The sequence below is a fragment of the Manacus candei genome, unplaced genomic scaffold (assembly GCF_025592945.1).
Source record: "Manacus candei isolate 608988 ecotype Guabito, Panama unplaced genomic scaffold, ASM2559294v1 h1tg000028l, whole genome shotgun sequence".
NCBI classification, from domain to species: Eukaryota; Metazoa; Chordata; class Aves; order Passeriformes; family Pipridae; genus Manacus; species Manacus candei.
This window is the reverse complement of record NW_026138076.1, coordinates 41,084,107-41,154,111: the sequence shown is the minus strand read 5'-3', so window position 1 is coordinate 41,154,111 and position 70,005 is coordinate 41,084,107. Positions and strand designations below refer to the sequence as shown.

At 45.6% G+C, this 70,005-nt stretch overlaps 3 protein-coding genes across 4 annotated transcripts; 1 reads left to right on the top strand and 2 right to left on the bottom strand.

The window, feature by feature from the left end:
• Positions 1-9,488: 9,488 nt before the first annotated feature.
• LOC127472543 (uncharacterized) lies at positions 9,489-14,906 on the bottom strand. Of its 2 annotated transcripts, XM_051790968.1 has the most exons (5): positions 14,066-14,342; positions 13,618-13,935; positions 11,312-13,166; positions 10,857-11,162; positions 9,489-9,635 (listed from the first exon to the last, which is right to left on the bottom strand). In XM_051790968.1, the coding sequence occupies exons 1-3, from the start codon at positions 14,303-14,305 to the stop codon at positions 12,396-12,398; spliced, it is 1,329 nt and encodes a 442-aa protein (XP_051646928.1). In that variant the 5' UTR covers positions 14,306-14,342; the 3' UTR covers positions 9,489-9,635; positions 10,857-11,162; positions 11,312-12,395. The 2 variants fall into 2 exon arrangements, 1 of the variants encoding a protein (XP_051646928.1); XR_007905043.1 differs by lacking the exons at positions 13,618-13,935; positions 14,066-14,342 and adding an exon at positions 14,386-14,906 and having other exon boundaries at positions 9,500-9,635; positions 11,312-11,636.
• A 4,244-nt stretch (positions 14,907-19,150) lies between these two features.
• On the bottom strand, positions 19,151-50,143 carry CDS1 (CDP-diacylglycerol synthase 1). Its single transcript, XM_051790965.1, has 13 exons — positions 49,762-50,143; positions 41,142-41,269; positions 38,066-38,162; positions 34,046-34,143; positions 32,144-32,283; positions 30,544-30,602; positions 28,174-28,256; positions 26,605-26,692; positions 25,475-25,543; positions 24,423-24,575; positions 23,730-23,849; positions 21,657-21,760; positions 19,151-20,500 (listed from the first exon to the last, which is right to left on the bottom strand). Exons 1-13 carry the CDS (start codon positions 49,858-49,860, stop codon positions 20,371-20,373), a joined length of 1,368 nt encoding a protein of 455 aa, XP_051646925.1. The 5' UTR covers positions 49,861-50,143; the 3' UTR covers positions 19,151-20,370.
• A 16,137-nt stretch (positions 50,144-66,280) lies between these two features.
• NKX6-1 (NK6 homeobox 1) lies at positions 66,281-68,980 on the top strand. The gene is made up of 3 exons (XM_051790986.1): positions 66,281-66,887; positions 67,524-67,696; positions 68,627-68,980. The coding sequence occupies exons 1-3, from the start codon at positions 66,281-66,283 to the stop codon at positions 68,876-68,878; spliced, it is 1,032 nt and encodes a 343-aa protein (XP_051646946.1). The 3' UTR covers positions 68,879-68,980.
• Positions 68,981-70,005: the final 1,025 nt, after the last annotated feature.

Genomic DNA, 70,005 nt, shown 5'->3' with positions numbered 1-70,005 from the left:
CAGCAGAAAATGCTGACTGTCACAACTGAGAAAAGAGACGGCAGTTCCTGCAAAATCTGTGTTCTGGGAAGTGGCCAATAGAGCTTGAATAACCTCTCTTAGCTGGTTAGTGGGAACATCCACTAGTATGTCTGAAACATTACATTTTCCAGCAGAGGCTACAGGAAGTAAATCAAGGTACAGGAGTGATATCTATCAGTGATATCTATCTATCTACAGGAGTGATATCTATCTATCAGGAGATGGACTTGTGCAGACCACACTTCAGCTGTTCCTTCCCCATGTTACCTAATGAGAAATCAAGAAAGGAGATTTTTCTTTCTTTTTTTGGAGGAAAGCCACAAACCACATTTTTAGGAGAAGACTACTGCTCTGCTTAGCTCTTCTTGTTAAAGCCAAAGAGGTACAAGGCAATGCTTGCAGAAACAGTCATTGCAGTAATTCCCTTCTTCAGCAACTTCAAGAGGTGCCAATCTTTTGGCCATGCAAAGTTATCCCTCCTAAGGAAGTCCTTGATCTAATAGTTTCTATGATTTGTGACACAATATTGAACTATTACCAAAATGAACTCGCCTTCAGCCAGAGATAAGGCCTGCAGGAGAAACTGTGCTGGCCTTCAGCCTCTGTGATACAGACTCACCAATTATGGATGCTTGTCTTCTCATTCTTCTCACCTGCAAATCACAGCTGGTTCTCAAACATATCTATTGCAAGTTTGAGGATAAGACTCCCATGGAAGTGGTCTTCAGTCCAGATTCTACTAGTGCAATGACTGCAAAGGAAAAATGAAGCACATTTAAATGAATGCCAGGATTAAAGCAGAGAACATCCTGCGTTCACAGCAGAATTCATGCTAACAACAGAATTTGCAGTAGACTCATAGGAATAATTTAGGGGACCTTAACCTTTATATGCAGTCTTAAACAAGAAATATTAATTGGGAAGAAAATCAATATAAATTTAAGTTACGTGATTTGTCTTTTCCTCCATGACTGTCTAAAGACTGGGTGAAGACAAGTTAAAAACCAAAAAAATCAAATTATGTTGGCTCACATGCCTCCTAGTACACTCTGAGAAAGGAATCACATTTCTGTGGCAATTTTTCATAGTTTCTAAATTCAAGGTGATATTGCTTTGTCATCAGGACTTATGATATACTTGTATCTGCTGTAGGGGATTGTATTACGTGACCTGTGATTGCCATTCTGTTCCTATTTCTCTGTCACACAAACTGCCCATCAGATTTCCTAAAATTGAAAGGTGACTCAACCTCTCTATCCAGAAATAACATTGATATTTTTTGCATGAATGTAAGCTCTATCTTGCACTGCGATGATAAAATCCTTCCTGAGACACCCAAGGAAGATCTCTACCATGTAGGAGTTTCCATCACTGTTCCTAGAGGCTTACTGAGCAATTCATATGCTTCCCACGTACCACATTTCCACCATCTGCAGCTTTCACGTGGTTTCCAGATGTCCTATTGCCACTAGCAGCCGTTTGTAAAGCAGCCTCCAGAGCAGGGCTTTCTCACTGTTTCCAGGGCAATGCAACGTGGCCACGTTGTAGCCCCAGCTCACCAAAACACCATCTCCAGCCTCGGCAGCATCCCAGCACCTTCTCACCACCAGCCAGAAGGCTAAACTCACCTTGCCTTAATTGCACAAAGCTGCTTGGTTTCGGATTTACGGTCACGCCCTGCTTTTCTGCCTTTTGTCAGTCTATGGTGCCCCATCAGGATTTTCAGAGCTGAGGCTGCCCTGCCCCCGGCAGCAGCAGACACTCACACCCCCCACACCTAGAGAAGCTTTCCCTAAATGCCTTTCTGCAGGTGCTGTAGGGGTGGCAGTGCCCTGTTGCTGCACACACATGCCAGCATATGTTTCTTTCTGCATGGAAGCAGTAATTCAGAGCAAGAGGAATTGTGTCTAACAGGCTGCATAGGGGACTTTTGAAGGTGGATTGGAGCTGCTTGGAAGAGCTAGGTGCCAGGAAGGGAATAGAGCTTTTGGGGGATGGGAATGTTTTATAAGTTGAGAAAAAAACAATGGAGGTGGCCTGAAGAGTATCATTTGTGTGCTTGAGCAGGTCCAACTGGGCTGGCCAGCTTCAGTCAGGAAATGCAGTGCACTCCTTCCCAGGGGGGCCAGACACAGCACTCTGGTGCGTGTGAGCAGCATCAGGCAGGGGAAGAGGTCTCTGAGTTGGCTGTTTTGCACAACTGCTTTAATTTTGGGTCATCCCAATCCATATAGAAAAACCGTCATCTGCTTCTTCTATCGTTCCCTCCAAAATACAGAAAAGGCTTTTGATGTGTGTCTGTATGTGTGGGTTTGGTTTTTGGTTTTTGGCTTTGGTTTTGTTTTTTTTTTTCCCCTCAATAAGCAGGTGAGAAGCAGAAGTGGACAGTTCAGAAAGATGGCCTGCCCCAACATTGCAGGAGACATTTGCATGCTATTGTGAAAAAGATGTGACACCTCAATAGATTACTTGATTTTCAAGTTGTTGCACCTAGACAAGTCGTAAGTGAGAAACTCACTTGGTGTTTTAAATAGCTAATTCTGGGAAAGTATCATCTTTCCCTTAGGTTTGGGGAATTTTATCTGTGAATACAGCTAATTTAGGCATTATACTGCACTCTCTTAACTGGGTGGGTGTTGGATCAGGAGCTCGCGGTGCTGTGGGACCACCCAGTTGGTGCACTGTGCATTCTCAGTGCCAAGGACCATAGGCTTGCCTTCAGGGTGGCTGGAACCTGAGAATCGCACCTCCAGCACCTAACACCCTAAAAAAAAAAAAAAGAAATAAAAAAAATAAAGGCATTTTCAAGCTTCTGGCTCTGCTTTGAGGTTTTTTTACAATGCCTTGCAGAGGAGATACCTGGCATGATGTGTGTTTTACAGCTGAACAAGCGGATCCAAGCAGGAGGGCTGCAGGTTGCAGACAGGAGGGGATTGGTATCTGCTATAAAGCTGCAAGCAGCTTCTTCTGGGGGAGGATGCACAACCAAACTTCCTCCTTATTGTACTTGACAAATCAGTGATCAGTGTTCAAAAAACTAGTCTGGTTTTGTGAAATGAAGGGCTGTTCTCTAAAGACATAGGGAGGAGGTATAGCATCTGCCTTGGTCCTTTTATTCAGTCCAAAGGAGGCAGGTTTCATTTGAATTATCAGAATATATTCTAACTTTTTAGTCTGAGGCAAAAGTATTGTTTTTCAAAATACTGCATTCAGCTGTCAGTGTCTTAGAATCCATGGGAATGTACTTGATTTCCAAGTTTCTCCTCAACTGGTCTCTCAAAAGTCTTGCTGTAGGGATTTTTGCTTTAGTGTTTTGTGTGTTTGTTTATAAATAAAAATAATTTAAAGAAATCCAACAGACATCTGTCTTTACAGCCTATCTAAAAAGGCACACAAGTATAAAATGGGTAGGTAGAAAACAAAGCTTAATGCTGATCGGGTTGATTTAGAATGCATTTTCCCAAAAAGCAATTACTGAAACAAGAATGTGAGAACCAGGCTTAAGCAATGTAGAAGTTGCACACCATTTATTAAAAAAAAAGTTACTATATTAATCTTCAGTAAAACAATGGTTTAGTCCTTCTCCACTCTAAAAGTCTGAGCAAACATTAAATTATTCACCCAACTGTATTCTCACTTAGGTCAAGTTTAATTAAGACTTGTCTTAATTCCAACAGTAATACTGCTTCCGTGATAAAGAGCAAGTTAAAATTCCCCTTGCATTGAACACCATCATGTTCCCAAGAGTTTCAGTGTTAGCTCAAGTTAATTATGTTTAAATTATTTCCTTTGGTGTGCCGATGTAAAGATCATCATCTGACCCCTCAGAGCAGGAGCAGCGAATTAAAGCTTTCTGCCGCTTAAAGCAAAGCCTGCCTTACCACTGCACCCTCGTGGCGGTTTGCCTGCCTTAAATTCTAGCACTGAAGGACTACATTGTTTAAAAAAAAAAATCATTGCTCAGTGACATTGCTTGTTTTCCTATCTCTTAAAATTCTTCCAGGGAGATTTTCAGAGTTCTCACCTTCCAAATATCTTTGTCTGGCAATGGCTTGAAAACAAAAATGACTGAGCATAAATACCCACCTGTGCAATTTTTCAAGCATAGGATTAAGTGTGTAAAGTGGAGGCAATTTGTGTCTTACAGCGCAGACCAATAACTTCCAGGTGAGACAGTTAAGAAAACCCCCATGTTTCTTAGGCAGCATTCCTTTTTGTTTGTTTTTAAATGAGCCCTTCAAACAGGGAAGTGGCAGGAGTGGAAGAGACTGGACAAAATTGCTCTCAATTGAATCTGTTTTACAACAAGTTTTCAAAGTTTTTAGCCTAGGAACATTCAAGTTACCAGGTGACTGGGACCTTTTTCATATACTGTGAGTATAGGGATGCTCTGGCCACAAAACCAAACCAAACAACCATGAACTAGAAGAATTTGTTCATAGTTAATGTTATCAAGCCACTGTGAATAAACCATCATTGTGTTAAAGACATGCTAAATCTCTGCACAAATTAAAAAGGAGCCATGGAGAGTACAAAGGGCCCTTGTCTGATTCTGACAAATGTTTTCTTCTGACCTTTTGTGGTATGTGAGTTTCTACAGATTGTAAATAAATAAAAATAACTTAAAGCTTTTTCTTAGAGACTTACACTTTGTGATCTGGTGGCTAGAGATGATGCCACCCACAGCAGAGAGGCCATTCTTTTGTCCTGCTGTACATGGTTCTTCACAGAAAAAAGCTTAAAATCAGCTGTCTCACAGCCTCTGTTCAAAAAGGGTGGCACTACATTTTCTGCATACCAGATGAATAAACATGATAACCCCAACACTGACAAATTATTGAGGAGAACGTACAAGGCAAATACTATGTTGTCTTCTAGCCAAAGCTTCAGAGGACTTTGTCCTTGGTTTAAAGTGAGGTCAAATACACCAATGTCTATATACTAGCACTGTTTTCAATGCCACCCTAGCAGAAGTATGGTTATCTACCAAGTCTTACACTGATTTGTTAGATTAGCAAAGATCATTTGGTTTTTTAGTTGCTAGAGTGGACGCTTGTATCCCCACTCAGGGACATTCTTGACCTTGAGAGCTGCTAGAATTATTAGTAAGGCTTGGTTTGGAAGGGGCCTTAATGACCATCTTGTTACAACCCCCTTGCCATGGGCAGGGAACTCTCCCTAGGCCAGATTGCGCAAAGCCCCATTCCAACCTGGTCTTGAACACTTCCAGGCATGGAAAGTTTAAAGCCATTCCCCCTTTCCTATCACTATATGCCCTTGTAAAAAGTCCCTCTCCATCTCTCCTGTAGCCCTTTTGGGCGCTGCAAGGCTGCTAGAAAGTCTCCTCAAAGCTGTCTCTTCTCCAGACTGAACAACCCCAGCTTCCTCAGCCTGTTTTCATAGGAGAGGTGCTCCAGCCTTCTGATCATCCTTGTGACCTCCTCTGGACTCCCTCCAACAGATCCACATCCTTCTCATGTTGGGGGCCCCAAAGCCAGACACAGTACTCTAGGTAGGGTCTCATTAGAGCTGAGGGGCAGAATCACCTCCCTCAACCTGCTGACCACGCTGCTTTTGATGCAGCCCAGAACACATTTGACTTTCTGGGCTGCCAGCACACACTGCTGGCTCATATCAAGCTTCTCACCCACCAACACCCCAAGTCCTTCTCCTCAGAGCTGCTCTCAGTCTATTCTCCACACAGCCCCTATTTGTGCTTGGGATTGCCCCTGGCCAGGTGCAGGACCTTGCACTTGGCCTTGTGGAACTTCATGAGTTTTGCCTGGGGCCACCTCTCCAGTCTGTCAAGGTCCCTTGGGATGGCATCCTGTCTCTCCAGTGTGTTCACCACACCACACAGTTTGGTGTCATTGGCAAACCATGCCCATGTCACCTACAAACATTTTGAACAACTTCTTTTATAGCTATGCCTTCTGTTTCCTTTTGGATAGGAAGTGTTTGTAAACATGTATTTTTGCAATGTGAAATTACTTTGGTTGCATAATGAGTATAATTTGTCGGTTTACAGCAGAGCAGGCTAAGGTCAAATTTACACGCTGCTTTCGAAAGTACATCTGGCATTAGAAGAGCTGAGGATGCTGCAAGCTGAAGAAAAAGCTTCCTCTCACCTCCATTCACTTTGCTGAGTGATGTCCCTAGTTTTTGTTTGAAGCTGAAATTAGCGATCCGAGAACTGGTTTGGAAATTCATTTTTGCTGGAGAGAGAAGGACCATGCAAGCATGGGAAAAGCTGATAATAATAAGGTGTCAGATAGATTTGAGCCCAAGTTGAAAACCTGAATTTTTCCTTTCTATATGCTAACTGTGCTTAGCCTTGAAGTACTACTGACTGCATGGGGTGGGAGCAATTTGGTCACTTTGCTCAAGTGCCGGGGTATAAAAGCCTTTAGGAGAAAATCCATCAAAATAAAAAAAAGTCTTTCTGGTCAACACAATATGTTTTGATTAGGCCTGCTCCAGTTAATGTGAAATCTAGAGTTAGCAGCCTTTGCTGCATGTTTGGGAAGCTGTAATCTCAAAATATATTTGAAGTTACTTTTGCTCAGACAAACAGAAAGGTGAGGGGGGATTTAAATACCCAAATCCAGATTTGTGCTCTGCAGGATTTCTGTTTGGCTGCTAACTGATCATGAAGGCTTTTAGAAACATAAATGCTTACAGGCTTTCAAATTAAAGCTCCCCAGGTTCACCAACTTCTGCTTCTGGGTCAACTCAAAACATAGGTCTCCTTCAGCCTGAGGATTAGCAGATCCATGCTTATCCTAAATACACCAAGCCTGGATCACAGGCTTCCACATCCTCCCTTCTGAAGGTGCTTGGCATGCAGCATCTGCCAATGCCAACTTTTCCAGAAGGGAGTAGAAAAACATGTTTGCTTCTCAAGAGAAAAACACCATGGGGAGTTGGGACCTGCTTTGGAGGTGAATGCCTTGCCCTTTAGGATAACTAAACATACACTTTCCTTCTCAGACAAGCTCCACACGACAGAATTCTGCTACAAACAGTGAGGAGACTGAAACCTGAGCTGACCACTTTTGTATGCTGGAGTAGACAAGGAGGGGTGATGGGTGCACCCTGACCGTGTCCTGGATGTGGGGGGAATGATGGTCCTTGCTCGGCTCTCGAGACAAGAATTTATTCTCTCTCTTCAGCAACAACAAATACTTCACTATAAATCACAGTACAAAAGCTACTGTATTTTGACCAGAAATTTAAGGGGCTCTAGGATGTGCAGAAAGTTTTCTGCAGCTGACTCTGCCAGCTCCCCATTCTGAAACACCTAATTCTTCTAAACATTTTAAAAATTACCTGTTCCCAAGATTATCCTGAAGTCCCCAAACATATCTGGACACCCAGCTTTCTAGCCTCAAAATGGTGTATCCCTGATGAAACTGGAAGTCTGCTGAGACACAATTTTGCCCAGTTGAGGCTGTCTTTTCTGCCTGTGACCTGTACCACAGCTGGCTATCCCTTGCTATTCTTGCCAAGGACAGCCCACTGCAGGGCAGTCTTCTCTCCCAGGGGAGGTTGGTCTCCTGGGGAAACAAGCACCAAGGAAGCAACCTGAGTGGAGATGCTGAACTTCATCAGGGCTCATTTTACAGAATCATTTAGGTTGGAAAAGACCTTTAAGATCATTGAGTCCAACCCAGCACTGCCACATCCACCACTAAACCATGTTCCTAAATGCCACATCTACATGTCTTTTCCATGCCTCCAGGGCTGGTGACAACCACTTCCCTGGGCATCCTGTTCCAGTGCTTGACAACCATTTTGGTGAAGAAAGTTTCCTAATATCCAGTTTATATCTTCCCTGGTGTAACTCATCCTGTTGCTTGATACTTGGGAAGAGACTGACCCCAACCTCACAGCCTCCTTTCAGGTAGTTGTAGAGGGCAATAAAGTCTTCTCTGAGCCTACTTTTCTCCAGGCTAAACACCCCCAGCTCCCTCAGCCACTCTTCATCAGACTTGTGCTCCAGTCCCTTCCCCAGCTCCGTTGCCCTTCTCTGGACACGCTCCAGGACCTCAATGTCTTTCTTGTAGTGAGGACCCCAAACTGAACACAGGATTCGAGGTGTGTCCTCACTAATGCCAGGTACAGGGGCACTTGCCCAGCTTTAGTGCGGCTCCTTTTCTTCGCTGGGGTGTCTCCCAACCCTGTTGCACCGTGCCCGGTGCTGCAGTCCCCGCCGCGTTTGTGTCCCCTGCAGACGCAGGGACCGATCCCTCTCTCCGCCCGCCGCTGGGGAACCGCCAGGCCCGTCCTCCCGCAGCACATCCTGGTTCGCCGGGCGGGACAGTGGGACGCGGCGGGATGTGCCGGGATGCGGCGGGATGTGCCGGGATGCGGCGGGATGCGCGGGCAGCGGGGACCCCTAGTGGTACCGCGGCCCGACCAGGAGAAGTTTTAGGTCCTGCTACTTGGTGTAGGTGCCTGGTGAAATGCTTGTGGAAAAAGTGGAATATGCCTCTTTGCACCATGCGGTCTGCTTTGTTCAAAAGAGGGAAAAAACAAGTTCAGTAGGAGTGAAAGGAAAAACCGGGGTCCACAAAGTCAGCCTGTTTGCAGGTGATAAACACTTGTTATTTAGCCTGATCCTGTTTGAGTCTTACAGACTGAGACTAAAAAGGAAGAGCAACAGTTAGAGAGGAAAAGGTAAATGATGAAACAGGATGCATTCAATCTGACAAAGGCCTCACCTGAGTGTCCTGTGTCTGATACAGACATTAAGCAGTTGGCAACAAAAGCACTTAAGATACTCCAGATACTCTTCTGGCCTCAAAATTTTCAGTTCATCCTAGGCCACATGCTGGTGTATGACCAGACATGCCTTTTACCCATAGGGTGCAGCAGTGCAGCGCAGTGGCTGACCCCAAGAGAGGGAGGTTCATCCCTCTGTCCCGTTCCATTCTATCCCATCCCATGCCATCCTATACTGTCCTTGGCATGCACCTGCCCGGGTATGTCATGAAGCCACCAAGGCTGTGTCAGGAAATCAAGCTGCTCCTTGCCCTCCTGCTGTGGGAGCTCCTTCCCCTCCAGGCTGTCTTGCTGCCATGGCAGGGCATCTTTGCTCCACAGAGCCCTGAGCTTGGGGAGGGTCTGGCCACTCCTCTCCAGCCCCTGCAGAGGCTCCATGTTGTTTGGTACAATGGTTGGGTAGCTCCTGGTGCCCTGCAAGCTCTGTTGGCTGAGGAGCAGTGGCAGCCTGTCCCTGTGGAGGGATGAGGCCTGGCCCAGGCTCTCCTGAAGCGCTGCATGTTGCTGCCTGTGGCCCAATCAGGATCCAATATGTGATTCTATGGCTAATTTCAAAACATTTTGGGCCCATATCCAACAAACACAGTATTATGGAATCCCTTACACCCACTATCCATTAAAGAAGACTCCGATCCTTGGGATTCATGGGATGGGGACAGTAACAAATGAGAATTGGCTTAATAATTGCAACTAGATTTGCATTTTTAATGATTGGGATAGTCATTATACACTGTATGATCACTCATTTTATTGCTTCTCCTGTTCTTGTCTTTTCTTTCTATCAATTCTTCATCATCTTCGTGGACAACCTGTAAACTGAGGAAGCGTTCCTAGGAAAGAAACACTTTGTTAAAATGTTTAAGCCATGGGGTGGTGTGAGAGACTGAAATGTTACAGTTAATGGCTTAAACATTGTTAAAATCACCAAAGGAATTTTGTCCACTGTAGCAAACTATGCAAAGAGAAACTGCTCATCTTCGACCACCAAAGCCCACCCTCCCCAAAGATGCCTTCTGAGGGGAACTGGTCTGTGAGTTAAGCCACTTAAAGGGAACTTGAGATAAGATAAAGGTGGTACTATTGTCCAGATATCTCAGATCTAAAGGGAAGTACACAAGCCTGTGGGGATAAGAATGTATCTACTAAGAAAGCCATTCTCAACAGCCATGTTGAAAATCAGCTCTGGCTGATTTTGGTGGGCAGGGGGAGGCTCAAACACTGCAAAGACAAGATGGTGCTGTTTCTAGTGGCAATTATCCTCTGCTCAGTTGTAAAACTCTCCCCCTGCCCCTGAGGAAGGTCTGATGGGGTTTTACTGGCTCAACTGCACTGACAACATGAGAGGCAGCTGAGCAGGGGTCATAAACCATCAAAGACCCCCAAGTGCCTCCCAGACCTATCCCTGAGGCCTTCCACCATGACCCAAAAAGCGTGGCAACAGATCCAAAGTCTGATGAAAGAGACAGTGTGAACTCCCCTGTAGGGGAGATGCCAGGGCCTTCCCTCCTGAACCTAAAGGTATTGTGTTTCGAGGGCTTCTTCCCCCACCATCCAATGGATCCGGACTGCAACCATCACTTCAACCACTGGACAACTAAATTGCAACAATCAAGGCTCATCACAGATCCATAGGTGGTGACTGTGAACTCTTTTCTCTCTCTCTGTCTTTCTCTCTTTCTTTCTTTTCCTTTATACATTTTCCTGAGTAATATTTTTATGCTTTCATATTGCTATATTACTATGGATAATAATAACCAAAATATCTACATATCTGATTTCCATTGCAACCAAATTCTTCTAAAATAAACCCTATATATATATATATATACATATTTACAAACATGGATCATTCAGTGTCATTTCACTCTAATCCTCCCCAAGAGATCTATTAGCAAGAACCTGGGTTATTCTCACCCATGTCATAACAGACAGGGCTGCAGGAGGTGATGGCGCAGCAGTGGTGTGGTGCAGTGGTTGGTGCAAGGCAGAAGGAGGCTCATTCCCTCCTCCCATCCTGTCCCATGCCATCCCATCCTGTCCTTAGCCCTCACCTGACCGTCTGTGTCATTAAGCAGCTGAGACCAGCTGAGACCATGTCAGGGCTGCAAGCCACTCCTCACATCCCTGCTGCACGAGTTCTCCTCCAGGGTGCCCTGCTGCCACTGCAGGAAGGCATTCCTCCGTGGAGCCCTGCGCCTGGGGCGAGCCCGGCCTCTCCTTTCCAGCCCCTGTGGAGGCTGCCTCCCAGCATCCTGCAAGCCCTGTGAGCAGGGAATGAGTGGTATCCTGTCCCCATGGAGGGATGAGGCCTTGCGCTGGCTGTCCCGAGGTGCTGCATCTTGCTGCCTGTGGCCCACCTGTGGGAAGGAAGAGGAGAAGGAGGCATGAGATGGAGGCAGCTGCCTTGGCAGAGTGTCCCCCCAGTGCCAGCAAGCCCTACCCTTGCCCCAAGGCAGCTCCATGTGGCCTCATCCCACAGGCCTCTCCTTCCTGCCCCGTCCCAGACCTGGCACCTCTTCGCCAGGCTCAGCAGCCCCTTGAAGGTCTGGGACTTGGTGTTCTCCAAAAGATTCTCCATGTCTGTCTTTGACATTCAGTGCCACAGATGTGCCAAAGCACCCAGGGAAATGCTGCCTCCTGCAGGAGCTGCTCTCCTGGCACTGGGTAGCCCAGGGCTCCTTCAATCCCCCCACGGCCAGGGGGGCTGGCTGCTGTGTCACAGTGGTCTCTGGGCACGAGGCAACCCTGTGTCACAAAGCCCCGACAGCTCACCCCACACTCTGCTGCCAGTGCAGGTGTGCCATGGCAGAGACAAGAAACTTCAGAAAAACCTTCTAGGCCTTCATTCCTATAGCTCAACCAGATAGAAGAACTACAAGAAAGAGAGCTCTTCTAGCTGCAGTAGCTTTGGCCTGCTCAGAGGAAATAAAAAATATCCTCTGAAATTTAAACGAGGACTATATCTCCCCTTTTTGTGTTTGAATACCTTTTTTGAATGTGCACAACTGTCCTGGTTCCTGCCATGAAAGGCTTAGTTTTTTTCCATTAGCCATGAAGTGGTGTAGTTGAGGAGATGTGGCCATAGCCTGATGTTATTTGGTACCCCCTTGCATCATTGCCAGTGCTGGTGGCAAGTGACTCGCTGACTTCCAAGAAGAAAGATATGGCTTCTGGTCGAAAAGGCAGGGGAAGACATCCAATATTGTTCAGTGAAACCCTGGGTCTGCAGATCTAAGAAACTACAGAAAACCATTCTATTTTATGATTCTTATATCTTAGACAGATATAAGGACCAGAGGAATGAGAGCTCTTCTACCTGCAGTAGCTGTCACCTGCTTAAAGGCAATAAAAATTCCCTCTGGAATTCACAAATGGACTTCATCTCAGCGTTTCGTATTTGAATCCATTTGTTCGTATGCACACAACTCAGGAATTTGGGTGATATCGAAGCTTTTATTGAAAAAAAATTATAATCTATTGATGCCTATCTATCTATTTATCTATCTACTTATCTGTATAATCTATCTATCTATTGTCAAACTGTGATAAAAATGTGAACCAGCCTCAGTCCTAAGGTGTCTCTAGGGGAATCATAGGCTGGTCACAGGAATCACTGGGTAAGCCCAGTCTGGCAGGGTGCGCTTGGGGCAGCAGCCAAATGCCTGAGGCGCCGTCCCTGCAGCCATGGCTCGGGTGCCTCCCTGTGCCACGTTCTCAGCCGGACACTGCTGAGGCTCAGCACGATCACCTCCAGGCACCTTCCTGGCGCTGGCAGCCCGGCGCTGCTGCTCCTGCTCTGGTGGCACACAGGTTCCAAGGAACAGCCTGCACACAGCCCTGAGCACCCTCCCGAAGAGGGAGCGTTGCTGCTGTCGCGCCGGGCCATCAGTAGCCGCGGGAGAAGGAGCTCCATGGCCAAGGGGTTGTGCGGGCAACAGGTAAGCTCCTGCCTGCAGCGCCGGCACCAAGGGCTCTTCCCAGGGAAGAGCCTGCAGTGCATAGCCAGTGATGGTGGTTGTGGCAGTGCTGGCCTGGCCTGGCTGCTGCTCTCTGGGACGGCTGGGCCAGGCCTGTCCCCACTGAGGCAGCACTGGACTCTGGTACATGGCTGGCTCATCCTTGGTGTTGTTGGGACCAGGTGGAGCTGGAGACACTGGATGTTCGAGGTCCTTTTGCCGCAGCCCACGGGACAGCCCTTTGTCAATCGTGTAGTCCCAGTCTTCACCCTTTGTGGCCAAGGCCCAGGTCTCAGTGGGGAAATGGGCTTCAAGCCATTCCAGCACCTTCTGCTGGCCTAGGATGGCTTCCAGTCCCTCCAGGCCTGTCAGCTCTGGCTTCTCAACGTCCAACTTTGGGTTTCCCTGGCAGATGAGAAAGGAGAGAGGGACATTTCTTGAGGAGATCTCCCTCAACGTGAGGAGGACGAACTTCTTGACACTGAGGGTGGCAGAGCACTGGCACAGGCTGCCCAGGAAGGTGCTGGAATCTCCATCTCCAGAGGCATTCTAAAGCTCCCTGGACGCATCGCTGTGTGACGTGCCACAGGTGAGCCTGAGGCTTGGCAGGGAGGTTGGAGCGGATGATCTCCAGAGGGCCCTTGCAACCCTAAGGATTCTGTGGTTCTGTGCTTTGTCAAGGTCTCCTGGTTACCCCCAGCAAATGCATGCCGGGCAGCTGGCAGCAGGAGCTGCTGGGACAGGGCTGTGGGAGATGATGGGGCTGCAGCGGTGCAGTGCAGTGGCTGGCCCCAGGAGAGGGAGGCTCATCCCTGTGTCCCTTCTAATGCCATCCCATCCCATCCTCAGCAATTACCTGCCCGGCTCTACCATCAAGCCATATCAGGGAGGCAAGATGGTCCTGGCCCTCCTGCTGTGGGACCTCCTTCTCCTCCAGGCTGTGCAGCTGCCATGGCAGGTCGGCTTTGCCATATGAAGCCCTGAGCTGGGGGCGGGCTGGGCGGCTCCTCTCTAACCCCTGCGGAGGCTCCATCTTGCTTGGCGCAGTGGTTGGGGGGCTGCCTGTGCTTTGCAAGCTCTGTTGGCCAGGGAGTGGTGGCAGCCTGTCCCCATGGAGGGACGAGGTCTGGCCCAGGCTCTCCTCAGGCGCTGCATGTTGCTGGGTGTTGCTCACCTGCGGGAAGGAAATGGAGGAGGTGGTATGGCACAGAGGCAGCTGCCTTGGCACAGCATCCCCCAAAGCCAGCAAGCCCTGCCCCAACCCTTTCCCACCAGCAGCCTCTCCCTCTTGCCCCATCCCTCACTTGGCGCCTTGTCTCCAGGCTCTCCTCGAGCGGCTGGGAATTTGCATTCTCGCAAACCTTCTCCATGTCTGTTTTTGGAATCCTCTGGCACAGACATGCCAAAGCACCCAGGGGAGATGCTGCCTCCTGCAGGAGCTGCTCTCCTGGCACTGGACAGCCCAGGGCTCCTTCAATCCCCCCACGGCCAGGGAGGCTGGCCGCCGTGTCACAGTGGTCTCTGGGCACAAGGCAGCCCTGCATCACAAAGCCCCGACAGCTCACCCCACACCCTGCTGCGAGTGCACCTGTTCCACTGCAGAGATGAGAAACTTTAGAAAAACCTTCTAGGCCTTCATTCTTATAGCTCAACCAGATAGAAGAACTATAAGCTGCTGGGACAGGGCTGTTGGAAATGATGGGGCTGCAGCAGTGCAATGCAGCGGGTGGCCCCAGGCAGAGGGAGGCTCATCCCCCTGTTTCGTCTGATGCCATCCCATCCTGTCCAGGTCTGTCATCAAGCCACGTCAGGGAGGCAAAGTGGTTCTCGTCCTCCTGCTGTGAGATCTCCTTCCCCTCCAGGCTGTCCTGCTGCCATGGCAGGGCATCTTTGCTCCACAGAACCTGAGCTTCAGGCGGGCCTGGCCACTCATCTCCAGTTCCTGCAGAGGCTCCATCTTGCTTGGCACAATGGTTGAGTGCCACCAGGTGGCTCCTGGTGCTCTGCAAGCTCTGTTGGCCAGGGAGTGGTGGCAGCCTGTCCCCGTGGAAGGACGAGGCCTGGCCCAGGCTCTCCTCAGGCGCTGCATGTTGCTGGTAGCTCTTATACCTGCAGTAGCTGTCACCTACTTAGAGGTAATAAAAATATCCTCAGAAATTCAAAATTTTACCTTTTCAGAGACTTTTATTTTTGTATCCACTACTGGTGTGCACAGAACTCAGTTAAATAGGCTAAATTGAGAGTTTTATTGAAGAAAAATGAGAGAGAGGCATTTCTTGAGGAGTTTTTCCTCACTATGGGGGAGAACATCTTTACACTGAGGGTGGCAGAGCCCTGTAACAGGTTGCCCAGGGCAGTTGTTGATTCTCCCTCTCTGGAAACATTCCAAAACCACCTGGATGCATTCATATGCAACCTACTCCAGATGACCCTGCCTTGGCAAGATGGTTGGACTAGATGATCTCCAGAGTTCCCCTCCAACCCTCATGATTCTGTGATTCTGTGTGACTGAAATCTTATGCTTCCAGGAGGTCCTTTTGCAAGAAATCCTGGTTTTCTTTCAATTGGCTGATGCCTTGAGAGAGTTGCTGCCTGGCCATGGGTACCCTGGTTCACACTCGCTCAGCCCAGGCCATTGGCTCTCATGTTTCCTCTGCACTGCCCTAGTGTCTCCCTAAAAAAACTGTTTTCAGGGTTTCACCCCTGTGCTGGTCAAGGACTTGCTCAGGAACAGCAGCACCCCACCTTCATTTTCTGCTTATGAGTCTCTTAGAGTTGGTCTCTCTCTGGCTGTGTTCAAGATAAACATGTTTTTCTCTCCTCCAGCACATAAAACCCATGTTAATTTACCTGGTGTGTGCTACAAGCTCCCCATGTGCAACAGTTCCATTAGAAAAAGTTGTTTGTGCTCCTTGACTGAGGTCCGGCCAGGCTTAGAGCCTGGTCTCTTACTCAGGTGGGGTCCTAGGAAGATCTGTACCAAAGGAAAGCCCTGATTTCTCCAGCGACCCAGCGCAGGCAACTGCTCACACACAGACTCACACAAGGCTTCAGCAAGACAGGCAGTGAGAGGGATCAGGCCTCCCCTACCAGGAGGGTACTCCCATTGGCTGAGTTACAGCCTTCCCGACACGCCTACAATGCGACCCCCATTTAGGGAAGGGTTCCCAGCATTTTCAAAATGGAGGTTATTGATCCTTTGCTGCTGATAGATCCCCTTGTTTCTGGGCAAACTGCACCTCTCTGTAACTGACCACTGAACAACCAGTAACTTGTCACTTCCCACCACCAAATGCAACCATACTGCAAACTTTGCAAGAACATCTTTTTATTTATTCCTAATACTTGTTTTGGTGCAGCTAGACATGGCACAGCAGGGAGTCTGGCAGAGCTTGCTTCTGACTGTTCTGGGATAGGCTATGTTTGTATCATATTTTGTCAGACCAGAAACAAGGTCAAAGTTTGCAGAGCTTAACACACCCTTCAAGTACATACAACCCCCAATGATAAGCCACAGTTCGGTAGGTAATATAAACCACAATTGAGCAATTGGGGCTCTTGGTATGTTTTCATTAGAGGTGTGCACGATTTCTGCCAGATAGCACAAGTATTTAATTTCCTGCAATCAAAGAGGAGGGTCCTAACAGTAGAAGCGAAAACACAGCCTCCTGCTGTGAAAGCTGTGTGTGGGATTAGTGCAAAACTCGAGTCCTTGCTGAGCCAGGGGCAGCTGGCCCAGTCACTTCACACAGGAGCGGCAACCACTCAAGGAAGCAAACTGCTGCTATTGCATGTCCACACAGGCAAGTGCAAGTCAATTGGTGGCAATTAAACCGAGCTGAAGCTTTACACCTTGGCTGCCCTATGAAAATATGTTGCCTTTTCACACTCGCTTGCAAACAGTATGTTCGTGCTAACAAAATCCTAATAATACCAGTCTTTCTCACCTCTTCCTTTAGAGAGTTAAACATGTCCCTGTAATTCACAGAACAAGCATCAGTGTTGGGAAGTCGGGGTGCAATATGTATGCCATGAACAAATCATAGTGTCTTTAGTATTCAGCAGTACATTAATGGAGGACTTGGAGTGCTGGGTTTATGGCTTGACTCTGTGATCTCAAAGGCATTTTCAACCTAAATGATACTTTATGGGTGATCCTGATTCCTGTCAGATACAGGACTTGTGCCTCAGTTCATGCAACTTCAAATTGCTAAAGAAGGAACTGAATATCCATTATATCCATTTTATAATTGGGAAACTATTTGCAAGAGAAAGAGTAATTGTAACTCAGCTATGTACCAGTACTAGTACAATCTGGACAAAGGGACTCTGTGCAAGTAATAGTCCAAATGTTATCTGTCTGGCAGAAGAAAACTCACTTCTAACTTTCCCCTTCTTTTCCTCAGAAGACAATTAAAAAGTGGAGGCAGACCACAGGAAAGCTCTGTGCTTCTCCACAAGTTTTCTAAAATCCGAGGAGGTGTGTAGCACATGCAGGATTTGCTGATAGTGAGTATTTAACAGATGTTAGTCTTCTTTGTAATTTAGAAATGAGATGCATTTCTTACCTGGCTTGTTTGAGGTCGCAGGAGATGAAGGGCCTCAGATCCAAGACTTAAAAGGAAGGAACAGGAAAGCTGGGGAGAGGTAGCTGCCAGCTGCCGCCCCATCATCACCACACACGGTCAATACTGATAGGCCTGTGTCAGTATTGTGGAAATGAGCACCTTTTGGAAAAGATGGAAAAGCTTGCATATCTTTAGACATGAAACACATTGTACAAGTTCAGCAACAAACAAGGATGGTCTGAAGCCTTGAGGGGCAAAAGGTAGGAAATTAATAGCAGGCTTTTCTATTACGAACACAAATTTAAAGAATAACGTAAAGGAATATAAATTCTTGTTAAGAAATCTCCACCCACTGTGCATGCTATAGGAAATACAAGACTGGAGGATTTCTGTCACAATTTTATTTATTTATTTATTTTTTTACAATGCCTGCTTCAATGAAAGATTGAAACAGTCAAACTAAAACAGACGTTATATGCTCATACCATTTACAATATTTACATAATATACAGTTTTCTTTTTTGCTCAGTGGGTAATTATAACAACTTGGGACAAAAGTGTAAGTGAAAAGAAGCACTGGTGTAAAAAGTTAGACTTTCCTGTTTCTGATGTTGCAATGCTTGAACTAACAGAAGTGGCAAGTGGGGTAAATGCTCTGTGTAGTAACCAAGTGTAGTTGTCACCTCATAGTGACAGGTCCTGCTCAGCTTTATTTACACCAAGCCTAAGCCAGCAGGAAGCTATTACTCTATCTAAAAAATTGATGACTGAGTTCACATTTCATCCCTTCTTCATTTTAACATTGAAAAGCAGAACTGCAGTGTCGAATTTTCTATCGTGCACATAGATAGCAATTAATTTCAAATGTTTTTGTATTAAATACTAAAATATATTTTAACTTTCTTATCATACATGCTATAAAAGTACACTAAAAATTTCAAGTTTCTGAAGTAACAATTACCCTTATATATATATATATATATATATTCTCTATATAATTTTTAAATATTTAGATTTTTTTTTAATACCCAGGATAAAGATATGCTAGCTCCAGTATGGCTGCGTTTTATCATAATGTCTACCAAAGTCCCATACATAACCAAAGCCTCATCTAAAAGCTAGTTTTGCAGGTATTCTACTTTGGTCACCACCTCATTTTCCCTTCCCTTCTTTTTAAAGCACATTTCCAAAGGTAGCTGTGCTACCTTTTACCTTCAGGTTATGCCCTATCCTGAGTAAGAGCTGAATTTCAGTTCCCTCCAATTAACAAGCCAAGTCACACAGCCATTGATGGACAAACAGCAGGTGGCATTTTTCACCTCTTGGAGTGTTCTTTCAACACAGTACTGCAATCTCCAGGTCAGACATAATTCAATTCTGTCAAATACCTGACATCAACAGGAATTGCTTTAGGCCTGGATTTTGTTCAATGTACATGGGTGCTTTTCCATACACACGGTACCATGGCCCAAGGGCAAAACAGAGTGCACGGTGGTCTCAGCTACATGGTGCTCAACAAAAAGCAGTTTGAATTTTATAGATATGGCTTATGACCCACCCAAGTGATTTTTTCCACGGTTGCATCCTCAAGTAGCACCAACCTTTTAAAATTTTAATCTTTAATATATATACATACATCTTTTAATAATTTATATATACACACACACACACACACACACACACACACACACAGAGATGTGGCCTCGGTACGTTCACCGCAGGAGGAAATTATTTACAGTGAGCTGGAAAAATGAAATTGTATCAAGTTACAGTATATGAAAACAAAATTGGCATTTGTGCTTTTTCTTTGTACAGGAGTAATTTTTGTCATTTCAAAAAAGGTTCATATTTTTATTTGCATCAAGACATGTCACATGATGAAAAAAGTTATAAAACAACTAGGATTGAGAATTATAGAGCATTAATGCTCCTCATATACCCCCTAAGTCAACCGAATAGCTGCTTTCTATAAAAATTCTCCATTCAAACCCCTCTGTGGTTACCCAAGCTTGCTTGAGGATCTTCTTAATAAATGATAACAGCAGAAGAACCATGCATCCTGTCTTGCACTGTGCACATTCAGGAGCTAACAGTTTCTGCCTTCACTGAGAAACACATTTATACATAGGACTTAAACTTCACTTTTTACTCAGGACCTCAAAGTGCTTTTAAAAAGAAGGAAATACCCCGATTCTACACAGCAGTTAAGAGGCACAAGGAATAAGGCTTGAATTACTGTCTTCAGACACTGACCAGGCCATGGAAACCAAGGACTTAAACTCCAGATTCTCCCTGATCCGTTTACTGGTAGGAGAATTCTATTTTCTCAGGTAATCTCTACTCCTGGATGTACACAATTGTTTATAATGTGTAACACTAACCAGAAAAAATAGTAGTTCCCCAGCCCAAACTGCCCAGCTATATTTCAATGAATGTACTTTTCTCTTGAAAGCATGAAATGGTTTCATAAGAAAGCTGCTAAATTAAAAACAGAGGTAGGCTTAACCTTCATAATGGTTTAGAAAAAACAAGTAGTCCAATACAGCAGGCTGTAAGTACTACTTTGACCAGGCTAACAAGTGTTTTCTGGCCAACAGGAATTTCAGCACCAGCCTACATAGAAGTTACTGCCTGCCTCATATGTTCACACTTCAGGAACCACTGGAGACCAAAAAGGTGTTCCTAAGATATACAGTTTTAAATAACTCATTAAAAACTTACAGTGAATTTCATTATTTTTCTTCCTTAACTACAAAGACTGTCAGGTTGGGTGCTGGAGGAAGACTGCTCCCATCCACCTCAGGAACTAAAACACGCAGCATGTGAACTGTTACTTTGTAAGCATTTGAATTATTTTAGGAGTAAGAGATCTTTAGTGTCCTAGTAAGAAGTCATAGTATTCACATTCATTTCAGGAAACATTCACCTTTTCCAGACCACAAACTACTCTTCCTATAGCTATTATTTATGTGCACCTTTGCAATGCTTTTCCACAGGCTTCTCGTAAATGAAGTTTTCTTCTAGTCCTCTGTTTTAACAAACTACCCTCTCAGAGATGGCTGAAGAATCCCTTTTTCAACGAGGTGAGATTTCAGGGTTTTATATACACTTAATTGTTGCTCAGGCTGAAGTATCAACAGCTGTTTCAGTAATTTGCTGGGATTTGGACCCCTGTCAATGAAAAAAAAGAAATGTTTGGGTTTTTTTGTGACTGCAACTCTGAAGAATCTTTTTAGATAGCTTTCCATTTTTCTCTTACTGCACAAACAATGCCTTCCCTTTTTAGAGGACACCGAGTTATGGATTCCTCCCAGTCTACCTCCTCAGGATGCATGGGCTAGCATTACTGGGAGAGCATACTGTTAGCTCAATGTGAACAGAAACTAAAAGCATTTCTATTTGCTGTCAAATGGGGATACTGAGAAGACTTATGACAAGACTCACTGATTCATCCTTAATCACTGTATCAGAGTTTTTCATCAACAGATCTTTTTTCGTTTAGTATCTGTTGCCAGCCAGATAAGCTGTGTACTACTGAACTAAATGGGAAGTTGGCCAAGTTAGTAAAGAAAACTGCGAATTAAACCAAGCTTTTCTAAATATCAGCCTCATTTTTAGCTAGCCACCTAGTTACAGTCTACTAAGATGAACCAAATATAAAGCAAAGAATATGTTGCTGATATGCATTTACATGTTATCATATGCACTTAGAAAACTAAGGGTTTGTGTCAGTTTGGCTCCTTGACCCACCTCTGCCCTAGAAACTAAAATGACTACAGTAAGAGAATTGTGATTCCCATGATTTCTTCTTGAAAACTGGTGCAGTTCAGGAAAGATAAGCAGGATTTTTAAGAAGTTGTCTCCTTTCTTTAACCATTGCATTTTCATCTTAAACATCCCAAGCCAAGCAGCTGAGAAATACTGAAACTTACAGGAAGAACTGCAGTCCTGCAACCTACAGGCTATTAAGGAACGGCACAGGAAAAGCAGATGCTGCACAACTCTCCTGCCTGAAACTGTGATCCTATACCTTCCTGTAGTCAGTAAATTATAATAAAACTGCTAGTAGGCTGCTACATAAAACTTTCTGGTATTTTGGATACATGGGTTACCTTTCAGAGCAGTCATGAAAACATTAGGGCATAGCTTGAACCTGACACAAATCCTAGGCAGTGACGTATGTTTTCTTAATAGTTCTGTATTTGAAATATTGCATAAATCATATTTAGAAACCTGCAATCTCTGCTATGCTAAAATAACTCCTATAAATTCATTATAGAAATATGCTATACATGCTTAAGGAGTTAACATTGTAAAAAGCCCATACCTTATGAAACTGGTGATATAGACATGAACAAAAGTGGCCATCAGGTACTGACAATCAAAGCGATCCATTATCCCACCATGCCCAGGGATTGTGTCTGCAAAATCCTTTTGGGTGTGAAGGATGGGAGGGGAAAAAAAAAAAAGAAAAGATGGTCAGTGGTTCCGATGAAACACGCTAACGATGTGTCACTTGGAAGCAGCACAGTAGGGCTGCAAGTAAGCTATGTTTTCACTGCACTGAGCCAAAAGTTAGCAAGAGGCTCCTTTGCTAAAGGAGTTTTTAACCGCAAAGGTGAATCAGGGGATGAGAAGAAAAAGAAGAGATGAAACAACTTGTCCACAGTATCGCACAAGAGGACAGCGGTAGGTCAGGTGCAAGTGTGTGGCAGTGCTGAGAACACTTGTGTGCCTATACATACTTCATTTTGTGGCGAGCCTCTTAAGCTAATGGCTGTCGTTTCTTGCCTCTCCAGAATCTAATTCTCCTCTTTAATACCTTTATTGCTTTATCCTCTACTGGTAGGTATTGCTGAAGCACTTGTTACCAGGTAACGTATATTTGCTGCAAGAGAAGCAGTAACTTGAGGACTCTCCAGTCCTGCCCAGTCACCTGCCCTTTTTCTCACTGGGTTCTTGGTAACCACAGTTAAAAACCATAATGTGTGCATGCAATATAAATATATTTAACAGAATCAAAAAACCCTGTTGTGAAAAAATCATTGCTACCTAAAAAAATATATTCCTGGTGCAAACAAAGCTCGATACACTATTTTTGTGTTACCTGATCCTGTCTGTAGAACAGCTTTATCAATCAAAATACCCTCATACATCCTTTTAGTCATCCACGCTCACTTGTGCACTCTTGGGGTGAAAACCCTTAGTCATGTGGGGCAACTGCCAGCAAGTTAAACTCATCCTATGCCTGTGCCACACCAGCCCTCCAGTGCTGGGCAAGCATGGAGTGTCTAACCTCACCTACACACTGTCTTCAGTAGCAATTCCACATTAACCTTGACTTCCCAACAGTCCTTTGGTCATCACCTTGGGCCCAGAGGTTTTAAAAGAATCTACTTTTTAACATACTACTTTTGAGAATACGTGCTGCTTTTCAGAAGCATTAATTTTCCCCCAAAATCCCTTCTTCACACACACAGTCTTCTGCTCCCTGGACTCACAGGTACAGCAGCGCACGGGGCTGTGGCTCACAAAGTGCCAGGCAAGCTGCTTGGACCGGCATAAGAAAGAGGGGGAAATACAAGCACATGTACAGGAGTTCAGCACAAACAGAGGGGTTTATACACTTCTGTGCAAAGACACATGCCAGTCTGGCAGACATACAGAACAACAAGAATGACGACAAGCAACAGGATAAGATTTACAGCAGTCCTACCAAGACATAAAGAAGGCCGGGAGAAAATTTGGGGCTGCCCTCTTCCCATACTCCCACTGCCACTTAATACCAGCCAGGGACAACACTGCCACAAGCAACAGCTCACACCTTGCAATAAACAGAGGTTAGTACATCACAGAATTTGCCAATACACACACTAGTTACAAGGCAGCACCGTATTGGCAAAGGCAGCCAAACATCTCATGCTTTGGTGAACCTGACACACCAGCATCTGCATAACACACAAATACCACTGCTAAAACACAGCCAGCCACAATCTGAAGGGTAAACCACTGTCAGCACTTCTTAGGCATCTACAGGTTGCCTTTCATGTCAAGTATAATATCTCACATCTTGCTTGTCTAAACCACTTCTGCAATGTGACTTGGAAGAGTAATTATCAACCAAACTAAAACCACATTATTCTTAGATTTCCAGCATTAAAGTCACATGCTGATCATGCAAAGTTTGAAGAATAACACACACACACACACATATGTATCTCTCTGATAAAACTAAGTCCTGCTTCTGATGCTAAAAAACAGCTCAAACATAATTACAACTTAGTAGAAACACTAAGTACTACAACGAATTGTTTAAAAAAAACCCAAACACTACTCCACTAATTTATCTAATTCAAAGAGAAAACCAAAACAAAACCATCTCACAGGATTCATTACACACCTTGATTTTGAAAGCTCTTTTAAATCCACTGGCAAAGAATCCTCCAAATGGCCCAATTAATGAGGCAAATATTGACAGTGCAAAGCTGTGCATCTGAAATGGGTACATATGCACTGTTTCCTGCAAGAAAAATAATTAACAATGTATTTCAGAATGTTTGATTGTAGGCATTTCAATCTTACACATTTTAAAGGGTCGGTGAGTACATTACATGGAACTATTGCTGGTAGTTCTTCTAAGTTCTAAGCATGGAAGTAATGGCACTAACACACACAATGCTATGGTGATGAAAAGAGTAAAAGTCTGTTCCTAATGGCAGTTACACACTAGTTGAAAACAGAATTAAGTTCTATGAGCTTATTTAAGCTTGCCACTAATTCAGGCCTTAACAAGCCTAAGCCCACTTTCCACAAAAATTCAAAGGTTGCTCTTCAAAAATAAGGTTTGTCATCGACTTCCAGCACAAAGAGAACACAGGCAGGTTCCCTGGGGTGACTCCAGCAGTGCATTTCAATTGCTCTTGGGTGACCACCTCCCGTGTATGAGCAATGGAGAGGGTCATGGTATCAATTCAGTTCTTATCCTTCAAGTCTTACCTGCATTCAGATACCCTTCTAAAATGGTTTAGAAACCCATTTAAGCTGGGAAGTATGATTTCAATTTTAGCCAAAGCCTTTTTATTTTTTAACTTACCCATCCCAACACAGCCTGAAGCAATGGTGGCACAGAGTACTTCTTCATTTGAAACAGCTCTGAAGGTTCACACTCTGTCACAAATCTGTTGGTTTCACTGTTATATTCCACAGGGCAGACAAAGTACTGATGTTGAGCCAAAAAATAGGAAAACTGAAAAGCAAAACAAGGTCTCCTGAATTAGGTACTTGTTGTTACACTCAAAAATCATATTTTAATGAATGGCTTTGTCACCACAAGCTCAGAGTAATAAAAACCTTTCTAAGAAGAAGGAGTAAAATCAGTCTGTTTAAACTGGAGAATGCCTCAACAAGGCAGATGTTCAGTGCGCTTAGTGATGATTTCCCAAATTGTTTTCCTTTTCATATCTCTCAGATTCATATCTACTGGATGTTTCTGCTTTATAAAATCCCAAAATGTTAGCTACTCATATTTTTTTGCAGTTCACTTCCCTATTAAAACTTGAACTATCTCTTCTACCAAGTTTGATTGTTATTGCTGATTTTGGTGTTATCGCAACAGTTACTTATGCTGTTATTATCTTCTATGCATATCATCAGTGTAAGCTGCTTTCCAGGAGAAATGCCTTTATAAAGTATGTAATACAAAAGTACTACTTTGCAAAGCATAAATAATACTATGAATAAACTTCAATTTCAAAATAGGGATGCAACTCACAGATATAACTATTCCAGATATAGTAACAATAAGGGCAGAAAATGGTCAATATAACCTGTTTAGGAGAGGTGCAAGCCTTGCCTACTCTTTCCAGCTAGTTATGAATTGGCAGAATTCTCTAGCCAAAAACCCTCTAACTCCTAGGCTTTCAGCAGTTTGAGATGACCGAATTTATCAGTAATCTTACTTCAAGTAAAAATACAAAGACTGAATCTATACAAGGAAATTTCCACCCCCAGAAATGTTCAAGGTCAGGTTGGATGGACGTGGAAGGTGCCCCTGCCCGTGGCAGGAGGGTTGGAACAGGATGATCATTAAGGTCCCTTCCAACCACAACCATTTTATGGTTCTATGAATGTCCTGTGGTTACTTACAATAAATCCAAATACGACAGTGGAAAAGAAGCCTCCAATGAACCCTTCCCAGGTCTTCTTGGGAGACAGCTAGGCACAAAAGAGAATTAGTCCATCAGTTGCATCACTGAACCCTTTTTTACTCTATTTCTTGATCTTGTTTGTGACAATTATGCTCCTACGTGGTTTTTCAAAGGGATGTGGGGAATAACTGGATGTCAGCAGCTGCAGCTGCTGGCTGTGATAAAGGAGTATGTCTAGGACCTGTCCCAGGCAAGGAGGGAAAGAGCCACAGTTTGGTGCCACTGTGCAGCCTGTGGGAAGGGAGAGTTCCCATCCCATGTGTTGCTGCCTCTGGAGGCTGCTGCTGGCCTCTGGCTGCACCTGACCCAGACTAAGCAGCTGAGCTCCTTTCAAGCAGAAGACTGGAAAAGCTGCAGGAGCATATCTTGGCTCTGTGGAGACCTCTGCAAGCAAGTGCCCATTTAGATAGTGCCAGAAGCCTGACACAACTACTGCTGAGGACACTCCTCAGGACACACCAGCTTCCTGCATACAGCCTGGCTAATTAATACAGAAAATAACTAGGGAGACCAGTGTAGCAAGCTATTTTCTTCACCAAATGCTATCACATTTTCAATTTAGGAGCAGTTTAATATCAGAACCAACTAAATACCCAAAACTTAAAATACCCAAAACTTAACATGGCAACATCATCAAAATAATAATTCACAGGTTTCTGTGGGGTCTTGCATATTCTACTAGAATAGGAAGATTAATGCTTGAGCCCTTCACAGTGCTACATCAATGAGACCAAATGAAGAACAGGTATATATGCCCTAGTGGCTTATTTCAAATTAGTTTCTGTGCAGTAAGCATGCAGTGAAACCTGCACAGGAAATCCAAAAAGAATGTGATTATAAATAGTGATGCAATAGACTAGAACTGTACTACCTGTAATGCCAATATTACATTCACATTAATCCCAGTTTCCATTTACAAATCTTCAGGAAGAGGGTAGTCAATTTGGGTTTTTTTAGTAAAGGTGTGCATCATGCAGCTCAGTATGACGTATTAATACATTTAATACAAGAAACAAAATTGCTATAAATTGTAAAAACTTGTTAGTGAGGAAGCACCTAAGTACCTACCTTAATTAATGGAGTTCTGCCAAAGAAGAACCCAAAAATGTAAGCAGTAATATCATTGCAGATAACACTTGAAATTGGAACCAGAAACCTAGAGAAAGATATTAGAAGTTTCATGGAGAGAAAGAAAAGCTGCCTGAACCTAAACACAGAACAGAAATTCAAACAGCAGCATTTCCTTCTGGGGAATTTTTCTGTAGTATTTAGAAGGAGTTATGTTTCATAATGTGTTCACCTTGTTCCCCCATGAGCAGCATATTTAGCTATACTGGTTTTAGTCTTCAGCCAAACAAGATCATTACAGATCCATGTTAGTTCAAGTTAAAAATATTATTTTGGTGCATGAGTTAAAACAAGAACAGGCTGTTTTTTTCCTATCAGGCTTGAAGACTGGTACCACAGTTAAGAAGAAATCAATAGATATAAACGTGTTAATGTTTCTGATAACATCAAAACAAGCAAATTCCTTAAAAAGTTTAAATGATAGCTAAATACATAAAAAATTAGTTTTCCTTTCCCCCCACCCCTGTGAGTTTGGAGCAGCCTGTGTTAGCTTTTTAAGTGTTCTTTGCATGCAGACTGCTTCTGAATTTGTTGTTCAAGTCCATTAAGCTTTTTTTCCCCCTTTTCAAAGCAGGGATGTATTAATAAGCTAAAAATCAGATTTTGTGACCATCTGCCAAACTACCTAGTAAGAGTAGCAATAAGAAATACTAGGTTAGCAAGGCAAATATGTTCAGTTTTTGGCACATGAACATGATTACTATGAAAAGAATTTCTATATACAAACTTTGTCAAAGGTTTTGGGCTTTCTTTCTAACTACACAACCTTGTCTGCAATAATCTCCTCACATGTTCATATATCAGGAAAACAAAAAGGAGAACATGCAGCATTATGTCCTCAGAAGAACACAAAGCACATCCTTCATGTGCTTGTTCCTTGTTTCCCAACTTGAAATTTACCTTGTCCCTGAAGAAGTACAAGGAAACATACCCTCTCTTTGAAGAGTGGTTTTAAGTAATCAAGTTTAACTGCATTGCCAGAACTTAATGTATCACTGGAAATGAGGCACTAAGATGACCCAGCAATAACCAAGATTAAAACTCTTAAAATATTTTAAGTACTCTGAATTTATTTGAACAGGGAAGGCTGTAGGGAAGGTGGCCAGATTGAGGCTTTCAAATTAAATGGTCCATCTTCAATAGCTCTGAGCAAACTGAAGCTCCCAAGTAATTGAAAAAGAATTGCTGGATATTCATCCATTCAGCAAAATGCTGCAGAACCTATTTGACCAAGCATGCAATCAACACTACTCCTTGCAAGTAAATGAAGCGGTTGTTTGAAATCATCCTACTTGTGTCTGTCAGTCTAAAGAGGTTGCTGCTTCCTCTTCTGTATCCTTTACCTCATTGCTCCCAATTCCTTCGACTCCCCTTCCAAGCAGACCTTAGTGCTCCTTTAATTTGTACTGCTTTAACTGTTCCCTCGATTATTCCCTAACCAGATCTATGTAAAAGAACCAACCTTTCAATGCAATAGAGTTACAAACCAGTTTATTACTGTCCCCTTACCAGATCATGCCTTCAAAGAGATTTTGGATGACAAGATGAGATTGAGTTACAGTGATCAGCAAAGTGACATGAGTCCATGCGAACTGTTAACAATGCAACAACACAACAGTTAGTGAAAACACCGACCCATACACCTGGATAAATACTGGCGTGTCAGCTAGAGGAGCTATTTAGGAGCTCACAGGGAAGATCAGTTCTGGTGATAATGCAAGAGATGTGTGCATACAGTATATCACAAGTTAGCTGGCTTTCTGAAGCAAGCAGTGAAACTTTAGCAGGTTTCCCCATCACTTACCTCCACCCAGAATTTTTTAACGTGCGGTTTAACACCTGATTTAATAAGACATACACCTTCAGCATGAAAGCAGCAAAGAAATATAAGCAGTGTGATATTCTGTATATACATATAACAGACATGTTAGAACTGTAACAATAAAATGGCAATGAATTACTCATGAAAGAGTCACGTTACATGGATGTGGATACCTTTCATAACAGAATACTCTTACGAAACATGAAAATTCTCAGGATTAGTGAAAATGAAGTGTTAGTTTCTAAGTGCACAGTCATTTAAACAGTCATTTTCCTCAGTATTACTGTACATACTTGGTATGTAATCTGTAGCACCAGCGTGCAACAAAGTAGTTTCCAAACAGTTCACCAGTAAAGATTCTACAGTAGATTTTACTTTCCAAACACTTAAATCAAGAACTGGTAGTTTTTCTATGATATACCAAATTTAAGCACTCAAAGTCTGGGCCATTTAACACTCTTAATATCCTACTTCTTTAATTCTCTTATCACGTGTGTTTTCCCATGGCAGCCAGACTCTATTTCCAGATAAGACAAACTTGAGAATGCTGAAAGGAAGGGTACAAGAAATTACTAAAGGTTTCTGAAAGTATTACCTGCTGGTTAATTAAAGGAGCTCTGCTGCTAAATTTTTAGTATTTGTACAGTGATAATGGAATACCACATAAAACTAAGTGGCTACTCTATGAGAATCACAGAATGATTGGAGTTGGAAGGGACCTTAAAGATCACTTAGTTCCAACCCCCCCCACCATGGGCAGGGACACCTTCCACTAGACCACACTGCTTGGGGGCCTATCCAGACTGCTTGAACACTTCCAGGGATGGGATAGACTTTCCTTGTCTGTCCAAAAATTGTGCTGCCACACCATGGATACATGGCTTCCCTCTGTTTTATTGCAATTCTTAGGTAGTCACACTTTAATGTTTTCTTGGCAGACACCAAGTTGTATGACTGACACCAGACTTTTTCTACCTTCTTTCCAAGAAAGGAAAAAGGGGAAAAAAAATCATGGAAAAGAAGGTAAAGACTACATCTTCTAGAAAAACTGCATCTCCCTGACAGGGAAGTTCCCCCACAAACAGGGTACATTATTTTGAGTAAAAGATTTTTTTCCATGTTCATACAGGGCCCAGTAAAGTCCTAGTCTAGAATTAGGGATCCTCAATGGTAAAATGCTACCTAAAGCAGTGTAGAAACAGAGGGGTTAACTGCATCCCCAGAGCTTTAGGAAATCTTTAAGGTTGTGCAATGCCCTGATTGCTCAAGTTCTTTAAAGACAGGAGCTGTACCACATTACTGTTTCATTGTGGCTTCTAGTCATTCCAGTATAAAAGTGGGAGTGGGAATGGTGTCAATAGGGTGTTTTGAGTTTGTTTAGGGTCATTTTTTGTTTGCTTGTTTGTTTTTAACCTGTAATGTTATAAAATTAGGTTTTGACCTATAAGATACATATTAAAAAAGGGTTCATCCTCTTGATTAGCTACTATGTTGTTTATTAGATGGACAAACACAAGAGATGAGAATGCTGGTTTCTTCTAACAGACCAATGATCTACTGAAATACAACAGAGCAGAAGACCAGAGCAGCTGTGAAGTATCACAGAATAAATCTTCCACACAGGGGTTAAGATGAAGTTCCCTTCATAGTACTTCAGCGGGGCCTCTACAAAGTAACACTTGAGTCAAAAGAACCACTTCCCACACTGCCCTGAACTGTTTGGCTTCAGACCTGGGAGGGAGATGCACACCCCTTTCTCTAGGAATCTCTTCAGTATCAGCCTATCACTAAGGGAAACATATCATGTTGTACACACACAAGGCCTCACCAAGGACAGATTGTACTGACTGAAAGGCCGCATCCCATGATACAATAATAATAATAATCTGCAAAGTGAACAGATACCAAACATTCCAACAACACTTGATTTCATGGCATTGTCAATTTAAGCACATTTTCCACACCTCTCTTCTGAACTAGTTTATGAACACAGGGACATGACTGTTTCTAGTGACATTCATAACGTGAATGACCACGGCAAAGTGGGTAATACACACCATGTAAAACTGCAGACGATAATGTTTCTTCACTAAACTCAAAACAAACATGCAGAATCCTGTAAAACAAAGCAAGTGTAGTTTGTACCATCTTATATGCAATGACACTGAACTGTGATATACCAGTAATTCTCTTCCTTTGAAGCAGTTTTTAATTCCTCTGCTGCTAGGAGCGTTTGCTTATATTCAGTTAAGTGTACATATAGAATTATTCTCATATAAGATTATGATTTAGTTAACACAGATTTAGCTACCATCAGTAAAGAACATTCATCTCAGTACATACAAGGTCTCATCGTGGATACCATTTTTAGTGGAAGAGGTCATCACTTTTAAAAACCACTCAAAAGCCAGGTCAAAAAAATGGTTTTAAATAATTAATAGAAATAAACAGAAGGAAGAGGACCAGCTTGCCCCTTTTCCCCAGACAGGCACACAGTCATATGCAACACAAGCGTGAAGTGCAGGTGTTGGAGAATTCAGCTGACCAAAAGAAACTTTCTGGGTGGCTAATAGAGCACCTCTTCTCTCCTATGGCAACTTCCTGTGCCAGCAGGGGTCAGAGGCCCTCAAAAGACCCTAAACCCTGGGGATAGAGCCTTAGTAACTCCTCAATCCTAGTGTGCCAGAGGGCAAATTACACTCTGCCTCCTGCTTTTGCTCATGACTAGCTTGCCTCATGTCTCCCCTCACTGGGTCATGAGGCATTAGTTAAGTTAGTTTCCTCAAGCCAGCTGAAAAAGGTCAGGTTCTGCAAAGCTGGTTTCAAGTGTGTGATCTAAGCACTGAGTAGAATTTTTCTTTAGTTTAAAAAAAAAAAAACACAACAGTAGACAGACTGAGAGTTCATCAAAGACCAGGTTTCTCACTACAGTTTTTAAGTATTTGTACCATAGCAGTCCCCTGTCCCTTAAGCCAATCTGAGTCTTCAGTTGATTTACTTTTATGCTAAAGTAATAGTAACTGCATTGCTGAAAACACTGTGGACTACATTTACATGTTCACAAAGCAATACCCCACGAGAGTGCCAGTTTATGTCTCTTCTTCCTAGAGAGGAGGCTTTTAAAGAGTCTTTCTTTGGACAGGGCAGAAATCTATCCATAAGGCAAGTATCTGAATGTCTTGCAGACAAAGCTAAGACTCAGGCATTTTGACTAATCAGTTTAAAATATATTAGTAAATCCTATTACTGTAGACCTCGCAGAACACTTGTACAGAAAAGCATCAACACAGCACAGCAATTACACACATACAAGTCATCTCCACAGTCTGCTGAAATAGTGTTCACATATTCAGGTACTGAGCCCCAGTTCTTCAGTGATCAAGGCCACTGTTTACCAACTTCTCTTCAGCACTATTAGCTCAACTTTCTCAAGATCATCTACTTGTTTAGGCTGCTTTCTTCTTCTTGGTGAACACAAAATTCATCTTTTTGCAGAAAAAATGGAACCACAAACACGTAATTTCCTTGGACATTATGAGGAAAGAGAAGCTGGAAGTGCATAAAGATAGGAAGCAACTATACATATTTTTAAATTAAATAAGTATAGACACAAATGCAGCACAAAGTTCTTTCATTTTTGTGATTTCCTACACTTACCTGTTAAATACAGTGCAAAAGATATAAACCTGTGGTAACGAATGAGGAATTGTAGCTGTTCTCTTCTTTGCACAAATGTAGCGAAGTAATCAGCTACAGTCTCTCCGTAAAAGAAGTAGTTCACACACAGCAAAAAGTACCTGCAATATGCAACAGTTAACAGTTATTTTAATAATATGCACTAAGTGCAATTCTTAAAAAAAAAACCCAAAGAAACCAAAACCACAAACAAAACCAACAAAAAACCCACAACAGAAAAGATCACACAAAATAAAAATCAGAAGGGTAGAAAAGACATGTGACAAAACCAAAATTCAAGTATAAATCCAGTTTTAAGGGTCAGTGACTCTTGTAATTTATTTCTTCTAAAGCAATGGCACTAGAAAAACAAACACATTTTTCAGAATGCAGTTGGAAAATTCTTTTCATCCTTAACTATGGCATTGGATACTCCACATATATGCAAGTCCATTTCAAATATTCTAAAAGTAGAGAACAAGTATCTACCATCAATAGTGACACAAGCAGTCCTGCATATTCTTCTCCTGTATCCTAAAAAGGGTAGTTTGTGATTTCTGCCTTGGAAACTGGAAAAAAGATACTTGCAAAATGAATCCTCTGAGGTTATATGACAGTGAATCCAACATGGGGCTTGAGGATCTGAATACAACTATGCTCTTGCCATCTGGCCTGAGGATTGTCATCTGAAAGAGTTTCTGATGCATCTCCTGCTCCTCTCCACCATGCACTCTGCCTTTTGGCTTTCTTGATTGAGCAGTAATCTTACAGCATTAAATCCATCAACTAACTAGCAAATGCAGTCCTTGTTCAAACTATTAACAGGATTCTCTCGTCTCATTGAAGTGTCTTAGTATTTAGTATCAGTGGCAATATGTTAGACTGAGAGGAGCTTTGATGTTAACTAGTGTGGCAGTGCAGAAGAGTTGATTTTGAGCTCCACATGAGAAAGTGACATTGGTGAAGTGCCAAAGTAGAATAAGTGGTAGAGTGCACATTTCCTCCTCTAAAAATTTTGGCACGACTGCAGAATCATTCGTGTATGATTGCAAAGTAAAGTTGCTTCTGGAAGTGAAGAGGCAAAATGACAAGAGACAGGGAATAACCTAGACATTTCAATTCCTTAAAAAACCTGACACGACACAAAACCAAGGCAACACAACACAGGTCATGTCTAAGGAATTATCTCCTTAAGCACCTTAAAGACTACATGTGCCCAACACCTTCCCATAACACTGACTAATAAAAGCCTTTATTTCTCCTCCCAGAACTCAGAAGAGTTGATTTCCCCATTTCTATCCAGCTCTATACAAATTGGACATTTCACAGGTGTTCAGGATTTGCCATAAAAATTAATCTCATCTTCTAGCTTTCAGAAGATTCCCCCAACACTGTATTTATGCAGTCCTATGATTAAGTGCATGACTGGAAAGGATTTAGAACTTGTGTGCAATTATTTTAATTCTCTCTGTGTGTGAAGAGGAGCCTTTAAGACACCTGTTCTATTAATTTCTTGTGCAAGGTTAACAGCCAAAAAAAAAATTCAAAGCAGTTCAGGTAACACACATCAGGTAGTTTTCTGACTATGCACACTTTTAGTTTCTACAAGCTCAATTCTGACTTAAAGCATAAATGAAAGCAAACATATATGTTTACATATACAAGTATTTATAACAAGTTAAAAATTGGAAGTAATAAAAGGCCAACTGACTTGTCCCAATTCACAGGTGGAACACAACTACAGAATTCTGTATTAGAGAGAGATGTCAAGTTTTATGTTCACACATGGCCCACAAAGCTATTATTCCACCACAACAGGATATGAAGAAGATGAAGATTTAAGTTTCACATCCTGACTTACTGAAATTCTTCCTTGCTACTCACCAGCTGAGGGATCTAAACCATGGTAAGTCATAGGAGTGGTAGACTCTGTAACCAATAGTAATGATTTCATGATAACACTTCACTTGGATGCTTAAGACCTAAGATAAGAGAAATAAAAAACTATGTAAATACGCTGCAGTTGTTTCTTACAGACAGTGAGTAGCAATGCAGCCTGCATTAAAGAGAGACATTATTCTGAACTGAAATTCCACTCAGAAAACAACTTCAAAGCAAATACAAGAAAAACTAAAGCTCCATTTAAAATTAAAAAAAAATCTCCAAACCACTATGCATGATGAGAAAAACCCCACATTGGGCTAGCTGCAAGAATATACTTGTGAAACAAAGAAAGGCTCCTGATTTTTTTTCATTAAAATAGTTTGACAGCAGCAGGTCAGGGGTGCTGCCTGTAAAGAAGGCTCTCCTGTTTCTCTTGGCTAAGTTTTATCTTTACATTTAATGCAAGGAATATTTTCTAGGCCCAATGGAAAAAACTAGCTGTGCAACACACCTTGGGCAGCCAGGTCTTTCACTTGCAAGCATCTCATTAGGGGCAATTAGGATTTATGATTAGAGGCAAAGCTCATCTAACCCAGGTCTGAATGTCACACCCTCCACGGCCCTCATTTTGTTTTGCTGATCTCACCACTTCCCTGCTTCACCTGCACTAGTCTGGCTGTATGTCCTGTCATGTCTTTGGGCTTCAAAAGCACTCTGCCAGTTTTGTCCAATCCACATTCACCAAGCAGATCACCCTATCCAGTTACATGGTATTGCCAAACACAGGCCGTTGCTAATCCCGTGCAGGGGCAGGAGTAAGAACCTTCCCACACTGATGGCACGTGTCAGCATGCAAGGCTTTGCAGCATTCTCTTACCACCTGCATTCATTAATACATTTCATCTTGCTCAATGTGTGAACACAGATTGAAACAGTCTTACATCACCTCAGTGAGTTAATTTTGAAGCTTCCCTGTCTCGTGCTCTTTCTTCTGCTCAGCCTCCGTTATAAAACTTTAAATGCAAGAGCAACATTAAGGGATTGCACCTTACAGTGGAAAAGGGCACTGGGGTCCAAAGGCATGGAAGCTTGTGCCTGTTACCTGAGCAGCAGGCAAATGTAGAACATACCTCCCAGCTCTTTAGAGCAGTCTCGTGGCTCATGCTCCAAACCTCACTGGATTACTCTTCCCACAAGCCTCTGGGCATTTTCAGTATTAAGATCCGGTTTTAGCATGATAACTCTTATGTAAATATAAGCTATTTGATTCCAGTGAATTAAATATTTCATGAACAAAACTGGTTTTTTTCCTTCATTCTCCTTTTTACCTAGTCTCAAATATCAACTTTATGAACAGTTCATTGTATCAAAAGACAGAGATTTTGCTTTATGGTATAACCGAGGAAGAATTCTATACTAATTTTCATTACTTTTTGGTTGACAAAAACCAAATTACTTTGTCTTGATAGCTTTGCCCATGACTGCAATCTCAGAGTATACCATGAATACACCAAGTCACCCTGCAAACTGATTATGTCCTTTTTGTTCATAATCATAATTTGCAAATGTAACAGACCACTAAAGGAAGGACTGTGAAAATAATCTCTCCAATCACCTACACTTTAAAAGGGCTTTTTTTTGTTGTTTCTTCACACACAAAAAAGAAAATCCTCCACTAAAGAAACAACTGATTACTAGTTTGTCATGTCATTCATCTGAAAACAGGAAATATAAACCAGACTAATTCAGATGTAGAGACTCTAATGCAGATCATAATGCTGGTGAAACAGCATTCCAGTCTCTCAAGACAATAGATTTTATGACCTTTGGAAGAAGAGGGAGGTGACTCAGAATGACTACAAGGATGTTGTGAGATTATGCAGGGAGAAAATTAGAAGGGCCAAAGCGCAACGAGCACTTAATCTGGCTACTGCCATAAAAGACAATAAAAAATTGCCTCTATAAATACATCAGAAGCAAAGGAAGGTCTAAGGAGAATCTCCATTCTTTGTGGGATATGGGGGGGAACATAATGACAAAGAATGAGGAAAAGGCTGAGGTGCTTAATGCCTCCTTTGCCTCAGCCTTTAATGGTAAGGCCAGCTGTTTTCTGGGTACCCAGTGCCCTGAGCTGGAAGACAGGGAGCAGAATAAACCACCCATAATCCAAGGGGAAATGGTCAGCAACCTGCTACACCACACAGACACACACATATCTACGGTGCTGGATGGGATGCGCCCAAGGGTACTGAGGTGAATGTAAGTGCTCATTGAGCCACTTTGCATCATTTATCAGCAGTCCTGGCTAATCAGGGAGGTCCCAACTGGCTGGATGGCCGGGCTCAGAGTTGTAAATACAGATTCAAGAAGGTGAAGTGCCAAGTCCTGCACTTTGGTCACAACAACCCCATGCAGCGCTACAGCCTGTGGGCAGAGTGACTGGAAGTCTGCCCAGAAGATAAGGACCTGGGGGTCCTGCTGGTTGACAGCAGCTGAAGAACATGAGCCAGCAGTGTGCTCAGATGGCCAAGAAGGCCAGTGGCATCCTGGTTTTTATCAGCAATAGTGTGGCCAGCAGGACTGGGGAAGTGATCACCTCCCTGTACTCGGCACTGGTGAGGCTGCACCTCGAGTGCTGTGTCCAGTTCTGGGACCCCTCACGACAAGAAAGACATTGAGGTGCTGAAGTGAGTCCAGAGAAGGGCAATGGAGCTGGTGAAGCATCTGGAGCACAAGTCTGATGAGAAGCAGCTGAGGGAGTTGGGGATGTTTAGCCTGGAGAAAAGGAGGCTCAAGGGGAACCTTATTGCTCTCTACAACCTGAAAGGAGGTTGTAGCCAGGTAGGGGTCAGTCTCTTCTAAGTAACAAGTGAAAAAAAACAGCCTCAACTAGTGCCAGGGGAGGTTTAGATCGGATATTAGGAAAACATTTTTCACCAAAATGGCTGTCAAGCATTGAAAGATGCTGTCCAGGGCAGTAGTTGAGTTACCATCCCCACAGGTATTTAAAAGACATGTAGATGTGGCACCTAGGGACATGGTTTAGTGGTAGTTTGGCAGTGCTGGGTTAATGGTTGGACTCAATGATCTTAAAGGTCTTTCCCAATCTAAATGATTCTAGGAATACCATCAAAAAATTTTTTCACAGGAGGACATGAAAAAAGTAAAAGCACATTTTGACAGTTAAACAATCTTAGAGTAAAAAAAAATCAGAGCAGTTACCTAGAAGTACCAATTTCAGTGTTTTAAGCACCACATTCCTGCCTGTTACTTGCCATGACTGGGAAAGATAATTAAACCATTATTCAATAAAAATACCAGCAATAAAAATGACGGAAAGAAACAGTAAAGGCTGACCTGCTATGCAGCATGTATGAAGAATATTACAATTATTGTTATTATTATCACCATCAGTATTTCACTTCATGAAATGCATGAATAAAATCCACTTTATCTCTGTACCGTGGAAAGAGGTCTAGCTCCACTCTACAGACAAACCCAAGGCCACAAGGCATGCCTGAGAAAAGCCTTTCAGTGCTGGTCACAGACAGCAGACCAGAGTTGTCTGCTTTCCTTAGCCTCAAATTTAAAACTGTCTCAATTTTTTTTTTCTTTTAGATTTTTTGGTGGTGGTGGTGGGTTTGGTCCTGGAAGGTTTTTTGGTATTGGTTTTGGTTTGATTTTTGTTTGTTTGCTTTTTAAAACAGACTCAAAGTATGCAATAGTAGGAGATAGAAACCAGTCAATGAAATGGACGACAGTAGTTCAGTAAGGCAACAGTAATTCAACTTCTTAGAGCTACTTTAATTCCTACTTTAAATAAAATAATTACAGTATATAAGAACTCCTTAATACACAAGTTCCAGTTGTGTCCAGTGTTTTTCAAAATATTTACACTCACACAAATAAGAGATGAGTTGCTCTGAATTGTCTGTGCAGTTTGCTTCTAGCTGTCATAGGCATGATGAATGAAGAGATCAAGCAACTCCTGCCCAGAAACATGTACTTAAACAAACTTACCAGAAGCATCAGCATAAATGATCCCAGGTATATGATCAGAAAAAAACCAGAAATCATAGCTAGACTGAGAATTCCACGAATCCACCAATTTTTCCATCTATTAAAAAAAAAGATAATAAAAATCAAGCAGTTATAAATGAAAATAAAGGCCACTTCCTTTGCTAACTAGAGATTAAAGTGTATCAGAAACAGTAGAAGTAGCAGAAATTTTTTGTGTTTAATCACATAGCAAGAAACACAGAATCAACTAACTATCCAACTAAACAGGATACATAGTAAAAGAAATTAAAATCAGCCATCTTTCTTCTTTCTCATGCTGCTCCCGCCCTGCCAAATGTCATTTGCAATTGAATGGCACAACCTCGTATTGAAGCTGCTGTGAAAATACATCAGGACCCTCAAAAAACATCCCATTACAAGACTGATGGGGGCCCAGCCATGTAAGAGCTTGTGTTTTCACATGAAAAAGGGCTGCCAGGTAAAACACATACGATTCTTTGAGGAGTAAGACACACAAAAAACCCTGACAGGTGATCACCAATTTTCCATAGAGGCAAAGTAGTTCTTTTGCTGGGCAGAGGGTTATCTATTGAAAGCAGTCCTGTGCTCTTGTGAGCACTGGCACCAGGACAGGAGAATATGTGACAATAGGGGATGATGGGTCAAACTAGTTGTACTCTTTTGCCATTGTAGACCTTTGCAGACATTTGTGGCTACCTAAGGAAAGCTGAATAAAAAGTTCTGTTACCACAGAATCGTAGAATTTTTAGGTTAGAAAAAACTTCTAAGATCATCGAGTCCAACCATTTACCCAGCACTGCCAGGCCTACCACTAAACCATGTCCCTAAAAGTGCCACATCTACACATTTTTTAATACCTCCAGGATGGCAATTCCAACACTTCCCTGGGCAGCTTATTCCAGTGATTGACAAACCCTTTCCCTAATGAAAATTTTCCTGATATCCAACCTAAACCTTCCCTGGCACAAGTTGAGGCCATCTCTTCTAAATGTATACTGAATCAACTAATCACAAGTTACTGCTAAACACAAAGCCCCCTACTATGGTCTAAAGAAATTCTTACTGATGTTTTGCTTTGTATCAGTCTTATGCTTTGTTGCTGCATCAGGAGCAACATGATGCAGGGGATAATGTTAGTTTTGCATCACAGTCCAGTTCTAATGTAAACTTCAACTTTATTAAGTTGATTTTCAAGGGTGTTACTCAATGGCAGGTTAATGTCAGCCACAGCCACTAATTGGATTTGCCTTAAGTATCAGAACAGAGGCACGACAGGCTTCATCAAAACATGTTTTTTTGTTCCTCCATGATGTGGGCTACACAATAGCAGCTTTCTCCTAGTGACATATCCATAGTGAGCAAAAGTCCTGTAGAAGAATTCAGTTTCCTTTAAGAATTATGTTAAAATACCACATGATATGATGAGAGTGTTTGCAAGTGCAGCACTGGAAAGAAAACTTCAGTAAGACAAGCTCCAGAATCTAGGAAGCCACCTGAAAATTTTATTTCATCCTCTCTGCTAGAAATTTACAGATACTATTTAAGTTCAAATACAAAGAAAAAACATATTTCTGAGAGTTAGAGTGCAACTCACTCATGTTGCACATGATAACAACAGCTCTGATGGATCTGCTAGCTACTAAACCAGCAGAGAATTTTGAATCTCACGTTCATAAAGCACTGAGCATTTAATTTTTCACTCAAAGCACCTTTGTACACCTTTGTGCAAACACTCCAATAAAGAATTTCAAGCATGTGAAACAGGAAAGGTTTCACGTGCCCCTCTCAGTTGCAGGCTTTGAGGTTTCGCCGTGCCCTTTGGAACAAGTCTGATTTGGAGACTTCCACAACTCTTAACATGATGAGAGAACTCTGAAACCAGACACTCCTTCCAGTGTGATGGCAATAGAGAACATCACATTCTGCTCACAACTAGTGCAGTTTAGAAACACGCTTTTTGAAACCTGAAACATTACATCTGTTTATAGCTCACAGACATCACAACAGAAACAGACAACAGATTAGAAAAGGAGCAAGGTGAAAAAACCTATGATTTCACACTGCTATTGAAGATATCTACTGCAGATCAATTTTTTTTACAAGGACTGGGAAATTTTTAATCATAGTGTGGATTGGAGATATTTCTGACTCTTGTAAGACCCAAGCTGCATCTGAAACATACACTGTATATTGCTTTGTTTGCTGAGCATAAGGTATATACCATACACACATTCATTTTACTAGGTAGTTTTTTGGCATGGGATCTATCACTTAAATGCTCTTTCATTGCATTAGTGAAAAAAACATAATGCAGCTTGCAAGCTCCAAAAGGGTTTGACTGATCAAGTGTTGTAAAGGGACTGTATAAAAAAAATATACTAGGAAATCTATCTGACAGTCTTCATGAATATGCAGGTCTATTATCTGTCTATCTATATCCATACACATCCCCCCACATTTCCTAGCCATTAAGCTTCTGTGAGGTTGGAGGTAGAAACCTAGGTTTTAAAAGAAACAGCAGAAAAAAGATAAACATTGCTTTAAAAAGAATGGAAATAGAAGTTATGTTGTAATTAGCGGTAAAGAAAATTACTTAGAAGTGGAAATATTACAAAAAATCTAGCAAACCTCACCTTGAGAATGTACACATCTTTTCATTTATACACAAATACCAACCCCCTCTTTTAACCTTGGGTGTAGGAAATCAGTTTATTAAAACACCCAGAAATAATTATTCTGTAATTCACACCCAATCACTATTCTTTGGCCTATTTTATTGCAATGCTCAGACTGAGCAATGGCAAATGTTTATGTAAATGTAATGTAAACTATGTTTACTTAGAAATTTTGCTACATGCAAAAAATATTACAGTGAAAGGACTATTGCAGCATAAATAAATCAATCATATCCAGTAAAAATTTATCCTTGAATTTTCATGTCTATCATATGAAATTTAAAACTGTAGTACAATTTGTAAGAATTAAAACTGCAACATAATCTGTAAGAATTTTAACCACCAGCTATTAAATTTTAGAGCTCTTTGTTTTACCATACCTGGCAGACAAGCCTGACAAAGCTCTCTTGAGGATTTCTGGAGTGCTGTCTGTTGGTGGAGGAACATCAGGAACATCTGAATCACTTTTAAGATCCAACTCGCAAAGTCTTTCTTCCAAATCCACTTCCTAGCACAAAAAAAAAAAAGTCCAAAAACCCAACATGACATTAAAGATTATTAGCTATTGTGTCAGAAAACAGTATTCAGAGTCATAAACATTACTTCAAGAACTGATAATATTTGCATTACCTTCTAAAAGACAACAGTGGAGTACTAGTGAAACTGTAGATGTTGTAGGAGACAAATGTATGCCAATAAATGTTTAAAAGAAGGTCTGTACTCAGATGATGTGACTTTACCTGCTGTGCTCAAGAAACTTCACATTCTACACACCACTTTTTCAAGGCTATACGTTTCCGGAAATACTACAGCTGTCACAGAACAAACAAGTTTAACAGAAATCCCCAACCCTCTAACATATTCCCTCACCTACATCTCAAACCAACCTTTTATGAAATAAGGAGAAGGGTCTTCTGATGGTTTAATGCCACATTAAGAAAAAAAAAAAAAAAAAACAACAGGAAATGTAATGCATGAAAACAGTTCCTTTGTACAATGAGAAGGGGTTACTGGTACAGTCTCATACACGTTACGACTTGAGCCCTTGGGCTTGAGAAGAATAATCCAAACACAACCTGTGAAGTGACCAAGTGTCTCATGGACCCAGTATTACTCAAAATAATTTCCTGTATGACTGCAGCACTGCAGTTGTTTCTTCAGTATTCACTAACAACCGCTGGGGAAGACATCATCTAGACAAACTGTGTGTCTAACCCAAATGTAAAACAGGCAGTACATATTTTGGTGACAAAGTACAAATTGTCACCAACGCTCAGAGCAGACTGTCAGGACTGTCTTTTCCTCAGCTAAAGCCAACACTGAGGGTGACTTCACTCATTCTAATGTTGCAAACACCACAACTCCAGGGAGTTGGAAAGCTGCACTCAGCCCTGGCACAGCAGTAATGCAGCAGGCTCTAGTTCAGCATCTGGCTCTCTTGAGACCTGAACTTCCTCCTGACCTCCCTGACTTGCCTCACCTCCTTACAATCCCAAACAGCTTCCAGCCTGCCCTGCTGCCTCAGGTTCAGTTCTTAACAATTCTGGGGACTATGAAGTAACCGTGCTTGAAAACTTTCTCCTCCACCACTATATGCTATTTCTCTGTCTCCCTCTCTTTCCAACTTCCTCATCTCGGTTCTTTTTCCTTAATCTACTTCCACGAATTAGAAATTTCTGCTTTTTTCCCCCCTATTTTTCCTCAATATTATTATTTTCTTCCCTTGTTCTGAGTATTTTTGTCACTTTGGAAGCCAGCAAAGGCACATCCTCCCTCTCTTACCCTCCATAAGACGCGGCAGCATTAAGGCACCAACAACCCCAGCCGTGGATCGCACGGTTACTCAGCTTACAGGCCATCGCCTTTTTCAGGAAGCTACACCTCGGTGCAACCTCTGTCTCAGTGACTGGCCTCTGCAATCAACACAGGGGAGAAAGACAAGGCTTTTCAAAGCCGGCCGCCCAAAGCCAAATGCCGGGCCCACACCCAGGGGCTGGGCAGAGGCGGCCGTGGAGGGGCCGGGGGCGAGGAGCTGACCAGGGTGCTGCAGGCGGGCTCCGACCTCGGACCCTCCCCAGGCTCTCCAGGGGCACTGACACGAGGGAAAACACCACCCTTTCCACTTAAAAAAAAGGTGGGTTTAACCTTTTAGAACACGAGACAGTGAGCTGGCGCTATACATACTCACAAGAAAAATGGGTAACAACAGGACGAATATCCTTTTTAACAATGGGTTTTTCTAATTCACTTGATGGACCACACATGTGCTCAAGATGAAACTCTCAGTTTTACACCACTTCTTCTCTAAAAACCATGACCAATTCTTCCCTATTCCTAGAAACCCCAAAGCTGAATAATTATTAGCCAGACACTATCTATAACTATTATAAGTAGAAAAAGCAAATAAGTTGTGGTCCAGACTTCAGAAAGAAAAAAAAAACTGAAAAAGCAGACAAATAAATAAATAATAACTGTGACTGCCACCTTTTATTCAAAGTTGTTTCTCATAATGTTGTACCATAACTTGGGAAATCAACTGTAGATGCAATTAGGGGGATCACAGCTCTCTCCCAAAGCCATGTTCCAACTCCTGTGACCTGCACTGGAATGCAGCAAGCTGTCTGTACAGTTCTAGGAGACACTACTCACTGCACAGATGACGGGCAGTAATCCTGGCCCTAAGACCATGACTTAGCGTCTTTAATATTAATCCCTGCTTGCAGACGGCAGAGACGTTCTCTCTTTTAAGCACGCAGAACTAATACCCTCAAACTTTTTTGTTCTATTTTGGTATTGCAGAGAGTATTTCCATACTCCGCTGATATTTAAACAACTAAAAAAAATAAATTCAAACTTAGTTTTATCCCTCTGATTTTAAACACACAACCATCACTTATGCACCTCATTATAAGCAATGTTTTAAATTCACTATTTCCAACATCTGAATTCACAGGTGCATGGCATTTTTCAGAGTATCTAAACACTCTGAAGAAGGAGTCTGTGTTTGTCCAATCTGTTTTTCAGTAGCTTATGCCTCATCCTGCTGTTACTGAGAGCTTGGCTGGTGCAACCTGCAAGTTGCATAGAACTTTGTGCATATTTTTAGCCTTACGTTGCTACCAGTGGGAATAAACACCTCAACTATCTCAACTTCCCTTTGTAACATACCTCAAAAATTACCTTAAACACTTTATTTTCCAGTTAACTGCTATCACTGCCACAACAATTCCCTGAATAAGGCATTTAATTTGTCAGAAGCCAAAAAGGAAGTTTGTCACTAAAAGCTAGTTCATTGTCTTCTGCATCATTAAGCGCTTAGAGAACCCCATCACTGGGGGACAAGAATTTCTTGCTAATTGTTTTCTAAATTATTTTACATGATTGATTATAAACGGTCTGGTTTATAACCACAAATAATAACAATCGTTATGGAAGAGAACACTAAGTTAATCATTATCAAAGCACTCAAAAATAAATTCAAGAGCCTTGCTACTGCAGCTTGACCTTGTAGAAGCAGTTTTGAAGTTCAGTACAAACCCAAGCAGCCCTTCGTTCTCCTGCTCCTCAGATTTGAGATCCAGCCAAGCTGAATACACAGTAACATCAAGGACCTGCGAAGGTCCATGGGAAATACCATGGGTTTCATGCTGGGAGCAGGTATTTAAAGTGTTTTCAAAGGTTAATTGAAAACAGCAGAGGTTGTACTGTCCTAGGTCACTAAGACACGTTTCAACCCCAACTCCAAATTAAATGTTTTATCCAAGCTGTTTTTATTTTTTCCTAGAGTTCTCAAACTGCAGGTGTCAGAGCCTTTTATTTGCAGAAGGCGTTCCACCCCTGTCTGCTTGATTCACATCTGAAGTGTCTGTAATGGGCAGATGTTGCAACAATACCACTGCCTTGCTTCTCTTCATGTGAAGGCACATGTTCCTTCAAGAGAACCCATCTGATCAGCTCATAGAATACGAGTCCAACAAGACTGAGATGATGCAGCACTAACAAGAACAGGGAAGGAGGGCAACATGACAGTTATCCACACACTACAAAGAGCTTGGCACATAACAAACACGCCTATCTGACACACTACAATGCTCATCAGTTTTCATGATTTCCAAAGTACCCTGAGACAAAGGCTTACTAAGTTACAGGAGTTTGATTTGTCTTCATTTTTGTACTCTTAAAAGACAAGACTTTCAACCTTAAGCTAAATCTTCTCTACAAGGCCACAAATGCCTGGCCACATGAAGGAGGAACTCAACCAGTCAAGAGCCTGAGCCTCCACCACAGGAATTCAGAACATGTGACATCTTGCCACAAATTAAGCTTCCATGTGGATTTCTGCTTGCTGGCTATTTCACAAAATACAGCCATGTGTCATGCATAAAAAAATAGACATGCCAATCTTTCATCACCTAAAAGGCCATATGCTTCTCAATTACTGTTTTGTACCACATGCCCTCCACTACAATTAACACGTGCCAAGGGAACCACGCACCAGGATTATTCTAGTCACAAAGGCACTTGCTGCATTTCCCTTGTACTGCATTTTTTCCAGGACACAATAAGGAACTCCCAAGCAGACAACAAATGTGTTTTTCTTGGAGAATGTGGCATCTCCATGAAGCTTAACTGAGAAAATTAAGACACTGTCCAACAACTTACATGAAAATGTTAGCAAGCAAAAGAATTTAGTTATTGCTATTTTATAAGTCTGTGTAACTCTTACTTTAAGTAAGTTTTCTCCTCCTTTTTGACCTTTCTACAATCTCTCCCACAAGTTTTACAGTGAAGTCAATAGTTCAGTTAGAACACATTGGAGTGTATTTAATTAGATGTAACTTGATACCTTCCTCTGAAGTCAAGATACCAAAGCATCAGAAGATCCCGAATAATAAAACTTTTTTTCCAAACTGTGAAAGCCTGACACATGCAGAAACGCACGTGAGAGGCCTGCATATACTGAATCAAAGACTGAAACCTACAGATCCTTTACTCTCTGCATTAGTCCTAATTCACCACTGTTTCCAAGAAAACAGAGGTTTGGAAATAGTCTGTCCTTATTATTATTATTACCATGACTGTAGCAAACAGCATGGAGGTCAGACTTCTCTGTGAAAATTAAACTGATCCATTTTCTGGATATAGGGAAAGAAAGAAGTCAAATGAAGTGACTAAGTGATCCATGACAGACAAATCCACCATAACCCATACTGCCATCAGGGATTTCATTTATCTCCCAGCAGGTTTGCAACATTTTGGACATCAAAGATCCAAGTCTCACACTGAGCTTCACAGGACTGAGCAACTTCTCCAGCAATTGATTCCCTGAAAGGGTTGTCCCATGGAACAGAAACAGTTCTTTCAAAATACCACAGCAGAAGCAGTGGTCAGTGATTCCAGTCTTGTTGAAGTTACAAATAATTAACAATGACCCTAGGCAAACAGGCACTTGTTCCTGCAGTAAGCAAAGCAATAAGATTCCACTTCTCCCTCCCTGTCCTACTCTGACAGCTCTGTACAGTTCAAAGAGGAATAACTGTGATTACTTCCAAGATACACTAATTTTTTGGAAGCATTTGAAAGAAGTGACACTTGCTCTCTAGTACAGAATGCAAACAGCTGAAATGTTAAAAGAAGCATGAACACATGCACATCAATCTGTAAAACTTTAACTAATTTACACATACTAAGTATCTGAATGCCAAGTCATTCCTGTTGCTCACAAGGGTGCAAACTATTTATGAAGGCCCTTTGACTAGGTATTCTTAGGAAAAGAGCAGCCAGGGCAAGCAGCAGGAAGTGAGAAAGTGACAACCAAAAAAAAATAAAAATCACTCCTGCCACAGTACAACACAAAGAAACAACAAACTTGTGAAGTTGCAAAGCCCTACAAGGCAAAGGCATGTTCATGGGATTTTGAAAAATGTCATCAGCTCAATAAGCTAGTGAGCACCTGGAGACACTGAGACTTACAGAGCTTGGGAACTTCAAGAAGAAAATTCACAAGGGGCAAATTATATTCCTTCCTACAACACCGAGGAAATTAACTTTGAAATTATATGGATGTAGAAATAACTACCAGTTGTTTCCAGACAATGTTAAAAAAGACATGCAAATGAGAAAAAAAAAAACCCAAACAGTTTCACCTAAATTCAGTAGGAAATGAGCACCTATGAACATAGTAAGTGTAACATGAAAAATACCAGATACCATACTGAAAACAGGACTAAAAGTACAATACAGAAAACCCTGTAGAAATATTTAGTATTTCTGGAGTTCTTCAGCAAACACAAAGGACTTCTCTACTTAGGCCAACAAGGTGCTTTAAAGCATGTTGCCTTTAGATATCTGAAAGTCTGAATTGGGTTGACAAGAGGAGAAGCAGCACAAAGCAGACACCATATGAACAGAGACAAACAAGTTTTCTCCTTCATTACAAGTGAGGAAGAGGGTGATGTTTCTGAGCTGCATACTGGAAAGCAGTGTAAACCCACTGCATCATGGCCATCTTGAGTAGTTATGAACCAAAGAACCAGTTTAGAGTCCAAATATGTAATTACCATACCAAATAGGTCATCTAAAAATAGCCACAGGATAGTAAGGTATCTACTTGTTGTAAAGGCCAGGCAAGAGATAGAGTAGAATGATAACCATCTAAGAAGCTGTGTAATGTGACATCTGTGAATTCAGATGGCCAGATGCTTCTCATTAAATCACCTACAGCAGACATTACCTGTGTGCTCATACTCAAAACAGAGTCCCAACTGTGACACACTGATGGACAGTACAAAATACTGGTTTATCCCTACAGTTACCAATGGCACTAAAGACAGTTTAATATGTACAATCAATCCTTACTGTCACCTGTGAGCCATGACAAGGGCCACTGGTGCTGTGCACACTGCAGACAGGTTGAACAACTCTAGTGGGAACACCGAGGGTCCCCCAAATAATCCCTCACAAAGTCTTCCATGCAGTGGAGACAGCTTTCCATATCTTTTGTTCAAGACATCAACACAAATGCATGCACACTGAAATTCATCTCCTGTATCCAACATCTTAGCTGCATACACAGCACCAGAGTCCTTTCTGTTCAACATCATTCGAAACTGGATGAAACACTAGACTGCTGAGCAGCTGAAGTCAAAGCACAGGAGGCCTACAGGCAAGAACAGAATTTTCCTCTCTGAAAATCAGCACAGGTAAACCAAGAATAATATTAGCAAGTTTTAGGGGCACTGTTTTGAGATCTGGAGAACAGAGGCTTTGAGCAGGGAGAATTCTTAGAAGGCAGCTCACTGCGCACCTCAGAAATGAACTTAGCCTGCAAAATAAAGCAAACCTGAACAGCTCCACAGAAAAAGAGCTTTTTGAGCACACTGCTACAAGAAACGATGTGTAAAAGTTAATTCTCATCTACAGAGAAATACTCTCAGCACAGCTATAGTCTAAACACTACCTTATGTGATCACAGCCCCCAGTGCAGCACAGCACTACAAATTTTCAAGTTCATTGGCTTTGAGATAAAGCAACCAAAGCACGGAGTAAAAACTATTGAGTTTCACTTTCCAGTTCCTCGCCACAATGTCTAAGGCAGACTGCACACTCTGCAACATCGGCATCCACGCAGGTTTAAACAGTTACTGACTGAAGTAAACACACCATGTACTGCTACCTTAATTTAGCAGAAAGCTTTTTTTCTTTCTTTAATTTCAGTCACCAAATTGAGACCTTCTCTTTCATTTTGTTCAGACAATTAGCAACTGTGATGTGGTGATGTGCTTAGCTTTTGTAGAGATAAGCCTTAACTGCACAGCAAACAAAAGAACAGCACTGTGGCTGTTTTGCCACTGTAATGAACCTGATGCATAGACTTAGTATTTCAAAAACCTCTTGCCTTAGCAGAAATGTCATACTGTAAGTCCTTTCCAGGCCAGAGGTGAAAGCCTATCACTTAAAAGGCCATAAAACAGAAACAGTTGCTGGGGAAATGCTGACATAGCCTCTAACTCGAGTTAGTTTCCGTGCTACTGTACGAGCCCAGCCACAACGAAGTGTGTTCTTTGCCTGGTCCAGTGTCCTGGTTTCATCTGGGATAGAGTTAATTTTCCCCCTACTAGCTGGTACAGTGCTGTGTTTTGGATTTAATAGAAGAATAATGTCGATAACACACTGTTGCTGAGCAGTGCTTACCCCACGTCAAGGACTTTTCAGTATCCCATGCTCTGCCAGTGAGGAAGTGCACAAGAAGCCAGAAGGGAGCATGGCCAGAACAGCTGATCTGAACTGGCCACAGGCTCTACCATAAAGTGTCATGCCCAGTATATAAACTGTTTGGGGAACTGGCTGAGAGGGGCCAATCACTGCTTGCTGGTGGGGTGGGCATCAGTCAGCAGGTGGTGAGCAACTGCATCGTACATCACTTGCACTTTATTGGGGTTTATGTGTCTTTTTGTTGTCTCCCTTTTCACTACTTTTTTTTCCTCAATTATTCAGCTGTTCTTATCTCAACCCAGGGGTTTTACCTTTTCTCCCCCGAACCTCCTCCCCATCCCACCGGGCGGGAGGCAGTGTGGGGGTGTGAGCTCAGCCGCCGGCTGGGGTCACACCACGACATCAGCTCCTTTTCCAAGGGGTGAACTACGACACGCATCCCGGCAGCTCAGCGGCACTGAGCTTTCACTGCGGGCCCGGAGAGAGCGCGGACGCTGCCATTTCAGCGGGGGGACGGCAGTGTGGGAGAACACGCATGGGCCCCAAATCCCGCGGCCCCTTGGCACGCCGCCCCTTCCCCAGTCCCGCCGCCCGGTGTGCGGCAGCGCTGTAGCCGGGCCGGGCCGGGGCAGGGTCCCTTGTGCCGGGGCAGGGTCCCTTGTGCCGGGGCAGGGTCCCTTGTGCCGGGGCCGGGGGCGCAGCGCGGTCCGGGCCCGCGGAGGGGAGGCAGCGCCGCCTCGCCGCCCCGAAAGCCGCCAGTGCCGCCCTCCCCCCGCGCGTCCTCACCTTGTCGCTACCCGCCTCCTCCTCCTCCTCCTCCTCCTCCTCCTCCTCCTCCTCCTCCTGCTCCTGGGCAGCCGCCCTCCGCCGCCGCCGCGCCGACATCGCGCCGCGGGAGCGCAGCGCCCACCCGGCGGGGAGCGGGCGCAGGCGGAGCCGCGGTCGGGACGGGGAGGGCGCTGAGGCCGCGCCGCGGAGCCCGCTCGCCGCCGCCTCCTCCTCCTCCTCCTTGTCCTTCTCCTCCTGCTCGGAGCCCGGCGCTGTCCCCGCCGCCGGGGAGGCGGCGCTCCGGCTGCGGACGCCGCCGCGGCTTCGGAGGCGCGGCCGGAGGCGGCTGCCCGGGCGCGGAGAAGCCCCGCGTCCCTGCGGCGGCGGCGGCTGGGGCGGAGCGGAGCGGGCGGGGCGCTGTGGCCCAGGTGCGCCCGGCGCTCCGCCCCGCCGCTGGCACCGCCCCGGGCCGGGCGGTGACCGGCCGGGCCCGCCGTGCTCCCGGCCCGGTGCCCGGCGGGGCGGTCCCGTGCGCCAAGGGCAGGGTGGCCGCGGCGGTGGGCACCCAAAAACCCCCGCAACGCGGGCGTGGAGATTCAGGTTGTTCCGTCCTGATTGCCGGGGTGGCCGCGGTCGCGCTGTGTGACTGCAATCGGGCACGTCGGTGGAATCCCCCGGGAGACCGCGGCAGGAATCACCACGGAACCCTTGTGTCAGCTCCTGGTCAGCGCCCCTGGACGCCCGTGCTGCAGCCCACGCGGGCATCGCTGGGCATCTGTGGAGGGCTTTGCTCATGCCCACCTGCTCTGTGCCCATTTATAAAGACAGGTGCGGTGCTTGGCTCGTCCCTGCCCCACAGTGCCAAGTGCCCTTGCCAGGTATGGTGCCACCAGCCCTTACAGCAAAGAAACACACCTGCCTACGAGCTCAGAGGCAAGAGAAATGCCCTGCGAGGCCAGTTACACAGGCTGAATTCCTGCAGCTGCCCTCTTACAGTGCCTGTGCCTACTCTCTGCCTGGCCATGGCAACAGCTGTCTGCCCCGGAGTATTGCCATGAAGACGCTGAGTCTAGATGTCACTTCAGTGTCCACACACTGGCTTACTGTGCCTGCAAACACAGGGCCAGCACCTCTTCCAAGGCAGTGTCTAGCCGCTCCTGCTGTCATCTACATTATCCATATGGTGACTGCAGCTTGACTGCTTTTATTTCATTACGTAAACAACATTATTATTATGTCCCTTCAAAGGTATGCTTGGCATGTTTTTAGTGTAAATGCCGTGGTTCAGGAAGTTAGAGTGAGATGCTGTGAATGGACACGGGTTATGGCATCGGTAAACTGACTCCAATCTTGCTGCCAAAAAGTGTGGACCCTCTGGTATCCAGGAAGAACAGCCACTTATGTGAAAGGTTTTACCTGTGCACTGCTGACAGTGCCAGGAGGTAGCATGCCTGCAGCATCCACAAGCATGTGCAAAAAGCTGGTGTGCTAAGCGAAAGGCTGCTCTAGCACAAGGCAAAGCAGAGACCCAACGCCAGGCCAGACAAACCACAGAGGCAGTTTTTGACACTGAGACCCTTATGGACGAAGGTGACAGTGGCAGCCCACTGCTCCTCAACAATATGGCCTCATGGCCTGGACTCTCTAGCACTTCACTCTTGTCAGTATAAATTTAATGTATTTCTCCGTAAGTGAAATAATATGGGGGGAAATTTTGTTGGAAAAACTCAGCTCTTCTTCCTCTGAATATGAGAGGGTGGGAAAGAGTTCTCCAGCAGCTAAGAAACCTAAGCCATACTGGAGCACAGTGGACCCCAGTGGATAATGAGGTGTCCTTTCCACTCTCTCCTCTTCCAGTATGTTTCTGCTATTGAGTTTTTTCTTGTGAGTGTTTCTCCAGCAAAGCTCTCAGAAGAAACCAGTTTCCCTTACTTCAAGTGCAAGATGTGCATTTACCCTGTTGGCACTGCAAATGGGAGGAGCTATAAACATGGGAAAAGCTATAAACATGGGAAAGCATAAACATTTATTTTCTCCATGCAGAGAAAATAAGAAGTGGTTTGTCTGGTCTCTGCAGCTTTGCCACCCATGGTGGGTGCAGCATGTGGAGCAGACATCCAGGCTGTTTCCCCTGCCATGCAGGTTGCACACGTGGGTCAGTAGTCTGGGTTGGGGTGGCCCTCAATGGAGCTACATCCACCATGGAGCAGCTGAGTCTAGATGAAGAAGTCTGTGCCTTGTTATAGCCCTTCCTGGCAAACCTGGCCTGAAAAATGCAAGGCTGAGAATGATCAGATGCTATGCTTTTGCCACAGAAAAGACCTTTCTGTGGTTGACAGGACAGAAACAGTGCTTCAATACCTGCATAAAGATCATTAAGTATACCTTTCCATCCCATCCAGGAGAAGAGTAAGAGCCTTCATTTCTCCTATATCTTTGCTCCACCCTTAACCTAAACAGTGAAGAGGAAAAAGATTAATCTAGGAAAGCTCAGAGAAAAAAATAATTGTTTAGCAAATGGTGTGATGGAAGAAAATAACAATAATGGCAAACAAGGAAAGGTGAAGTACTCGAAACATATTAATGAGCAGAGGCAAGGCAAGTGCAAGAAGATGAGTCACTGCATTTCGGGAATAATAAAGGCAGCAAGCAATGAACAACTGGTGACAGTGGGGTGAGGGAGTGAGCAATCTTCTGGGCAGGGCCACTGAGAGAAAGAGAATAAAAAACAAGGACCAGGCCCCAGCAGGATCAGGGGAGAATACATCTCTAGCTTCACTCCTTCTCTCTCCTGGCTGGATGTTCCTGCTGCTGTCACTCACGGAATGCTCAGAAATGTGAGGAGGGACAGCAAAAGTAGCTGTATCACAGCAAAGTTTTTCAAGCCTCTCCAGCTCAGAGGAAAGAGGCAGGGGGCTCCCAGAAGAGCTGTGGGGCAGGGGGCTTAGGGATAAAGCAGATTGTGGGAGTGTGGTTGTTGGGCTTCTGAGCTGCAGCACCTTGCAGTCATGGGAGCCCAGTACATCTCTTGAGTTGCAGCTGGTTAGACTGGTCGGATGGGAATTTTCCAAGTCAACACCCTGTTACTCAGGTTCCTTTGGGGCAAGTAACTACACTGTCTGGAATGTAATATCACCTCTCCAAACGTTGTGACTGTGCATGGTTTCACAACATGTGGCAGAAACCTCCAGGTTCTCTGTGGACAAAGGTATCAGCGTGTCGGCCACTGACTTTTCTGATATGCAAATATTATCACCTCTGTTGGATGGATTTCAGTATCTTGATGTGTGAGACCTCGGAAGTTTTTGCTGCTCTGTCTTGCCTTTGCTTTCTCCTTGTATTCCCACATGAATTTAGTGGCTCATAGCTGCCAGTAAACAACTCAAACCTCAGCTACCTACACAACATTATCTGTGCAGGAAAGCCCCTAACAAGCACATCCTTGCACTTCCCCCAGCTGCCCAAAGTTAAGACACATCACCTGCCCCGGCCATGCTCCCCCCTGCCCTGCACTCCAGTGATCCACAGCAGGCAGATCTGCCTTGCCTGCTGCCTGCTGAGCCGGGAGCTGCTTCTCTGTCCTGCGCCTCAACCTACGTACAGAAGGAGGAGTTCTCTGCAGGGAGACGCAAAACTAGAGCCTTGACATTAAAATAGTTATATAAGCCCTTACACAAGCTGCATACAGCCTCCAGACAGAAAGGCAGCTGGCATGGGGCTGCTACTGTCTCTGCTGACCAACAGAAAGGCTCTTGCATGGGAGAGAAGCAGAGCAGAGCTGCTTCGTAGCTGCTGCAGCAGAAGGAAATGGAAGGAACTGGTTCCCTGTCCACTCCAGTGCTGAAGAACAGAAAATATCCAGCTCAAAATGTGTTGGAAAGAATGGCATATCTGCAGCTGTAACACTGAGGATCCCTATTGTTGGCAATCTTGGAAACAGGAGTGGTTTGCAGGTTTGGGGTTGGTTTTTTTTAATGGATTCCTACTAATACACAGAAATGAGAGAAATGGACAATATCAATATCAGCATAGACAGCAGTGTCAAGCCATGTCAACAACAGTTCAGTATCCCCTTAGAAAATATTAATTATATTGTAATGTGCTGCATTTAATAAATTTGTAATCTTTTTGCATCCTTAGAGCATTATAAAGAGGATAACCCCAAGCCAGAAAGAAGCACAGGGAACAGCGATACAACAGCCTCAGATCAGGCTGTGTGTTTGTTCTTCAAAGCACAAGACTAGCTATTAATACCCTGTGCTCCCCTGACAAAACAAAGAGCTGCAAAACACGGCCTGGTGCTGCCTTGAGATGGCGCATGGGAGCAGGGCATGGGAGCCCAGGTGCTTGGGATATGCTTGAAGCTGAAATTCTGGGTCAGAAGCTCATAATTACACAACCTGTGCACTCTGAGGTGAATCCTCCTCCAGCTCTAAGCACTAGACTCACATGCTGAAATAAAAGGAAAGCTGCAGTGGAATATAGGCTTGTATGAGTAAATAAAGAGGTTTCTTTTCCCCCTTTAAATGAATACAGCATGAACTCTCATTCTCTCTTGCTGGGTTTAACACAGGTCAGAAGGCAGTGATGCTTTAGCAAGACATCCTGAACTGAGCATACATATCTATATTTTAGTAATTTAAATTCATTCACAGCAGTGAGTTGTTCTTTTATGTTTAGATAATATGTCATGATCTGTTTACATTTGCTAGTCTGGCATAAAAACATCATAGTCTGTGGTATTTGTGGTCAATTATTTGCTTATTAGTTGCACATTTGAACTTTATAAAACAGGCCACTTGTATGCCAGCAAAAACCAAAACAAACAAAACAAACTGACCTCATTATTTCCAAGTTATGCATAAAGTTTGAGGAACATAATCTAGTGACCGCTGTGAAAGCTCTGGCAGCAGAAACCTTTGCCCCAGGCTGCTGTCACCTTCTGTTTGGTCCAAACGACTGAGTATTGCACAGCTACTGAGTTATTCTTGATCCTTCCTTCCTACCACAATCCCAGGGATGCTCTTGCTTTTTCTAAAAAAAAAAAAAAAAAGAAAAGGGTTCATATGCAATGGGTGCTTGGCAAGCTACTGTTGTTTTCATATTATATGTGAAATTAATTCTTGAACTTGTTGAGGCTGCCTGAACTTGCCATGAATCTGCAGCACACCCTTCCTTTGCGATTGCACATGCACTGTATGTTATATTATCCATGCAGATTCTTTCTTTTCATACAAACTCTGTTTGGAATACCATAATTTATTAGCTTGCAACTCTTCAGTGCTGGCAGGAGCTGTGGGCGCAGAAAAAGGTGGAGACAAGACTGATGAGGAAACAGACTGGCTGATGCCGGGGGTAGAGACTACACATTTGCAACTCCAGCTGAAGAGGTAATCACTGGATTGTTTAAAGGGACTAAGGGCACTACTCTGTCAAAACACAAGTGACTGCCAGAGAGAAAAGAGGAGCTGGCTCCATTCTAGACAAGTCCCACAAAACGTAGCACTGACAGAATTGGCTGTTCCCCTGAAGATTCGGTCTAAAGTATCTGGAGAAACTAGCTGACCCTGCATGTGGTTTGGGCAGGACTGAAGAACAAACCAGCCTTCATAAAGTGTTATGAGATGCTTTTAAAAAGGCCTCACTAGTTACACAGTAATTCCTTCAGGTGACCCCACAACTGAGGCTGCTGCACAGTAGCTCACCAGCACCTTGGTGGAGACTCAGCCTGGTGTAGACTCAGGGCGTGCTGGGACACCTGGTCCCTCTCAGGACAAGACTGGGAGCCCTGGCCTATAGGCTGCAGCAGACAAGGCAGGAGGGAGGAAGAGGAGACCAGTTGCCTCCTGCACAGCTCCCATCACTCTGTCTGGCAAAACTTTCTTGATAGAAGAAACTTGCCCAAACAAACCCATCATGCCCAGTGCACTTCCCAGCAGTTTCACTGGAGCTGAAGACCATTTATGTTAATACCTATATGGTTGGCACCAGCCTTAACACTGCAAGTTCCTGCAACTTACAGCCAGCTGTAAGAGATAATCCCTTCCATATGGTGTCAAGGGAACTGTGCTTGTGCCCAAACTTTACTTCCCTCTTCGGTCTCAGGTCATTCTGATTTATGTAGCTGAGCAGACCACAAGGCTCTCTGACAGCCAGGCTCTCAGGGAATGGGTTTTCCTACCACGCTATGAGCAATCCACATTTTGTTCTGTGGCAACAGGCATGTGCTCCCCCACATGCCAGATATGAGGGCAAGCCCCAGTCCCATCAGTGGGTATTTTGCCATCTTCTTATGCTGAGACAAAACCGTTTGGCAGTTTCAGCAACATTTCCCATTCTCAGGTCAGAGTAATGTTTCCATGTGAAGTATTTACTTGATTTGTGGTGCACAGAGCACAGCTTGCACTTTTCTCTGCTTTCTGTCACTGAATTTGCTCCCTCCACCACCTTTTTATACCACTTTCAAGAAGTTGTATGTCATTTCATTTAATTGAACTCTAGTATTACCCACCCTATTACATTTGAGTTCATAAGAAAAGTTCATCTAAGGTATGAGCAGGCATATCACCATTGATTTTTAGCAGTTTATGAAATATCACTCTGTTTTGCCAGCAATACCATCTTACTATCTTATCTCAAGGGACAGGAGGAGCATTATGGCACACTTGCAGTGTATTTTATAAGTGGTGATCAGCCGACAGGATGCAATTAAGCCAAGTATTACAGTCACGATCTGGAAAGGTTGCCCTGTAAAGTCTTGGTTTGCTGCCATTTTGTTGTGATAGTCTTCAGATTGAAGTACATCCTGTACTTTAAAAAGGTGTTCCTGCATATTCACTTAGGTGAATTCTCTGAGAGTTATTTTCCAGGGGTATAGTCATAAAGATACACTCACTAGAAATTACTGGTTATACCTTTGGCATCTTTGACATCTCCCTGCAAACCCTGTGTACCGGAACTCTGTTACACAAAATCCTGAGCTCTTTACTAGGGGAATATATGTTGAGAGAAGTGTCTTCCCCTTACCTAAAGACCTAAGAAAATGTGGACTTCAAAAGACAAAGACTCATGGCCTCTTCTCCTTTTTAAGATTCCAGGCTTGCGGTTGAAAGCCTCCCAGCAAATCTTGACTAGTGACTTCTGGATGTATGCCACAGCACTCCTGTTCCTGATCTCACTCTTCTCCTCCCTAAGTAACCAGCATACACAGGGACAGCTGTCAGCAAATTCTTCTTATGCCTCTTTTTCTTGCCTGAAGGTGCCAGATTTGTTGGGAAAGTGCTTGATCCTGGACAGCCTCTTCTAGACACTTGCTCTGTGTGCTAAAAGGGCCAAGGCATCTGGGGTCAATTAGGCTGTTTCCCATCCCACAAACCCCTCAGCTGGCTGCCCGCCTCGATCACAGTGAAGGAGGGATCTGCGACACCAGAAGAATTGGGTTCTGGTCGCCCAAAAGAGGCACTAGTTCTGCTTCTTAGCATTTTTAGTGCTCTCTGGGGCTCTGATCAAACTGGCTGGTCCTGAGACAGGTACTGCCGGAAGAGCAGGAGCCAAAATGGGAACGGAAAGCAACAACAGCAAGTGGCTTTGTACTGCTTCTACTGTTGTGCTAGACAGGTGCCTGCTTACCTGAAACCTGCAGTGCAAAGCCAAAACAAGAGAAAGAAGAGCAGAACTGTATTTTCAGGCTCACTCGCTCTTTGATCCACTCTTTGTAATTGCAAACTAAAGAAATTCCTTGTTTGCAATAAAAGAAGACTCACTTTCAGCCAGCTGCTGCACCAACATGGTGTGTTCTGAACAACATCCTTCATGCCCTCGTGAGAGCTAACCAAAGATAGTACTGTAAGATACCTAGGTATCTTACTGCAGCCAAGCACTCCCTACTGCCCTGTCTCTACTGCCAGTAGAGGTTCATGCAAGCTGCAGAACATGACTTGACTTCACTGGCTATGAGAGATGAAAAGGAAAACATGAATGTGAACAGAGCAGGAGCTGGTAGAGGAGAAACCTGTAGGAAAATTACAGTTTCCACTGTGGGGCAAGAAATGGCAGTACGCTTTATCCCAGGAGTTCTTGGCAATGACACTGCAAACTGAGGTGAGAACTGAGATTCCAACTCTCACAGTAGAAAATTGCCCCTTCTGGATGCAGGACTTTTAGTGGTCTACGTCTCCTATCCTTTGCTAGAGAGAGGAAAGAACAGGGAAAATACCCAAAACCCTGACCATCAGTCTTCCTGCTTCCTCAGCAGCTCCCAGGCTCTTCAGCATTTTCTCTGCCTTCTCTCTCTCACCTCTGGAGAGCAGGTCCAGCCACCTGGTGCTTCCCTGCACAGGGCCAGTGTGTGAGGCACTTCATCCTCTCCCCCAGAGAATGGGGTTGAGCCTGGCAGAAGCCACCATGTTCCCTAAGGCTTCTGAAGGTGCCACTCAGTCTGTGGCACAGTGCTCGCAATCCCTGTAACAAAACCTCGTGTGGTTGTTGAGGCCAGTAAGCTGACCTGGAGTTTGCAGGGCTGGATGGTGCCACACATCGGTGGGACAGAGGGAAGTAACTCCTTTCTGCTGCTCAGTGTGCTGCCAGGCTGCTCTGCTCCAGGAAGTCCCAAAGAAAGGGGACAACAACAAAAGCAATGGTGAAGGCTCCAGCCCTGGCCCCATCCAGGGAGATGCTCTTGCCCCTTCCATTACTGCCTCCGCTGGCACAGGGCAGGCAGAAGCATCATATCCTTCATGATTACACAAATAGATTTGAACCTTCCTTTACTATATTCTAATAAAGTTACAAAGGAAACAGCCAGCCTCTGCAGGTCATGAGGTGTTAAGGTTTTGTGGTAGTAGGAAGGAGAGCACAGCTGCTTTGCTGGGGCAGGGGCCTGGCCCCAGCAACACATAGTGACCCCCCCTCAATATTTATCTGTGCACTGAGACTAACCATCCACTTGTTAAGCGAAGAGCTTGGAGGTGACAGTTCAGATAAAGTCCATTATTGATACAAAAACCCTGTAGACAAGTCCAGGTGTGTTTTTCGGCGGGCTGTAGGAGGGAGGCTAAAAGTATCAAGCTTGCACATTGCTCCTCATGCCCTTTTCAGTAGAGCCAGGTGCTTGAGACGGTCCTTGCCTCTGCTAGGGAAGACACGGAGGACCTGCCTTGCCCTGCGGACACAGCGCTGTGCTTTCCAGCCGCTGGCCCGGGAACGCTCCTCGCTAGGTGGAGCTGCCGGAGCGAGCACGGCAGCCCAGGGAACCGACTCCGGAATCAGCTCCGGGATCCGGCCCAGAAAACAAGCCCCGGGATTGCCAGGGGCTCTCCGAGCCGTACCGCGTCCCAGCCCTGCTCCCGGAGCTCTTCGTGCTCCTGACAACGCCGATGTCCCTCGACTTGTTTCGGTTACACTGAAATTGAAACGGAGCAAGCAAACGAAGACGTGCTTCAGAGTATACTACTCCCGGTGATTTCTCTGTCATTTAGTCTAAATCTGCTAATCAATGCGCCCCCGTCAGCCTTCGATGTGATGGAAAATGCTGAAATACGATTTTCTAAAAATCATAAAAATATGCATGTAATGATAGCCACTGCCACCACTTTCTCCCTCTCACCCCCATTTAGATCATCAGCTTAACCATTTCCAGTTCCCCGACACTGGACCACCCTGTGCCAACAATTTCTAAGCTCTCTCTGCTGATTTCCATGGGGGGGGGGGGGCTGCTTAAAGATCCATAGTGGCGAGGGCCTACTGTACATATATTTGTGAAATACAGAGTGAAAGAAATTACATAAAAGCTCCAGCTATGCCAGTTAAATTTCCATATATTTTTGCTATCAATGTGGAACCAAAGTAAAACCAGACATTATTTTTAGCCATACAGCATACACACTTATCCATATCAAGAAAGCGCTCACAGGGATGCGAGGGTAGGGCCTGGACCCATACCCAACAACTGCAGTTGCAGGGACACTCACTGCCCTGTGCATGCTTGGGAGGCTCAACTGGCCAGCTGGGGCTGGGGGATGATGGGTGAACTTCTGTTGGATCTAAATTGCTATCTTTATGCCCACCTCACATGCACATACACTGCACAGTGGGAAATTTCTGTGCAGCAATGCACAACGAAAGAGAAAATGAAGGTAACCCTGGAAGCATGGCACCTTCCCAGCCCTTAGGCAAAGATGAAAGAGGGAGATGAAGCACCAGCGCTTCTTGTCCCTGCTGTTACACACCTGGCTGACACATACACTTTGGCATGACTGTTAATAGCAGGTTTCTAAGATAGTTTCCTTGCTTGTGTCTGATCAGCCACATGTGCACAGTCCTCACAGGGTTCCCCAAGCCCCAAGCAGGCCACTCAAAATCAATCACTCTGCAGACCAAGGTGTGCAGAGACAGCAGCAGTTCCCATCGCTGCTGCTCCCATTTCCAGTAGAAAGAAGGGACATCCCTTCCACAAGGACTTCAGTCCTTAACAAGTACATGGTTAGAGGGAAATGCTTGTCTGAATGTCATGTCGCATCACACACACATCTGTGCTGACCGTCCCTGGAGGCATTTAAGAAGAGACTGGATGAGGCACTTAGTGCCGTGGTCTAGTTGACAGGTGGTTGGGTCATGGTTGGACTTGATGATCTCAGAGGTCTTTTCAAACCTGGTTGATTCTGTGATTCTGTGGTTCTGTGACTGCAGTGCTCAATAGCACCACACAGGAATAGACTATCATGGCAATCCTGAGAAATCAGTTGTTCACTAATTAGCTAGGATAAAAGGAGACCTGGTAATCAGAAATGTCACAGGGCTATTGCTAGCAGGGCTTTGGAGCTAGGATGCCAGCAGAGTGGTGGGTGCACCTGCAGCAGACCCCTGCATCCACTTTAAATAGTTTTATGATGTTTCCACACTTCATTGTAACAGGGGAGGTGGTGACAGTCTTTGGAGATGTAAGCTGGACAAACTTCAGGTAAGGCTTGCCCTGTCGAGAGGGAATCAAGCAATGAGGGCAGAGCCTAAGCAGGACACGGGCCTGGGGGTGGGAGGGGGACTCGGAGCAGGACCTCACCAAGAATGGCCTCTGGTGAACCTGTGGATCCCGGAGAGACACTCAGCTCTTGTAATCCTGTCCTCTTGGCTTTCCTCCAGCAGGGGTCAGGCTGAACCAACGATCACAAATCAAAAGTAAAAATAACTACTCTGTTTCGGCAGCAAATATTTTCAATGCTCCAGAAAGGAGAAAAATATTTTGCCTTACTGAGGATACGGAACATACTTGAACATTTCATTTAAGAAAGCAAAAGAAATATTGAAATGGGAACAGAGGTGACTGCGAGCAGCAGACTGCAACATTCTCCTCTTTGCAGCTGTTTTGAAAAGGCAATGACCGGGTCCTGTTTCCACTCAGTCTCAACCTCCATTCCCAGTTACTCTGGATACACTTCAGTGTAAATGGAACGAGAAATTCGGATAGGACATGGGGACCACAGCGTTAGCGCGGCGAAGTGACGGGAGTGTGTCCTCAGAAGTGACTGGAAGCCCTCGGGGAAGGCAGAGCTCATAACATCCGCCACCAGCTGGAAAGCTGTTACCCGCAGAAACAATTCCTGCGCGGTCAGAACACGTAAGTAAAGCAGAGCGGTACCAGTCCTAGGAGGATGTCTCCAGTACACCTCCAGCTACAGCTGGCAGCGTTTCATGGCCCTTGGCACTCTGAAGAGCAAACCAGGGAGTCTTCAGTGGGGTCGCCCGCGAAGTGACGCCTCTGACTTTAGCTGTCACCAGAGATCTGCAGGCAGACACTCTGGGACAAGAATGCTAAAAAGCAGGTGAGATGTACCCAAAGGCCTGGCTCCTGAAAAATTTTCTGGCCGGCTTTGTCTCAGTTTATTGCCTAGTGAGAGGACACAGAGGATGGCATTTCATGCGTGGAATTTTAATGATAACTTTATTATATTTTAGTGTATTACTGGCCTGCGATTTTGTAGTCTTACAAGAAATTTCCGTTTCCACATCTCCATTAAATGTCTGATTCATTTTCTTGGCTCGTGGTAATGCCTCAAGCTACATCACTAAAGAATCAGCACTCTGTATTAGATAAATATAAGACCAAGTCTGATTAACCTATTAACTATTTTTAATTAGCTTTTACTGTTCTTCAGATATTCCGTGTTTTTGAGGAAGCAGAAAGAAAATGAGAGCAGGCTGGTACAATAGAGATGTATAGAGCTAGCATATGGACCGAGATTATTCATCATCATTGGCAGCAGCTCTGCGGTAGGGAATCTTGCAACAACATCACAATTTTCCTGCTAGAGTGAATGCCATAATGGACACATTTGCGGAGTGAATTATGGGCAAGATAGAAAAAATTTAAATCTTTATAGCGTTTTTATGCTCTGTCTTCCTTTTTGGTAATCAGATCTTGATTAAGAGTTGGAATTAGCACCCAGAAGAACATTAGGCTTTCCTGGCTCAGTTCCTTTCCACCACGTAGGGCAGGCAACAAATGATTCAGTGGTTTTACAGTACTGCTACAACAAAAAGGTGTCTAAATGCCTATACATTACTTTAGGAAAGTAACCGACTGCTTGCTTGCAATGAGGAACATATGGCAAAATATTTTATTTGCTAAATAAAGGGACTGCTTGGTTCAGTTCAGACAGCTCCCTCTCCCAGTCACGATGACTTATCGGGACAAAAGCTGGGCAGGGTTGGAGTCCCTGTCCCCGCTGCTGGAGGGCTGGAAGAGCTCAGTGTAGGGCAGAGACAGCGCTCCCTCGGAGGCAGCACCCCGCTCACAGCTGGACCTCGCGGGCGGCGCGGTGCACTGACCTGCAGTGCGAGTCTTGTCTCATCACCTTGAGGAACCTCTGACTCTGCAATGCCAAAGCACTTTGGACCTTTTAATTTTAGGTGTCATCATGGTTTGGTTGGGTTTTCTTGTTTTTGTTTTTGTTTTTGTTTTTCTCCGTTCAGATATGCTGGGACCATTCCGGCCAAGGTGAATTTCGGAAGCAGAGCTGCGCCAGTACTCATACTTCCTACGCCTCGAACGAGCAAACAAATAACCACAGTTTTTTCTGACAACGCTTCTTCTGCGCACCTCTGACTTCATTCATACCTCCTCTTCGCTTCCGTCCGCAGTGACCGGGGTCCCCATCGCACCTCAACCCCTCCCTGCCGCCGGCTCCCGCCCCTCGCTGACCGGGACCCCACCGCCCCGGCTGCCCTGCCACCCCCCGGGGTCTCCAGGTGCTGCCTCCCCGAGGCCCAGCGGGCTTTGGAGGGGAGCTGCCCTCCTCTCGTGGCTTTGCCTCCCCCGGGCTGCTGCTCGCCCTTACTCCCCCCTGCCCCGGCCGCGGGCCGGCCGCTCGCTCCTCCTCTCCGCCCGCACCCCCCCCGCTCGCCCGGCGGCTGCTCCCTCCATTATTTGGCTGGGTAGGTGCTTTATCTGCAGCGGTGAAGCGTTTACGATGAGACCCAGTGAAACTGGTGAAACGCAGCCGGGTGTTGGTGAGCAGCGGGTCCGCCCAGTAATCCAAATCCCATCTGCTCGAGTAGATTGGCTGCGGCGTTTTCAGGCTGCGGTTTGCTCACTCCATTAGTGAAGTTTGTTGCTGGGGTGGGTTTCACCCCCACCGCTGCCTGGATGCTCACGGTGCCCCCCACCCGCTGCTCCGTTGCTCAGCGGCACAGCACAGCCCCGGCTGCCCTCTGAGTAACTTTGCCTGGCTATAGCTTAGGGAAAACAGAAACTGAGTACGGAAAATGAACTAAATATTGATATTTTCGAGTATTTCTGGTTGACAGTTATTAAAGACAGAGAGGAAGTAACGCTGACGGCTGCTTTTGAATCCATTCCTCATGCACGGGCAGCTCTGTGGGCGCCATCCAACCTGCGATGCTATTTTTAAAAAAAGAAGTTGCACGGGGCGACCCCCAAAGAACCACCCGTTTTTTTCAAGATGCCATCCATTCCTTACAGTAGGAAAGGAGGAGAAGAGTTTGTGCGGGAGAGATCGTTTTGTTTTGCTTCCCCTGAAGAACAAGCCCAGTGGCGCCGAGCGGTGAACTCCCGCCCGGGCCGGGAAGGAGAGGAGCGAGTGGGACGGGCGGTGCCGCTGCCCACGGGCCGAGCTCGGGGCTGGTACCGCAGCCCCCGCACGATCCCAATGCGGGCTGAGGCCCCGCTTCCCCCCGCCACCAGCGCGGACCCGTGGCCGAAGCTGCCGCCGCTGCCCTGGCAGAACTCTCTCGGGATGCTCCGAGGAGGGAGATAGCGGGGCCGGGTCGGCGGGCGGAGCCCCTGTTCCCGCACTGTCTCCTCTGCAGAAGGGGGGAAAAGCGGTTCCCCTGCGTGCTGGACACGTAGGGCGGCCGCCCCGCGCCTGCCTCACGGCTTCCAAACCCGGTTTAGTATTTGTCCCCTCTCCCTAATTCAAATGCAAATCGGTCGCTCTCAGAGGCAGGCTCCCCGCTCCCCGCGCCCGCTGCCTGAGCCGAGCCTCGGCGCGCCCGGGGCTGCGGGGCCGGTCGTGCGGGGCTGCCTCGGCCGAGAGCTCGCTGGCTCCACTCAAACTGGCAGGAAAAGGACTTGTTTTTTGGTTTTACTTTTAGAATAACTGAGGAGTAACCCAAGGACAAAATAATAATAATAATAATAAAAAATTTTAACTCGGAGACTTAACTCGAGCTTCCCGGAGGTGCCCTTCGTGTGGCTGTGCCAAAGTTAAGGCAAGGCAAGATCTTGCCCTACGCGCCCTTTCCCCAAGTGCCTTTTTTTTTGCACCTTTGTAAATTAACCTAAAAGAATTCCGGGCAACAAGGGATTATTTAAAAATAGAAGGAAACATCGTCACAGGTAGAGGATCAACATGCTTCAGCTAAGAAATATTTTTTAAAAATTCATACCATCCCCTTTTTCTATGCTCGAGGAAATCGTGTTCCCCACAGGTACAAGCCTGTACTTCGGGCACAGACAGCACAGGATAAAAACTGTTTAGGGTGATTTTGCGTCACTCCTCTTTCCGTGGAACGCTCTTTAGGGGCTACATGGGATTTTTTTCCCTTCTAGCCTTAGACGACTGGAAGAGCCGCGAGCAGCCGGGGACGCTTGGGACAAGTGTCTGAGGGGCTCGAGTGTTCAACATCGGTCAGTGGCCGGCCCAGCGGGACAAACACGCTGTTCCACCGTGCAGCGGGTACAGAGAGCACCCCCGCGGGCCCAGAGGCGTGCGGGAAGAGTCGAGTCGGTCCACACCACCCGCATCCCTGGGAGGCACTGAGGCAGGCCCGGCCCAGCCAGGGACTCGAGCAGCTCCGCTCCCTGGAGTCGTTCCCAGGGCACAGAGACAGTGACACTGAGAGAAAGAAAGGAAAAAGGGAGAAAAAAAAATAAGGAAAAAGAAGGAAAAAGAAAGAAGAAGAAAAAAGAAAAAAAGAAGGGAAAAGAAGGAAAAAGAAGGGAAAAGAAAGAAAAAGAAGAAAAAGAAAAAAAGAAGGAAAAAGAAGGAAAAAGAAGGAAAAAGAAGGAAGGAAGGAAAATACAGGGTGAAAAATTATATGAGAGAGGGGAAAGAAAAAAAAGAGAGAGAAATGGAAAAAGGAAAAGGAAACGAGAGAGAAAAGGAAAAAGAAATAAAAGAAATAAAAAGTAGAGAAATACAAATAACTTAAAAAATTTAAATAAAACCTGAAAGTAAAGGGGAGAGGAAAAAGCAAAAGGAGAAGGAAAAGCAAGAAAGAAAATTAAAAGGAAGAGGAAAAAAGGGAAAGGAAAAAAGGAGAGGAAAAGGGAGAGGAAAAAAGGTAAGGAAACGGGAAAAGAAAAATGGAAAGGAAAAATGAAGGGACAAGGTGAAGGAAAGAGAAGAAAAAGGAGGGGGGGGGGAAGTGAGGAGAAGAGAGAAGAGGGGGGAAACAACGGAAAAGCCGGGGGAGGAGAGGGGAGCCAGGCGAGCCCGAAGTTGGCGACAGGGCGGGCGCGGCGCGGGTGGGCAGGGCCGGCCACCGCCCCGCCCCGCCGCCGCCACCGCCGCCGCGCCCGCTGCCGGCCGTGCCCCCGCTAAAGGAGGCAGGGAGCGGGGCGGCGCGGCAGTGCGCCCCGAGCCGCGCCCGCAGTCTCGACAGCCAGCCAGCCAGCCAGCCAGCGGGAACCGCACCGGGAGGGATGCGGGGCGCCGGGGAGGAGGCAGGGGCGGCCAGCGCGGCCCCCGCGCCGCTGTGAGCGCCCGGCTGCCCGTGGGCATCGGGAGCGGCGGTATATACGTGTACGCGCACGGACACTGCGCGCACACGCGTATCTACACACCGGCCGGCAGCAGCACCGCTTTCCACCCCGGGAAGCGTCCGGCGAGGCGCAGCACTGATGCCCGGCGGGACGGCGGGGCCGCCGCTCGGGCGCGTAGCTCCCCGCTAGAGGCGGCGGCCCCCGCGGGCTGGATGCGCGTCGCCGGTGCGGGCGGCATCCCCGGGCCGGCCGCCGGGGCCCCGCGGCTCTAGGGGCCGGCCGGGCCCCCCGCCCCGGCCCGGCGGCGGCGGCGCGGGGATGCTGGCGCTGGGGCAGATGGACGGCGCGCCCCGGCAGGGCGCCTTCCTGCTGGGCAGCCCGCCGCTGGCCGCCCTGCACAGCATGGCCGAGATGAAGGCGCCGCTGTACCCCGCGTACCCCCTGCCCGCCGGGCCCGCCTCCTCTTCCTCTGCCTCCGCCTCGCCCGCCTCCGCCTCGCCCTCGCCGCCGCTCGGCTCCCCCGGCCTCAAGGCTCCCGCCGCCGCCGCCGCCGCGGGCGGGCTCTCGGCGCTGGGCACGGCCCCGCCGCAGCTCTCGGCCGCCACCCCGCACGGCATCAACGACATCCTCAGCCGGCCCTCCATGCCCCTGCCGGGCGCCGCGCTCGCCTCCGCCTCGCCCTCTGCCTCCTCGGCGGCGCCCGCCGGGCTGCTGGCCGGGCTGCCCCGCTTCGGCAGCCTCAGCCCCCCGCCGCCGCCGCCGCCTGCCCTCTACTTCAGCCCTGGGGCCGCCGCTGCCGCCGCCGCCGTGGCCGCCGGGCGCTACCCCAAGCCGCTGGCCGAGCTGCCCGGCCGGACGCCCATCTTCTGGCCGGGGGTGATGCAGAGCCCGCCCTGGAGGGACGCCCGCCTTGCCTGCGCCCCCCGTGAGTATCCAGCGTCGCGGGGCAGCGGGGGAAGCGGGCCCGGGGAGCCCCACTGAGGGTCCTCTCCCGGTGCTGGGGAGGCCCCGCGCCCTGGCATCGCGGCGAGACCCTCCTGGCCCCCCGCACCGGGCCCGGCCGTGGCTGAGGCGGCTTGGCTTTGCCTCGCTTTCTTTTGTTTTCGTTTCTTAAGTTCTCTTTGCTTTCTCTGTCCCCTCGGTCGGCGCGAAACCCTGTAATAAGTCGGTTATCGCCGGCTCAAAGCGGAGCCCCCGGGGGAAGGGAGGCTGCCGCCGCCGTCTCCGCAGGGGACTCTGCGGCCGGGAGTGGCTTTAGGGGCGCGCACAAACTTTCACCGAGCTGGACTTTTCGTTACCTCCCGCTCGCACCGGCTGCGGCTTTTAAAGAAAACAATATCGTTTGGCCGCTCAGATTTTGGATCCTTAAAGGAAAAATAATAGGGGGGAGCCGGGAGGCCAGAGCCGCCGCCTTGCCGAGGCAGCAGTTTCGTTACAGATCCTCCCCCGCGGAGAGTCCCCCCCGTCCCCCGGGGCCGCTTGAGAGCGAAGCGCTCTCCCAAATCCGTAGATTAACGTGTCTGTCCCTGCCTTCCCTTTCTCTCCCCCCTCCCTTCGCCAGATCAAGGCTCAATTTTGCTGGATAAGGACGGAAAGAGAAAACATACCAGACCCACTTTTTCTGGCCAGCAGATTTTCGCTCTGGAAAAGACTTTCGAGCAGACGAAGTACCTGGCGGGCCCGGAGCGTGCCCGACTGGCTTATTCCCTGGGGATGACGGAGAGCCAAGTCAAGGTGAGAGCAGCGGCTCACGCACGGAGCGGTGCGAGGCTGGGGGACAGGGGAACAAAAGGGCCCCGCCGGGGAAACGGGGTCCGGCTGGGTCGCCTGGAGATGCTGCGGGCCGGGGCGGCCCAACCCGCGGGCACACGACGAGGGCTTCCCTGGCAGTTACCGGCACTTTGCCCCTTATTGCCTTACTGCGGGGACGAGGTGGTTATTTTTAAAGCGTTTTAAAAACAAAACAAAAAATGAACCAAATAAACCCAAGCAAGACTGAGAAGCCCGTTACGTGTAGTTTGAACACCACGGGGGTGACTGGAGTGCTGTGAAAGCCGGGGGAAGGGTGTTGTTGGGGTGTCGCACTGTCACACCCGCACTCTGCGTTTTGGTTAAACTCTGGGCTTTGGGCAAAGCGGAGGTGTGAGAGCTGGGAGACCGGGCTGAGCTCCCCGGGAACGTGTGGGGAGGCGTTTGCTCGGCGGACTCGGCCAGAGGGGCCTCTCGGCGGTGCTCACGCTTTCAATCTGATCTGCACACCCTCCTTTGTCACTGCAAATACATCCCGATGGCTGGGAATAAATTATTGCAGCTTCTACAATGAAAATACCCCCCTTTTTCTGGCAGCGCCCCGCCGGAGAGTAAACACATCTGGCGGGGCAGGGGGGCTGCGGAAGGAATCAGCCCCAAATGTGTGTTTCCGCGCCCTAGGCAGGATGGCAGGGAGCGGGCCTCGGGCGGCTGGGGACGGCTGTTGGCCGGCGCCGGGACGGGAGTCTCCGGCTGCCGGGAGAGCGGTGTCGCGGGGCTCGGCTGCGAAGCGGGAGTCGCTACTGAGACCCGGGGACGGGGACGCGCGGGGCAGCGGGGCGGGAGCGGCCCGGCACGACCCGACGCGGGCGGCCGTGCCGGTGATGGAGATGCTGACGGTGGCGGCGGGGGCAGGTCTGGTTCCAGAACCGACGGACCAAGTGGCGGAAGAAGCACGCGGCGGAGATGGCGACGGCGAAGAAGAAGCAGGACTCGGAGACGGAGCGGCTGAAGGGCGCCTCGGAGAACGAGGAGGAGGACGACGACTACAACAAGCCTCTGGACCCCAATTCGGACGACGAGAAAATAACTCAGCTGCTGAAGAAACACAAGCCGGGGGGCGGCGGGCTGCTGCTGCACCCCCCCGAGGGGGAGGCCTCCGTCTAGCCCTCTCCGCCCGCCGCCGCTTTCGGAGATGTACAGATCTATTTTTCTAGACTCTACGCGCCCGGGAGGAGGAGGAGAAGCCGGAGGGGGAGCAGAGAGGACTGCGGGAAGCGGGCCCCAGCGGGCGCACCCGCCCCCCGGCGCTGCGTGTTGTTGTAGGGCGGCGGGCGGCGGGGAGCGGCGGGGGCCGCCCCGACCCCGGCCTCGGTCCCGCTCCCGGTGGTGCGGCGGCCGCGTCCTGCCGTCCTTTTGTAAATAAACCGTGAGTCACCGCGACCATAGGCGTTCCTTAACTGTGAATATTTAAAATGTAAAATACCTTCTTTTTTTTGTACAGCGGGGGCCCGGGGCGCCGCCGCCCCGCCCGCCCCGCGCTCCCCGGCACTGGGGGCACCCCCGGAGCCCCGAGACGGCGGCAGAGGGGCCGCCGAGGAAAAAAGCCGCGGGTCCCTCCCTCGGACCGAAACTGCAGCGGCCCCGTGTGCTATTTATTAGTATTTTTGAAACACTTTCTGTTGCGGTCGTCGTGCGGGGGAGGGGGAGGGAGGGCGGAGGGACAGAGTTCGCTTTCATTTACGCCGTTTCCAATCAACTGCGTGTTGAAAAAGTAGCTGGTGGGAATTGTCACAACCACTGTCAGTCAAAATATAAAATTCATTTAGTTGCTGTATTTGAATTTAAAGTGTGTTTTCTTTTGTATCATACGGAATACCATAGAATGTAAATTGTTTTCTTTTTTTAAAAGCTAATAACGATGATATATCGTGATATAGCATCTTAACATTTATTAATTTATATTAAAAATAATTCGGTTTGTAAAGAGAAGAAAAGCCCTTTGCAAGACCAGTTAAATGTAATGCACTTTCTGTTTAAAAAAACCCAACAAAACGATAAATCAATTAAACCAGTTTAAAGACGTCTGCTGCATTCACTAAAGGGTACAGATAATCTCATCTCATTAGAGATTAAATAAGGAAACTACGATACAGGAGGAGGGGAAAAAAAAGAAGAGATAATTTTCAAGATCTTTTGTTCAATCTTAGTAGTTTGGTGGGGGTTTTGTTTTTGGTTTTGTTTTTTTTTTTCTTTTAATTCTTCTGTTGAGGGGTTTTCGTTGCTGTTCGTGG

What these genes read in the sequence shown, in the direction of transcription:
- NKX6-1 (XM_051790986.1), top strand. Translation starts at nt 66,281, where the DNA reads ATGCTGGCGCTGGGGCAGATGGACGGCGCGCCCCGGCAGGGCGCCTTC. An exon ending in CCGCCTTGCCTGCGCCCCCC is followed by an intron (nt 66,888 to 67,523) that starts GTGAGTATCCAG and finishes TCCCTTCGCCAG; the next exon opens with ATCAAGGCTCAATTTTGCTG. An exon ending in TGACGGAGAGCCAAGTCAAG is followed by an intron (nt 67,697 to 68,626) that starts GTGAGAGCAGCG and finishes CGGCGGGGGCAG; the next exon opens with GTCTGGTTCCAGAACCGACG.
- CDS1 (XM_051790965.1), bottom strand. Translation starts at nt 49,860, where the DNA reads ATGTCGGCGCGGCGGCGGCGGAGGGCGGCTGCCCAGGAGCAGGAGGAG. An exon ending in TTGTCAGGCTTGTCTGCCAG is followed by an intron (nt 38,163 to 41,141) that starts GTATGGTAAAAC and finishes TTTTTTTAATAG; the next exon opens with ATGGAAAAATTGGTGGATTC. An exon ending in GCAGAACTCCATTAATTAAG is followed by an intron (nt 25,544 to 26,604) that starts GTAGGTACTTAG and finishes TTTTGTGCCTAG; the next exon opens with CTGTCTCCCAAGAAGACCTG.
- LOC127472543 (XM_051790968.1), bottom strand. Translation starts at nt 14,305, where the DNA reads ATGCAGGGCTGCCTTGTGCCCAGAGACCACTGTGACACGGCGGCCAGC. An exon ending in GCCTGGAGACAAGGCGCCAA is followed by an intron (nt 13,936 to 14,065) that starts GTGAGGGATGGG and finishes TCCTTCCCGCAG; the next exon opens with GTGAGCAACACCCAGCAACA. An exon ending in TTGATGGTAGAGCCGGGCAG is followed by an intron (nt 13,167 to 13,617) that starts GTAATTGCTGAG and finishes CTCATCTGCCAG; the next exon opens with GGAAACCCAAAGTTGGACGT.